This window comes from Petromyzon marinus, chromosome 37, assembly GCF_048934315.1.
Source record: "Petromyzon marinus isolate PM22_M1 ecotype Great Lakes invasive population chromosome 37, UKy_Petmar_22M1.pri1.0, whole genome shotgun sequence".
NCBI lineage: Eukaryota > Metazoa > Chordata > Hyperoartia > Petromyzontiformes > Petromyzontidae > Petromyzon > Petromyzon marinus.
The window spans coordinates 1,150,036-1,222,124 of record NC_133703.1 but is presented as its reverse complement, the minus strand read 5'-3'; the positions used below and the strand labels follow the sequence as shown (position 1 = coordinate 1,222,124).

Sequence of the window (72,089 nt, the reverse complement as noted above, 5' to 3'; positions counted from 1 at the left end):
AGTGTAGCACTTACACGAATGTTACACTCACACGAGTGTAGCACTCACACGAGTGTTACTCACACGAGTGTTACACTCACACTAGTGTAACACTCACACTAGTTTTACACTCACACGAGTATTACACTCACACGAGTGTAGCACTCGCACGAGTGTAACACTCACTAGTGAAACACTCACACTAGTGTTACACTCACCCTAGTGTTACACTCATACTAGTGTTACACTCATACGTGTGTAGCACTCACACGAGTGAAACACTCACACGAGTGTAACACTCACACGAGTGAAACACTCACACGAGTGTTACACTCACACGAGTGTAACACTCACACTAGTGTAACACTCACACGAGTGTTACACTCACACGAGTGTTACACTCACACGAGTGTAGCACTCACACGAGTGTTACACTCACACGAGTGTAGCACTCACACGAATGAAACACTCACACTAGTGTTACACTCACACGAGTGTAGCGCTCACACGAGTGTTACACTCACACGAGTGTTACACTCACACGAGTGTAGCAATCACACGAGCATTACACTCACACGAGTATTACACTCACACGAGTGTTACACTCACATGAGTGAAACACTCGCACGAGTGTAACACTCACTAGTGAAACACTCACGATAGTGAAACACTCACACAAGTGTAACACTCACTCGACTGAAACACTCACACGAGTGAAACACTCACTCGACTGAAACACTCACACGAGTGTAACACTCACACGAGTGAAACACTCACACGAGTCGCTCTAACACTCACATGAGTGAAACACTCACACAAGTGAAACACTCACACAAGTGAAACACTCACACGAGTGTAACACTCACACGAGTCGCTCTAACACTCACACGAGTGAAACACTCACACTAGTGTTACACTCACACGAGTGTTACACTCATACGAGTGAAACACTCACACTAGTGTAACACTCACACGAGTGTAACACTCGCACGAGTGTAACACTCACACTAGTGAACGTGACACAAACACGAGTGAAACACTCACACGAGTGTTACACTCACACGAGTGTAGCACTCACACGAGTGTTACACTCACACGAGTGTTACACTCACACGAGTGTAGCAATCACACGAGCATTACACTCACACGAGTGAAACACTCACACGAGTGTTACACTCACACGAGTGTAGCAATCACACGAGTATTACACTCACACGAGTGAAACACTCACACGAGTGTTACACTCACACGAGTGAAACACTCACACGAGTGTTACACTCACACGAGTGTAACACTCACACTAGTGTAACACTCACACTAGTTTTACAATCACACGAGTGTTACACTCACACGAGTGTAGCACTCGCACGAGTGTAACACTCACTAGTGAAACACTCACGATAGTGAAACACTCACACAAGTGTAACACTCACTCGACTGAAACACTCACACGAGTGAAACACTCACTCGACTGAAACACTCACACGAGTGTAACACTCACACGAGTGAAACACTCACACGAGTCGCTCTAACACTCACATGAGTGAAACACTCACACAAGTGAAACACTCACACAAGTGAAACACTCACACGAGTGTAACACTCACACGAGTCGCTCTAACACTCACACGAGTGAAACACTCACACTAGTGTTACACTCACACGAGTGTTACACTCATACGAGTGAAACACTCACACGAGTGTTACACTCACACGAGTGTAACACTCACACGAGTGTTACACTCACACGATTGAAACACTCGCGCAAGTTAAACACTTACACGAGTGTTACACTCACACGAGTGTAGCACTCACAAGAGTGTTACACTCACACGAGTGAAACACTCACACGAGTGAAACACTCACACTAGTGTTACACTCACCCTAGTGTTACACTCACACTAGTGTTACACTCACACGAGTGTTACACTCACACGAGTGTAGCACTCGCACGAGTGTAACACTCACTAGTGAAACACTCACACAAGTGTAACACTCACTCGACTGAAACACTCACACGAGTGAAACACTCACTCGACTGAAACACTCACACGAGTGTAACACTCACACGAGTGAAACACTCACACGAGTCGCTCTAACACTCACATGAGTGAAACACTCACACTAGTGAAACACACACAAGTGAAACACTCACACGAGTGTAACACTCACACGAGTCGCTCTAACACTCACACGAGTGAAACACTCACACTAGTGTTACACTCACCCTAGTGTTACACTCACACTAGTGTTGCACTCACACGAGTGTAGCACTCACACGAGTGAAACACTCACACTAGTGTTACACTCACACGAGTGTAGCACTCACACGAGAGTTACTCACACGAGTGTTACACTCACACGAGTGTTACACTCACACGAGTGTAGCACTCACACGAGTGTTACACTCACACGAGTGTAGCACTCACACGAGTGTAGCACTCACACGAATGAAACACTCACACTAGTGTTACACTCACACGAGTGTAGCACTCACACGAGTGTTACACTCACACGAGTGTTACACTCACACGAGTGCAGCACTCACACGAGTGAAACACTCACACGAGTGTTACACTCATATGAGTGTTACACTCACACGAGTGAAACACTCACACGAGTGTTACACTCACACGAGTGTAACACTCACACTAGTGTAACACTCACACTAGTGTTACACTCACACGAGTGTTACACTCACACGAGTGTAGCACTCACACGAGTGTTACACTCACATGAGTGTTACACTCACATGAGTGTAACACTCACGAGTGAAACACTCACACGAGTGTTACACTCACACGAGTGTAACACTCACACTAGTGTAACACTCACACTAGTTTTACACTCACACGAGTGTTACACTCACACGAGTGTAGCAATCACACGAGTGTAACACTCACTAGTGAAACACTCACACTAGTGTTACACTCACCCTAGTGTTACACTCATACTAGTGTTACACTCACACGAGTGTAGCACTCACACGAGTGAAACACTCACACGAGTGTAACACTCACACTAGTGAAACACTCACACGAGTGTTACTCACACGAGTGTTACACTCACACGAGTGTTACACTCACACGAGTGTTACACTCACACGAGTGTAGCACTCACACGAGTGTAGCACTCACACGAATGAAACACTCACACTAGTGTTACACTCACACGAGTGTAGCACTCACACGAGTGTAGCACTCACACGAGTGTAGCACTCACACGAATGAAACACTCACACTAGTGTTTCACTCACACGAGTGTAGCACTCACACGAGTGTTACACTCACACGAGTGTTACACTCACACGAGTGTAGCACTCACACGAGTGTTACACTCACACGAGTGTTACACTCACACGAGTGTTACACTCACACGAGTGAAACACTCACACGAGTGTTACACTCACACGAGTGTAACACTCACACTAGTGTAACACTCACACTAGTGTTACACTCACACGAGTGTAGCACTCACACGAGTGTTACACTCACACGAGTGTAGCACTCACACGAGTGTTACCCTCACACGAGTGTAGCACTCACACGAGTGTTACACTCACACGAGTGTAACACTCACACTTTTGTAACACTCACACTAGTGTTACACTCACACGAGTGTTACACTCACACGAGTGTAGCACTCACACGAGTGTTACACTCACACGAGTGTAACACTCACTAGTGAAACACTCATACCAGTGTAACACTCACACCAGTGTAACACTTACACCAGTGTAACACTCACACCAGTGTAACACTCACACTAGTGTAACACTCACACTAGTGCTACACTCACACTAGTGTTACACTCACACGAGTGTAGCACTAACACGAGTGTTACACTCACACGAGTGTAGCACTCACACGAGTCTAGCACTCACACGAGTGAAACACTCACACTAGTGTTACACTCACACGAGTGTAGCACTCACACGAGTGTTACTCACACGAGTGTTACACTCACACGAGTGTAGCACTCACACGAGTGTTACACTCACACGAGTGTAGCACTCACACGAATGAAACACTCACACTAGTGTTACACTCACACGAGTGTAGCACTCACACGAGTGTTACACTCACACGAGTGTTACACTCACACGAGTGTAGCAATCACACGAGCATTACACTCACACGAGTATTACACTCACACGAGTGTTACACTCACACGAGTGTTACACTCACACGAGTGAAACACTCACACGAGTGTTACACTCACACGAGTGTAACACTCGCACGAGTGTAACACTCACTAGTGAAACACTCACGATAGTGAAACACTCACTCGACTGAAACACTCACACGAGTGTAACACTCACACGAGTGAAACACTCACACGAGTGAAACACTCACACGAGTCGCTCTAACACTCACATGAGTGAAACACTCACACAAGTGAAACACACACAAGTGAAACACTCACACGAGTGTAACACTCACACGAGTCGCTCTAACACTCACACGAGTGAAACACTCACACTAGTGTTACACTCACCCTAGTGTTACACTCACACTAGTGTTGCACTCACACGAGTGTAGCACTCACACGAGTGAAACACTCACACTAGTGTTACACTCACACGAGTGTAGCACTCACACGAGAGTTACTCACACGAGTGTTACACTCACACGAGTGTTACACTCACACGAGTGTAGCACTCACACGAGTGTTACACTCACACGAGTGTAGCACTCACACGAGTGTAGCACTCACACGAATGAAACACTCACACTAGTGTTACACTCACACGAGTGTAGCACTCACACGAATGAAACACTCACACTAGTGTTACACTCACACGAGTGTAGCACTCACACGAGTGTTACACTCACACGAGTGTTACACTCACACGAGTGCAGCACTCACACGAGTGAAACACTCACACGAGTGTTACACTCATATGAGTGTTACACTCACACGAGTGAAACACTCACACGAGTGTTACACTCACACGAGTGTAACACTCACACTAGTGTAACACTCACACTAGTGTTAAACTCACACGAGTGTTACACTCACAGGAGTGTAGCACTCACACGAGTGTTACACTCACATGAGTGTAACACTCACGAGTGAAACACTCACACGAGTGTTACACTCACACGAGTGTAACACTCACACTAGTGTAACACTCACACTAGTTTTACACTCACACGAGTGTTACACTCACACGAGTGTAGCAATCACACGAGTGTAACACTCACTAGTGAAACACTCACACTAGTGTTACACTCACCCTAGTGTTACACTCATACTAGTGTTACACTCACACGAGTGTAGCACTCACACGAGTGAAACACTCACACGAGTGTAACACTCACACTAGTGAAACACTCACACGAGTGTTACTCACACGAGTGTTACACTCACACGAGTGTTACACTCACACGAGTGTAGCACTCACACGAGTGTAGCACTCACACGAATGAAACACTCACACTAGTGTTACACTCACACGAGTGTAGCACTCACACGAATGTAGCACTCACACGAGTGTAGCACTCACACGAATGAAACACTCACACTAGTGTTTCACTCACACGAGTGTAGCACTCACACGAGTGTTACACTCACACGAGTGTTACACTCACACGAGTGTAGCACTCACACGAGTGTTACACTCACACGAGTGTTACACTCACACGAGTGTTACACTCACACGAGTGAAACACTCACACGAGTGTTACACTCACAAGAGTGTAACACTCACACTAGTGTAACACTCACACTAGTGTTACACTCACACGAGTGTAGCACTCACACGAGTGTTACACTCACACGAGTGTAGCACTCACACGAGTGTTACCCTCACACGAGTGTAGCACTCACACGAGTGTTACACTCACACGAGTGTAACACTCACACTAGTGTAACACTCACACTAGTGTTACACTCACACGAGTGTTACACTCACACGAGTGTAGCACTCACACGAGTGTTACACTCACACGAGTGTAACACTCACTAGTGAAACACTCATACCAGTGTAACACTCACACCAGTGTAACACTTACACCAGTGTAACACTCACACCAGTGTAACACTCACACTAGTGTAACACTCACACTAGTGCTACACTCACACTAGTGTTACACTCACACGAGTGTAGCACTAACACGAGTGTTACACTCACACGAGTGTAGCACTCACACGAGTCTAGCACTCACACGAGTGAAACACTCACACTAGTGTTACACTCACACGAGTGTAGCACTCACACGAGTGTTACTCACACGAGTGTTACACTCACACGAGTGTAGCACTCACATGAGTGTTACACTCACACGAGTGTAGCACTCACACGAATGAAACACTCACACTAGTGTTACACTCACACGAGTGTAGCACTCACACGAGTGTTACACTCACACGAGTGTTACACTCACACGAGTGTAGCAATCACACGAGTGTTACACTCACACGAGTGTTACACTCACACGAGTGAAACACTCGCACGAGTGTAACACTCGCACGAGTGTAACACTCACTAGTGAAACACTCACGATAGTGAAACACTCACTCGACTGAAACACTCACACGAGTGTAACACTCACACGAGTGAAACACTCACACGAGTCGCTCTAACACTCACATGAGTGAAACACTCACACAAGTGAAACACTCACACAAGTGAAACACTCACACGAGTCGCTCTAACACTCACACGAGTGAAACACTCACACTAGTGTTACACTCACACGAGTGTTACACTCATACGAGTGAAACACTCACACTAGTGTAACACTCACACGAGTGTAACACTCGCACGAGTGTAACACTCACACTAGTGAACGTGACACAAACACGAGTGAAACACTCACACGAGTGTTACACTCACACGAGTGTAGCACTCACACGAGTGTTACACTCACACGAGTGTTACACTCACACGAGTGTAGCAATCACACGAGCATTACACTCACACGAGTATTACACTCACACGAGTGAAACACTCACACGAGTGTTACACTCACACGAGTGAAACACTCACACGAGTGTTACACTCACACGAGTGTAACACTCACACTAGTGTAACACTCACACTAGTTTTACACTCACACGAGTGTTACACTCACACGAGTGTAGCACTCGCACGAGTGTAACACTCACTAGTGAAACACTCACGATAGTGAAACACTCACACAAGTGTAACACTCACTCGACTGAAACACTCACACGAGTGAAACACTCACTCGACTGAAACACTCACACGAGTGTAGCACTCTCACGAGTGAAACACTCACACGAGTCGCTCTAACACTCACATGAGTGAAACACTCACACAAGTGAAACACTCACACAAGTGAAACACTCACACGAGTGTAACACTCACACGAGTCGCTCTAACACTCACACGAGTGAAACACTCACACTAGTGTTACACTCACACGAGTGTTACACTCATACGAGTGAAACACTCACACTAGTGTAACACTCACACGAGTGTAACACTCGCACGAGTGTAACACTCACACTAGTGAACGTGACACAAACACGAGTGAAACACTCACACGAGTGTTACACTCACGCGAGTGTAGCCCTCACACGAGTGTTACACTCACACGAGTGTTACACTCACACGAGTGTAGCAATCACACGAGCATTACACTCACACGAGTATTACACTCACACGAGTGAAACACTCACACGAGTGTTACACTCACACGAGTGAAACACTCACACGAGTGTTACACTCACACGAGTGAAACACTCACACGAGTGTTACACTCACACGAGTGTAACACTCACACTAGTGTAACACTCACACTAGTTTTACACTCACACGAGTGTTACACTCACACGAGTGTAGCACTCGCACGAGTGTAACACTCACTAGTGAAACACTCACGATAGTGAAACACTCACACAAGTGTAACACTCACTCGACTGAAACACTCACACGAGTGAAACACTCACTCGACTGAAACACTCACACGAGTGTAGCACTCACACGAGTGAAACACTCACACGAGTCGCTCTAACACTCACATGAGTGAAACACTCACACAAGTGAAACACTCACACAAGTGAAACACTCACACGAGTGTAACACTCACACGAGTCGCTCTAACACTCACACGAGTGAAACACTCACACTAGTGTTACACTCACACGAGTGTTACACTCATACGAGTGAAACACTCACACGAGTGTTACACTCACACGAGTGTTACACTCACACGAGTGAAACACCCACACGAGTGTTACACTCACACGAGTGAAACACTCACACGAGTGTTACACTCACACGAGTGTTACACTCACACAAGTGTAGCACTCGCACGAGTGTAACACTCACTAGTGAAACACTCACGATAGTGAAACACTCACACAAGTGTAACACTCACTCGACTGAAACACTCACACGAGTGAAACACTCACTCGACTGAAACACTCACACGAGTGTAACACTCACACGAGTGAAACACTCACACGAGTCGCTCTAACACTCACATGAGTGAAACACTCACACAAGTGAAACACTCACACGAGTGTTACACTCATACGAGTGAAACACTCACACGAGTGTTACACTCACACGAGTGAAACACTCACACGAGTGAAACACTCACACGAGTGAAACACTCACCCTAGTGTTACACTCACACTAGTGTTACACTCACACGAGTGTAGCACTCACACGAGTGAAACACTCACACTAGTGTTACACTCACACGAGTGTAGCACTCACACGAGAGTTACTCACACGAGTGTTACACTCACACGAGTGTTACACTCACACGAGTGTAGCACTCACACGAGTGTAGCACTCACACGAGTGTTACACTCACACGAGTGTAGCACTCACACGAGTGTAGCACTCACACGAATGAAACACTCACACTAGTGTTACACTCACACGAGTGTAGCACTCACACGAATGAAACACTCACACTAGTGTTACACTCACACGAGTGTAGCACTCACACGAGTGTTACACTCACACGAGTGTTACACTCACACGAGTGCAGCACTCACACGAGTGAAACACTCACACGAGTGTTACACTCATATGAGTGTTACACTCACACGAGTGAAACACTCACACGAGTGTTACACTCACACGAGTGTAACACTCACACTAGTGTAACACTCACACTAGTGTTACACTCACACGAGTGTTACACTCACACGAGTGTAGCACTCACACGAGTGTTACACTCACATGAGTGTAACACTCACTAGTGAAACACTCACACCAGTGTAACACTCACACTCGTGTAACACTCACACTGGTGTAACACTCACACTAGTGTTACACTCACACTAGTGTTACACTCACACGAGTGTTACACTCACACGAGTGTAGCACTCACACGAGTGTAGCACTCACACGAGTCTAGCACTCACACGAGTGAAACACTCACACTAGTGTTACACTCACACGAGTGTAGCACTCACACGAGTGTTACTCACACGAGTGTTACACTCACACGAGTGTTACACTCACACGAGTGTAGCACTCACACGAGTGTTACACTCACACGAGTGTAGCACTCACACGAATGAAACACTCACACTAGTGTTATACTCACACGAGTGTAGCACTCACACGAGTGTTACACTCACACGAGTGTTACACTCACACGAGTGTAGCAATCACACGAGCATTACACTCACACGAGTGTTACACTCACATGAGTGTTACACTCACACGAGTGTTACACTCACACGAGTGAAACACTCACACGAGTGTTACACTCACACGAGTGAAACACCCACACGAGTGTTACACTCACACGAGTGAAACACTCACACGAGTGTTACACTCACACGAGTGTAACACTCACACTAGTGTAACACTCACACTAGTTTTACACTCACACGAGTGTTACACTCACACAAGTGTAGCACTCGCACGAGTGTAACACTCACTAGTGAAACACTCACGATAGTGAAACACTCACACAAGTGTAACACTCACTCGACTGAAACACTCACACGAGTGAAACACTCACTCGACTGAAACACTCACACGAGTGTAACACTCACACGAGTGAAACACTCACACGAGTCGCTCTAACACTCACATGAGTGAAACACTCACACAAGTGAAACACTCACACAAGTGAAACACTCACACGAGTGTAACACTCACACGAGTCGCTCTAACACTCACACGAGTGAAACACTCGCGCAAGTGAAACACTTACACGAGTGTTACACTCACACGAGTGTAGCACTCACACGAGTGTTACACTCACACGAGTGAAACACTCACACGAGTGAAACACTCACACTAGTGTCACACTCACCCTAGTGTTACACTCACACTAGTGTTACACTCACACGAGTGTAGCACTCACTAGTGTAACACTCACACCAGTGTAACACTCACACCAGTGTAACACTCACACCAGTGTAACACTCACACTAGTGCTACACTCACACTAGTGTTACACTCACACGAGTGTAGCACTAACACGAGTGTTACACTCACACGACTGTAGCACTCACACGAGTCTAGCACTCACACGAGTGAAACACTCACACTAGTGTTACACTCACACGAGTGTAGCACTCGCACGAGTGTTACTCACACGAGTGTTACACTCACACGAGTGTAGCACTCACACGAGTGTTACACTCACACGAGTGTAGCACTCACACGAATGAAACACTCACACTAGTGTTACACTCACACGAGTGTAGCACTCACACGAGTGTTACACTCACACGAGTGTTACACTCACACGAGTGTAGCAATCACACGAGCATTACACTCACACGAGTATTACACTCACACGAGTGTTACACTCACACGAGTGTTACACTCACACGAGTGTTACACTCACACGAGTGAAACACTCACACGAGTGTTACACTCACACGAGTGTAACACTCGCACGAGTGTAACACTCACTAGTGAAACACTCACGATAGTGAAACACTCACACAAGTGTAACACTCACTCGACTGAAACACTCACACGAGTGAAACACTCACTCGACTGAAACACTCACACGAGTGTAACACTCACACGAGTGAAACACTCACACGAGTCGCTCTAACACTCACATGAGTGAAACACTCACACAAGTGAAACACTCACACAAGTGAAACACTCACACGAGTGTAACACTCACACGAGTCGCTCTAACACTCACACGAGTGAAACACTCACACTAGTGTTACACTCACACGAGTGTTACACTCATACGAGTGAAACACTCACACTAGTGTAACACTCACACTAGTGTAACACTCGCACGAGTGTAACACTCGCACGAGTGTAACACTCACACTAGTGAACGTGACACAAACACGAGTGAAACACTCACACGAGTGTTACACTCACGCGAGTGTAGCCCTCACACGAGTGTTACACTCACACGAGTGTTACACTCACACGAGTGTAACACTCACACTAGTGTAACACTCACACTAGTTTTACACTCACACGAGTGTTACACTCACACGAGTGTAGCACTCGCACGAGTGTAACACTCACTAGTGAAACACTCACGATAGTGAAACACTCACACAAGTGTAACACTCACTCGACTGAAACACACACGAGTGAAACACTCACTCGACTGAAACACTCACACGAGTGTAGCACTCACACGAGTGAAACACTCACACGAGTCGCACTAACACTCACATGAGTGAAACACTCACACAAGTGAAACACTCACACAAGTGAAACACTCACACGAGTGTTACACTCACACGAGTGAAACACCCACACGAGTGTAACACTCACACGAGTGTAACACTCACACGAGTCGCTCTAACACTCACACGAGTGAAACACTCGCGCAAGTGAAACACTTACACGAGTGTTACACTCACACGAGTGTAGCACTCACACGAGTGAAACACTCACACGAGTGAAACACTCACACTAGTGTTACACTCACCCTAGTGTTACACTCACACTAGTGTTACACTCACACGAGTGTAGCACTCACACTAGTGTTACACTCACACGAGTGTAGCACTCACTAGTGAAACACTCACACCAGTGTAACACTCACACCAGTGTAACACTCACACCAGTGTAACACTCACACCAGTGTAACACTCACACTAGTGCTACACTCACACTAGTGTTACACTCACACGAGTGTAGCACTCACACGAGTGAAACACTCACACTAGTGTTACACTCACACGAGTGTAGCACTCGCACGAGTGTTACTCACACGAGTGTTACACTCACACGAGTGTAGCACTCACACGAGTGTTACACTCACACGAGTGTAGCACTCACACGAATGAAACACTCACACTAGTGTTACACTCACACGAGTGTAGCACTCACACGAGTGTTACACTCACACGAGTGTTACACTCACACGAGTGTAGCAATCACACGAGCATTACACTCACACGAGTATTACACTCACACGAGTGTTACACTCACACGAGTGTTACACTCACACGAGTGAAACACTCACACGAGTGTTACACTCACACGAGTGTAACACTCGCACGAGTGTAACACTCACTAGTGAAACACTCACGATAGTGAAACACTCACACAAGTGTAACACTCACTCGACTGAAACACTCACACGAGTGAAACACTCACTCGACTGAAACACTCACACGAGTGTAACACTCACACGAGTGAAACACTCACACGAGTCGCTCTAACACTCACATGAGTGAAACACTCACACAAGTGAAACACTCACACAAGTGAAACACTCACACGAGTGTAACACTCACACGAGTCGCTCTAACACTCACACGAGAGAAACACTCACACTAGTGTTACACTCACACGAGTGTTACACTCATACGAGTGAAACACTCACACTAGTGAAACACTCACACGAGTGTTACACTCACACGAGTGTAACACTCGCACGAGTGTAACACTCACTAGTGAAACACTCACGATAGTGAAACACTCACACAAGTGTAACACTCACTCGACTGAAACACTCACACGAGTGAAACACTCACTCGACTGAAACACTCACACGAGTGTAACACTCACACGAGTGAAACACTCACACGAGTCGCTCTAACACTCACATGAGTGAAACACTCACACAAGTGAAACACTCACACAAGTGAAACACTCACACGAGTGTAACACTCACACGAGTCGCTCTAACACTCACACGAGTGAAACACTCACATTAGTGTTACACTCACACGAGTGTTACACTCATACGAGTGAAACACTCACACTAGTGTAACACTCACACGAGTGTAACACTCGCACGAGTGTAACACTCACACTAGTGAACGTGACACAAACACGAGTGAAACACTCACACGAGTGTTACACTCACGCGAGTGTAGCCCTCACACGAGTGTTACACTCACACGAGTGTTACACTCACACGAGTGTAGCAATCACACGAGCATTACACTCACACGAGTATTACACTCACACGAGTGAAACACTCACACGAGTGTTACACTCACACGAGTGTAACACTCACACTAGTGTAACACTCACACTAGTTTTACACTCACACGAGTGTTACACTCACACGAGTGTAGCACTCGCACGAGTGTAACACTCACTAGTGAAACACTCACGATAGTGAAACACTCACACAAGTGTAACACTCACTCGACTGAAACACACACGAGTGAAACACTCACTCGACTGAAACACTCACACGAGTGTAGCACTCACACGAGTGAAACACTCACACGAGTCGCTCTAACACTCACATGAGTGAAACACTCACACAAGTGAAACACTCACACAAGTGAAACACTCACACAAGTGAAACACTCACACGAGTGTTACACTCACACGAGTGAAACACTCACATGAGTGTTACACTCACACGAGTGAAACACCCACACGAGTGTTACACTCACACGAGTGAAACACTCACACGAGTGTTACACTCACACGAGTGTAACACTCACACTAGTGTAACACTCACACTAGTTTTACACTCACACGAGTGTTACACTCACACAAGTGTAGCACTCGCACGAGTGTAACACTCACTAGTGAAACACTCACGATAGTGAAACACTCACACACGTGTAACACTCACTCGACTGAAACACTCACACGAGTGAAACACTCACTCGACTGAAACACTCACACGAGTGTAACACTCACACGAGTGAAACACTCACACGAGTCGCTCTAACACTCACATGAGTGAAACACTCACACAAGTGAAACACTCACACAAGTGAAACACTCACACGAGTGTAACACTCACACGAGTCGCTCTAACACTCACACGAGTGAAACACTCGCGCAAGTGAAACACTTACACGAGTGTTACACTCAAACGAGTGTAGCACTCACACGAGTGTTACACTCACACGAGTGAAACACTCACACGAGTGAAACACTCACTAGTGTTACACTCACCCTAGTGTTACACTCACACTAGTGTTACACTCACACGAGTGTAGCACTCACACTAGTGTTACACTCACACGAGTGTAGCACTCACTAGTGAAACACTCACACCAGTGTAACACTCACACCAGTGTAACACTCACACCAGTGTAACACTCACACCAGTGTAACACTCACACTAGTGTTACACTCACACGAGTGTAGCACTCGCACGAGTGTTACTCACACGAGTGTTACACTCACACGAGTGTAGCACTCACACGAGTGTTACACTCACACGAGTGTAGCACTCACACGAATGAAACACTCACACTAGTGTTACACTCACACGAGTGTAGCACTCACACGAGTGTTACACTCACACGAGTGTTACACTCACACGAGTGTAGCAATCACACGAGCATTACACTCACACGAGTATTACACTAACACGAGTGTTACACTCACACGAGTGTTACACTCACACGAGTGAAACACTCACACGAGTGTTACACTCATACGAGTGTAACACTCGCACGAGTGTAACACTCACTAGTGAAACACTCACGATAGTGAAACACTCACACAAGTGTAACACTCACTCGACTGAAACACTCACACGAGTGAAACACTCACTCGACTGAAACACTCACACGAGTGTAACACTCACACGAGTGAAACACTCACACGAGTCGCTCTAACACTCACATGAGTGAAACACTCACACAAGTGAAACACTCACACAAGTGAAACACTCACACGAGTGTAACACTCACACGAGTCGCTCTAACACTCACACGAGTGAAACACTCACACTAGTGTTACACTCACACGAGTGTTACACTCATACGAGTGAAACACTCACACTAGTGTAACACTCACACGAGTGTAACACTCGCACGAGTGTAACACTCACACTAGTGAACGTGACACAAACACGAGTGAAACACTCACACGAGTGTTACACTCACGCGAGTGTAGCCCTCACACGAGTGTTACACTCACACGAGTGTTACACTCACACGAGTGTAGCAATCACACGAGCATTACACTCACACGAGTATTACACTCACACGAGTAAAACACTCACACGAGTGTTACACTCACACGAGTGAAACACTCACACGAGTGTTACACTCACACGAGTGTAGCACTCACACTAGTGTAACACTCACACTAGTTTTACACTCACACGAGTGTTACACTCACACGAGTGTAGCACTCGCACGAGTGTAACACTCACGATAGTGAAACACTCACGATAGTGAAACACTCACACAAGTGTAACACTCACTCGACTGAAACACACACGAGTGAAACACTCACTCGACTGAAACACTCACACGAGTGTAGCACTCACACGAGTGAAACACTCACACGAGTCGCTCTAACACTCACATGAGTGAAACACTCACACAAGTGAAACACTCACACAAGTGAAACACTCACACGAGTGTTACACTCATACGAGTGAAACACTCACACGAGTGAAACACTCACACGAGTGAAACACTCACACTAGTGTTACACTCACCCTAGTGTTACACTCACACTAGTGTTACACTCACACGAGTGTAGCACTCACACGAGTGAAACACTCACACTAGTGTTACACTCACACGAGTGTAGCACTCACACGAGAGTTACTCACACGAGTGTTACACTCACACGAGTGTTACACTCACACGAGTGAAACACTCACACTAGTGTTACACTCACCCTAGTGTTACACTCACACTAGTGTTACACTCACACGAGTGTAGCACTCACACGAGTGAAACACTCACACTAGTGTTACACTCACACGAGTGTAGCACTCACACGAGAGTTACTCACACGAGTGTTACACTCACACGAGTGTTACACTCACACGAGTGAAACACTCACACTAGTGTTACACTCACCCTAGTGTTACACTCACACTAGTGTTACACTCACACGAGTGTAGCACTCACACGAGTGAAACACTCACACTAGTGTTACACTCACACGAGTGTAGCACTCACACGAGAGTTACTCACACGAGTGTTACACTCACACGAGTGTTACACTCACACGAGTGTAGCACTCACACGAGTGTAGCACTCACACGAGTGTTACACTCACACGAGTGTAGCACTCACACGAATGAAACACTCACACTAGTGTTACACTCACACGAGTGTAGCACTCACACGAATGAAACACTCACACTAGTGTTACACTCACACGAGTGTAGCACTCACACGAGTGTTACACTCACACGAGTGTTACACTCACACGAGTGTTACACTCACACGAGTGTTACACTCACATGAGTGCAGCACTCACACGAGTGAAACACTCACACGAGTGTTACACTCATATGAGTGTTACACTCACACGAGTGAAACACTCACACGAGTGTTACACTCACACGAGTGTAACACTCACACTAGTGTAACACTCACACTAGTGTTACACTCACACGAGTGTTACACTCACACGAGTGTAGCACTCACACGAGTGTTACACTCACATGAGTGTAACACTCACTAGTGAAACACTCACACCAGTGTAACACTCACACTCGTGTAACACTCACACTAGTGTAACACTCACACTAGTGTTACACTCACACTAGTGTTACACTCACACGAGTGTTACACTCACACGAGTGTAGCACTAACACGAGTGTTACACTCACACGAGTGTAGCACTCACACGAGTGTAGCACTCTCACGAGTCTAGCACTCACACGAGTGAAACACTCACACTAGTGTTACACTCACACGAGTGTAGCACTCACACGAGTGTTACTCACACGAGTGTTACACTCACACGAGTGTTACACTCACACGAGTGTAGCACTCACACGAGTGTTACACTCACACGAGTGTAGCACTCACACGAATGAAACACTCACACTAGTGTTACACTCACACGAGTGTAGCACTCACACGAGTGTTACACTCACACGAGTGTTACACTCACACGAGTGTTACACTCACACGAGTGTAGCAATCACACGAGCATTACACTCACACGAGTGTTACACTCACACGAGTGTTACACTCACACGAGTGAAACACTCACACGAGTGTTACACTCACACGAGTGTAACACTCGCACGAGTGTAACACTCACTAGTGAAACACTCACTAGTGAAACACTCACGATAGTGTAACACTCACACGAGTGAAACACTCACACAAGTGAAACACTCACACGAGTGTAACACTCACACGAGTGTAACACTCACACGAGTGTTACACTCACACGAGTGAAACACTCACACGAGTGAAACACTCACACGAGTGTAACACTCACACGAGTGTTACACTCACACTAGGGTAACACTCGCACGAGTGTAACACTCGCACGAGTGTAACACTCGCACGAGTGTAACACTCATACTAGTGAACGTGACACAAACACGAGTGAAACACTCACACGAGTGTTACACTCACACGAGTGTAACACTCACACGAGTGTTACACTCACACGAGTGAAACACTCGCGCAAGTGAAACACTTACACGAGTGTTACACTCACTCGACTGAAACACTCACACGAGTGTAGCACTCACACGAGTGAAACACTCACACGAGTCGCTCTAACACTCACATGAGTGAAACACTCACACAAGTGAAACACTCACACAAGTGAAACACTCACACGAGTGTTACACTCATACGAGTGAAACACTCACACGAGTGAAACACTCACACGAGTGAAACACTCACACTAGTGTTACACTCACCCTAGTGTTACACTCACACTAGTGTTACACTCACACGAGTGTAGCACTCACACGAGTGAAACACTCACACTAGTGTTACACTCACACGAGTGTAGCACTCACACGAGAGTTACTCACACGAGTGTTACACTCACACGAGTGTTACACTCACACGAGTGAAACACTCACACTAGTGTTACACTCACCCTAGTGTTACACTCACACTAGTGTTACACTCACACGAGTGTAGCACTCACACGAGTGAAACACTCACACTAGTGTTACACTCACACGAGTGTAGCACTCGCACGAGTGTAACACTCACTAGTGAAACACTCACTAGTGAAACACTCACGATAGTGTAACACTCACACGAGTGAAACACTCACACAAGTGAAACACTCACACGAGTGTAACACTCACACGAGTGTAACACTCACACGAGTGTTACACTCACACGAGTGTTACACTCACACGAGTGAAACACTCACACGAGTGTAACACTCACACGAGTGTTACACTCACACTAGGGTAACACTCGCACGAGTGTAACACTCGCACGAGTGTAACACTCGCACGAGTGTAACACTCATACTAGTGAACGTGACACAAACACGAGTGAAACACTCACACGAGTGTTACACTCACACGAGTGTAACACTCACACGAGTGTTACACTCACACGAGTGAAACACTCGCGCAAGTGAAACACTTACACGAGTGTTACACTCACACGAGTGTAGCACTCACACGAGTGTTACACTCACACGAGTGAAACACTCACACGAGTGAAACACTCACACTAGTGTTACACTCACCCTAGTGTTACACTCACACTAGTGTTACACTCACACGAGTGTAGCACTCACACGATTGAAACACTCACACGAGTGAAACACTCACACTAGTGTTACACTCACACGAGTGTAGCACTCACACGAGTGTTATACTCACACAAGTGTTACACTCACACGAGTGCAGCACTCACACGAGTGAAACACTCACACGAGTGTTACACTCACACGAGTGTAACACTCACACTAGTGTAACACTCACACTAGTGTTACACTCAAACGAGTGTTACACTCACACGAGTGTAACACTCGCACGAGTGTAACTCACACTAGTGAACGTGACACAAACACGAGTGAAACACTCACACGAGTGTTACACTCACACGAGTGTAGCACTCACACGAGTGTTACACTCACACGAGTGTAGCAATCACACGAGCATTACACTCACACGAGTATTACACTCACACGAGTGAAACACTCACACGAGTGTTACACTCACACGAGTGAAACACTCACACGAGTGTTACACTCACACGAGTGTAACACTCACACTAGTGTAACACTCACACTAGTTTTACACTCACACGAGTGTTACACTCACACGAGTGTAGCACTCGCACGAGTGTAACACTCACTAGTGAAACACTCACGATAGTGAAACACTCACACGAGTGTAACACTCACACGAGTGAAACACTCACACGAGTCGCTCTAACACTCACATGAGTGAAACACTCACACAAGTGAAACACTCACACAAGTGAAACACTCACACGAGTGTAACACTCACACGAGTCGCTCTAACACTCACACGAGTGAAACACTCACACTAGTGTTACACTCACACGAGTGAAACACTCACACGAGTGAAACACTCACACTAGTGTTACACTCACCCTAGTGTTACACTCACACTAGTGTTACACTCACACGAGTGTAGCACTCACACGAGTGAAACACTCACACTAGTGTTACACTCACACGAGAGTTACTCTCACACGAGTGTTACACTCACACGAGTGTTACACTCACACGAGTGTTACACTCACACGAGTGTAGCACTCACACGAGTGTAGCACTCACACGAGTGTTACACTCACACGAGTGTAGCACTCACACGAGTGTAGCACTCACACGAATGAAACACTCACACTAGTGTTACACTCACACGAGTGTAGCACTCACACGAATGAAACACTCACACTAGTGTTACACTCACACGAGTGTAGCACTCACACGAGTGTTACACTCACACGAGTGTTACACTCACACGAGTGCAGCACTCACACGAATGAAACACTCACACGAGTGTTACACTCATATGAGTGTTACACTCACACGAGTGAAACACTCACACGAGTGTTACACTCACACGAGTGAAACACTCACACGAGTGTTACACTCACACGAGTGTAACACTCACACTAGTGTAACACTCACACTAGTGTTACACTCACACGAGTGTTACACTCACACGAGTGTAGCACTCACACGAGTGTTACACACATGAGTGTAACACTCACTAGTGAAACACTCACACCAGTGTAACACTCACACCAGTGTAACACTCACATTAGTGAAACACTCACACTAGTGAAACACTCACACTAGTGAAACACTCACACTAGTGAAACACTCACACTAGTGAAACACTCACACTAGTGAAACACTCACACTAGTGAAACACTCACACTAGTGAAACACTCACACTAGTGAAACACTCACACTAGTGAAACACTCACACTAGTGAAACACTCACACTAGTGAAACACTCACACCAGTGTAACACTCACACCAGTGTTACACTCACACGAGTGTTACACTCACACGAGTGTAGCACTCACACGAGTGTTACACTCACACGAGTGTAGCACTCACACGAATGAAACACTCACACTAGTGTTACACTCACACGAGTGTAGCACTCACACGAGTGTTACACTCACACGAGTGTTACACTCACACGAGTGTAGCACTCACACGAGTGTTACACTCACACGAGTGTTACACTCACACGAGTGAAACACTCACACGAGTGAAACACTCACACGAGTGTACAGCCTTAGCGCCGGCATTCCTAGTATCGGCTGGCCATAGCAAATGTTGTGGTAAAGCAGTGTCTAGTTGTGCGGTCGTGGTGGAAGTGTACAGCGTGTTAATAGTCGTGTGGTAGTGTTGTGGTACAGTGCAGTCGTGAGGCGGAGCGCAGTTGAGCCAACTTGAAATTGATGTCGCCTTAAGTTTGACCCGCACCGCACTTTCACCCGCCCCTCGATGTCCGTCGACTCCACTCGAGGCTCAAACCGCGTGCGTGCGCCGAGACGCCCAAAGACTTGGCGCTCTCCGCCGCGACGTAATAAGAGGGCGTGGTAGACGTCCCCCTTCCTTCACGCCCATAAACGCAAAGGGCGCTGTACGAAACGTTGCAGCGCAACAACCACACGAGCAGACGTGACACAAACACGACTGTAACGTACGGAGCCCGGCGGTCGCTTGACCGTTGGTCCAGCCTTAGCGACAGCATCCCTAGCAACGGCCGGGTATAGCAAACGGCGTGATTAAGCGGTATAGAATGTAGTGTATTCGTACAACGTAATAAGTCGCAGTGGTAGCGCAATTGTAGCTACTTGTAATTAATGATGTATCCTTCAACGTGACCTGATTCACACGTACTCACCCGTATCTGCTCCGCCACTTGGATGTCTGTCGTTTCGAATGTCGACAGAGCTTAAAACCGCGTCCGTGCGGCGAGACGACTTCGTGCTGCCGCAGCTGCCGCAACTTCCGCCGTTGTGCATTCTGTTGCTAGGCGACGTAGTAGGGAAGGGGGCGTGAACAAGGCCACGCCCATCGACTCGAGGAATGGTCACGTGCCCGCTCATGAACATCGCCAGTAAACGATGCACGCACTACCGCCATTCACCACTAGGTGTCGGCGCCGATAACAACGGCGAAGTGCACAACATACCCAGGTGCCGTGGGCTGAGATGACTGACTGGAAGACACACCATGGTCCCAACTGCTAACCTGGGTTTTAACCGTATAGCGCTCTGCTCGTTGTCACTGGAGGGCGACTGCCTCCAACTCCCCAGCGGCGTCCTTCACGAACCTCCTCCACAGTGGCCGATCTTGACACCGCTGGTACCAGTAATCGGCAGTCCAATCAGCTCCGCATCCTTCTGCACCACTGTATTCCATCTCCCTAGTATGTGCCACACCCATTTATCCCTATCTATCCGGCCAAACAGAAGCTGGCATGCAGTGGCTAGGTATGCAGGCTACATGTCACCGATGGAAGTGTCCAGATCTTTCAAGGTTCTGTGGGTTCCTCGCACAATCCAGTCTGGTTAAATCCAGAATGGATCGTATGGCTAGCCTGAAGGTTTAAAAGTTACGCAGATGTTCCATTAAGAGGGCTACACGTTTCACAAGCATAGAGGGCATAACAAGCCAGGTAGCTTCTACATAGCGTTACACAGCTGATGAAAAGATGTCGCTCGACTGATTCAGAGACCTCGGCTGCCAAACCAGAGCTGGTCATAAGCGCACTGCCCAAGTACAGAGACTTCTCTACTCTCCCCACAACTCTCCCATCACTTATGAGGAGTTAATGGAGGGGAGCATGTGATGACATAAAATACCCAGGCAGGTACTTTGTTTTTGTGGGGCCAATGGCAAGGCGCTATTTCTGAAGTAGCATGCTCCAGGTTCAGCAGTAGGATCTGCAACTCTTTCTCAGTGGGAAGCAATCGCCAGATAATCCGCATACGTAGTATGGTTGACACAGACATGTAGACATGCAAAGATTCCCCCAACTCATGTACTGTACCACTAGGACTGCACTAAACAGCATCTTGGATGAAATACAATTTTATACAAAACTGTGTTGCCTTTAAGGACTAGCCTTATTCAAAATCAGTCAAATTCACTACGGGGTTGCACAAAACTTTCAACATGCAAACCATAGGATATCACATAATCCACATTCATAATTCTCAAAAAATTAATACTCAATTGAAAGTGTGCACTATTGACTTTTTAGGCTGAATTTGAAGAAATATTCTGACACAGCAGGTTGCTGGACGTATGTGGAACGTCTTTCGTACCATACATATCCAACCATGCTAATAAGTACTTAAATCAGTTCTAAATAATGTTAGTTAATGCTGGAGCACCTGGATGTAACATCTTTCAAAAACAGATATCTTGGGCCGTCATCATCCTCTTCCACACAAAAGAGAGAGAGAATAGTGCGTGAGCAACATCTTCCATTTTTAAACCATGAGACTTTCTTTAAAGTAGCAATCACAGTACAAACGTGTAGGGACTGTGTTGGATACCGTCTCCTTTACTAAAACAGATGCTCCCTGCTTCCCCATCTCAATCTCTCCACTGTCAAGTGGTTCAGATGGACAAGCCTCTGAAGGAACCGGAATGGCGCAAGGGTCACGTGCGGCTGCACCGAGCCCTGCTGCAGAGAACATGGGAGAGCCCTCGTCTGCAAAGACTGGCTGCTCAACACTTTTAAGATGCCCGGCGCTTGCTGTACACCTTTGTGATCACGCCATTAGTGCGGGTTCCATCCAAGGGTGAGGCGATGGGGGTGATCGCATCCCCCTTGAGACGCCAAAATAGCTTTTCTAGTGTTATTTCTTCTATCTACGTGGCTTTCCCAAAAGACCCAAATAATCTTTTATTGATATTTACCAGTAAGACGTGTTTTAAGCAGCTTAAAATGTCGGCGCTACCGTCTCTCCCGTTACGAAGTTTATAGACCCGCCTCTGCACTACTGTGCACTGCAACTCTAATCCAGTGTTGTTGCGCTGCTAGGTGTCATTCAGTGGGCAGGCAGGAACATCGAGACGTCGCTGCTGGGGTTCACTCGAAGTGTGCAGCGCGTGTGGTCCTCGGTGGAGAATGGGGGTCTGGGACAAGTCCGTCGTCCACATCTTCACAGAAGAGGAATACTGTTTGGAATCGGAGACGTCCACATACGAATCTGCCAGCATCACAAAACAAATATTGGCGATGAGTAAAATTCCATCTTTGGTCACAAATTTTCTTTTGAAATGTGAAAATAAGTACATTTAACTTCACATTGTTTTAGTGTAAGTGCTCATCTCAGAAATATCCACATGCAGCTGATTGCTCACACCATTGCCGGCAAAAGGAACTCAACTGGGGGAGCTCTGGAGAGCTCCTCGAGGATTATCAATTATCTTTAAAGATGGACAGGCGTCTTGGAAAGGAAGTACCCACATGCGTATTGCCGATAAACTCGTTGCAGTGCGCCTATTTTACTGCTGGGTGGACAGGCACTGTGAATTTAGGAAACATGCTTTCACCTTTAGGTCAACCCAGCCTTAAATTAGTCTGAACCTATACTAGGTCTCCCCTAGGTCAAATCAGCCTTAAGTTAATACAAACCTAAATTGGCCCTCCCTTATGGTTTACTTTGGATACATACAAGGCACAATTATTACAACTAATACTCATAACCATACTATCCACCCTACCCCTAAATCTATTCCGAACATTTGCTCCTGTCTGTAGCCGGAAGGTTACACTTCATATGAAAGTGTATGTGCTTGTATTTTAGATGTAAATTTGCAGCATGGGTCTTGCAACGTTGTCATGTACACTCAATGGGGAGAAAACTCGCCACGCAGGAAGTTGCCCATGGTGGAAATGGAACGATGAGATGGGCTGTGTGCAGGGGACGGGTCCTGGCATCACAGGACAATGCAGGGTGGTAAGTGGCCTTGATCAGTGACCATCATGGCTGCTGATTGAGAGCATACAGTAATGTTTCACGACGGATTACCACAACATTTTTTCTTAATAGTAGAGTTTTGTTATGGGTATAGTGCAACAAAACATTCCGTAAAAGTAATCTTCCTACAATATATACATTGCAAGCAGTATTTGAACATGACTTTCTCTAATTTTGTACAAACTTTTTGTGTTTAAAAAGGAAAACATTTCATTTCAATGTTTGTTTGCAATCTGTCCCTTTGAATATTATACGTATGGAAATTAACCAGAGAAAGCCCACAGAAACCACGGGATAACACTCAAGCTAAGTCATTCAGTACTACGTCGCATATCCGACTTGCTGGGGAGTGTGGTATAGGCATATCGGTGAAACGTTTGTATGTGACTGAACATCTATATACAATGACAGTCAATACATGCAAAGATGCTGCACTGGGTGTGGCCGGTGAATTGATCAGGACGAACATGCAACGTACTCTATGTCAAGCATTCTTGCTGTACCAAATCCTACAGGTACCATCCCATCACCCTGCAGGCGCGTGCCCCCAGCAAACACGATGGCTCCATCTCCACAAATCCCACCAAACCCCAACTACAAACCACTGGTTCACAGGCTCATGTCACAGTGGTTATCATGCTGATTTACCCAGCAAAGCGTCACTGAGCAGTGACTATTTTTCAGAAGAGTCTTGCCAGGTTCTCACAGGAGGGGGTTACGATTGCTATGTATATTCCCAATTGAATCATTCGGGCACAATTGTTCATGAGAATAACATGACTCATGATGCCGCCACACAATGGCCTAACCTTGCGAATGACGTCACAAGATCTTTAATGTCCACTCTGAAGCAGACTGAGTGTATGTTTACAGTTAATAAACCCGCAGTATCAAATCCGAGCAGCCGCTGGATTCTAACCGCGCACCTTCGTAATAAGCGGCAAACGCACGACTGCTAGGCGGTCACCGCCCATTTGATTTTCGACCTCCCATTATCTTTGCATGAAAACAAATCACTTTGTTGACGTTTGTTTTCGCCACTAATTTCACGAACCAAATGAACCGTGACCCGGTGAATGTCACCGGAGCGCAGTGGCGACAATGGAGCCTCCAGACGGCGCTCTGTCAGAAGCGCGGAGCGAGTCCCGTGAGCCAGGCCGGCTCCAGTGCCATCACTTTCCTCACGAAGAAGCGAGACGTCTGCACCATCTCGTTCAACACCACCCAAACGCGCGTGCACAAAAGCACGCAGAGAGTGACCTTCGTTTAGAATTAAATACTGGAGGGGGCTGCTGTGGTGCAATGCCTAGCACGCTGGCCTGGCAACAGAGAGGTTGCTCGTTAGACCCTCTGGCACAGCAGTTGAAACAAATGGTCAAGTAATCTTAAATTCCCCTGCCTATCTACCAAGCGGTAAAACATATGACCAGTGTGGAAGAGTAGACCAAATATTTTGTAAAGGGGCTCTCACACGAGCATCCTCGTGGAAATTCTTTCTGCCAGCAGAGGCATGAGAAAAAGCAATATCATGACTGTGCCACAGCTCCACAATCCCAATTGTTTTGGCAAAGTGGTCAAAGAATGTTGCTAATTAAAAAGGTTGCTTATGTATTTAACACGTGGGTGTTTAGAGGCCAGAGCACTGAACTGGCACCACCGAGTACCTGAGTTTGAATCCAGGCAGCTGCCTGTGATTAAAGCGGGTTCTCAAATCGAGTGAGTTAATGGTCTCAGTCCGGTCGTCATTGACTGCACAAAATAATGCATCACATTACTGTCACTCTGCACTTTATTGGGATATATTTCCAGCTATGAGAAGTCACAACATTATTACGACTAACATTACTCCCATATGAGGAACGGGTGGGAAAGTCCTGCCCTTTACTATGTGGACGAAAGGTCAATTTAAAGGGTACAAAGTAGCTCTGTGATATCAGATTTAGTGGGCTATGATCTAACACAAGGCTTGTATTGCTCTGTAAGACACGAATGACTACTTGGGGACCCATGACATGATGGCGAGAGCACAGTCGCGGTAAATTGGGAAAATATGGAAAAAAATGCAGGTTTACGAATAAAAAACATTGCGGGTTTATTACCAATACAGTGGCTTCTTGGAATTGAGCACGGAGGTGGGTGTGGATGTGGAGCTGAAAGTCATCTCATACCTTCCTGTTCCAATAAAAAGTGTAAAATCAGAGTACTAGTCAACAGACATCTACTGCCATTAATATCAACAAAAAATATATAACACACACATTTGCATGAAATTGTCCACGTCTACAACATGGCCGTGATGAACCCAGTGAGACAGTCAAAGCTGGGGACAGCATGAAGAATCTCAGTACTGTTAGATCAGTTTCTCTGGCAAAGACACTGACACAGAAGCATGTACACATACAAAGACACCCCATATAGCCTTTACCAAACTTTTGGAACAAGTGGTGTTTTTGCAAGAACCCATGAAGTCCGGCTGGCATACTTGGAGCTGGGTGGCCAGCACCACGCCCGGCCGCCTTCGTCTCCCAAGTGGGTATGTTTACACACCGCACCAGGTACTGATTTCAGGTTGAGTCGACATAGAGGAGGCCGAAGACCGGTTCGGATAATCGTCACTGGTGTTGGCCATGAGCGGGACTGAACTCGGGTCACCAGGTTCGTAGTGCAGCTCGCTAAGCGCTACAATACCACTCCCCACCACGGCACACATACGTACACTCACACACAAAACAAAAACACAAAGAGTCACATCGTTTATACAGGCTGCCAGGCAAGTGCTGCTGGTATGTGCCTATTAAGACTGGCAATGTGCACAAGGGGGTGGTGGGGCCAGTTCCAAGCCTAGCTCCCTTTGCTGATGTTAATACACGCTGAAACATGCACTTATTTGGAGCTGAGTCTACATACAGGAGACTCGAATTGGTTAAGATATCACTCACCACTGATGTGAGCCATGGCACGGAATCAAACTTAGGTCGCTGGATTTGTAGCCACTAGCCTCCTGCAACACATACGCCAATTTCTACACACGTACACTCAGACCCCTGAAAAAACAAACAGAAATTACCAGGGATCCAACCTCAGGTGTCAACAGTGCCAGCGTAGTGTATCTGACCCTGGCCATTGTGAACTCTTTCAGAGCAGCAGGTAGATACCCCTCTTAATCCAGGAGCTCAGCAGTGCTCACTTCATGTAGGACATAGCCATTCTGATTGCCCTGAACCACACAACCAACTTTTCTTATTCCAAGCCAAACGTTCCATTATTGCATGTAGTCAGCTGCTTCTATTTCCTTTCTCCGTGAGCTTCCATTCCGTGCCTCTTTTCTCGTCATATCCACCGTCCTCGTGTCTCGTGCCACCGCAGCCTCCCATCTCCCCCTCGGTCGCGCTCTACTCCTTTGGTGCTGCATCGGTAGCATCTCCATAGCAACTTTCCCTTACACCTCCTTTGTCTCTTCTCAACACATACCATCAAAGTCTAACCTCTCTAACCTTCGCGATAATCTCAAAAACCCCTAAGGCACATGACCACTTCGTCACATTAAAACATGAGGCAGGATGGAGAAACTGCACCTGTAAGATTCACTGTGGTGCAGTTTGGCAGCATTGGTGAAGAAACCGGACACAATGCACGGGGTTGGCATCTCCTACTCATGCAGATGGAGCGGAAAACAAGACACACAACACACACATTGGGAATAGTGACTCAAATCCAATTCTTTGGTTCTTTCAGTAAAGTCACGAAGACAGAAAAATAAAACAAAAAATAATATATCACGACGTTAGGATCGCAACACAAGCGCTGCTTCAGCAGTTCCGCTGCTGGATTATTTTTTCTGCCTGAGGACGACCGCTTGTGTTGCGATCGAAACGTGATATATATTTTTTAATTTTCTACCTACGTGACTTCACTGAAATAACCAAAGAGTATGGATTCCTGCAGTCACGAAAGACTCAAATCAAAATTAAAATCCAATTATCTGTGATTCAATTTTCGCCTTATCTGTATTTGTCCACGGGTAAGAGCAGATAATGAGAAAGTTGGCAATGTGGGAAATATCCTGGGTCAGCTGGGGATTTGATGAAAATAACGCTGCAAATAAAAATGGAAAGGAGAAGGGGAAGAGGGAGGAACTGATCAGTTGGTGGAAAAATGTGAACAGTTAGACGGGACTCTCCATGAGAAGAGCCTGAAGATCACGAAAGATGAAGAGCATCGTTCTTGGGCATCAACCCTCGGTTATAACGACGACAAGAGATGGACAAGAGCAATGAGATAAGAGTTGTCATGCAACATGTAACATTACATTTGGTTTTGCACTTCAGCCAGGCAGAGGTGGCGCAAGCCTGTGATCCAGTACTGTGGAGGCAAGAGTTGGCGTCACACAAATGTTTGTTAGAATGCAGCACAGCACAAATCTTGACGCCACCTGTTCCATCTGTATGGGAAGGAATGTTGCACTCCTCCGCACTCAGAGACTGATCTAGGCAACCATACTAAAGGAAAGTGTGCTACTTGAAGGTGAATTGCGAATAAAATTACGATGAACGCTTACAAACCACTGCATTGACATAGTTGGGAACCCAGGTAACCGCAACTACCGGTCAACCCGATATGTTTACCTGTGACACTTGGATCGGACTCGCACGAGTTCAGCCCGTGAGTCTGTCACTCCACATGGTCTCAAAGTGCCCCTAGCCTGGGCAGAAGCAGACATCGTCGGGAAGTCATCTGTACTTGTAGAACATCTCTGAGAGATGGTTGCATCCCTCCACGGTTAGGACGGTGCTCGTGTACTTGTGGTTGAAGAGCTTTGGAATTTCTGGATTACAAGTAGAAAGTCATGGTGCAGTTCTACAATTATTTGCTTGTGTCACTGCTGGCAGAAGGGCCTCCACTCGAGAGACCGTGCAGTGGCTGGTGCACCAAGCAGTGGCGAGGCCTTTGTGTTCCTGAGGTTGGTGATCATCAGTGTTGATTTCGTCAGCATTTCACTCGTTTAGTATTCGTCTACAATAACCTGCAACATTTTAGTCAACCCATCATGTTTTATTTAGACATTAAAATAAACATGCCAACTAAATGAAATCCACAGAATAAGACGTTACGTAAATTCCACAGGTATTTGGTAACTAACAAAATTAACGCTCCTGTTGATACATCAGAAGCCACCGACTACTTTTACTCAGAGTTGACCTACAATAATGGGAACAAAGCAGCATGGGTCAGTATAACCGTAGCACTGAGAACCAACACGGCCTGCTCATCACATGCAATAGCACGGCATCGATACTTGCATTTTAAAGCCACGCTAGCATCAACCACACAATCAACTCAAACCTCTATATCAAAAGTAGCAGATGTAATAATCCTCAGCTCTTCTCTCTTCTTCTTGATTTGCCAATAAAAAGAATACCATGTGTAAGTATGTATGTTGAAACTTCTTTTGCACCATTCAAAGTCAACTGTGCTAATCGGAGGTGTGGAAATTTAAGGTGAATTGTGAATAAAAGTATGAAATAAAGACAATTAGGGCAGGAGATAGTGCTTTTGGAATATCGATTTGATCATCAAAAGCAGCACGACAAAGTGCCTGAATAATAAAGGTTGTTTCCAATCGGTACACATTACCCACTGTGAAAATGATCAGAAAACAATGACACTAAGCTGAAACTTATGCAAAGAACAGAGTTGCATTCTTGGGATTGCAGTGAAAGACAGATAGGGGAACATGTGATTCAGGGAACAAACAGAATCAGAGAAATCTTATTGTAGATGTAGAGGTGCTAACTACTCACTGTTCGGTAACCTGCATTGCCACTAGGTATCAAAGGGGCAGTGCAGCGCTACCTCTGTGTGAATAACGGTTGGGGTCAGACGAGGTGAACTGGATCGTAGCCACAGTTTGGTAACAACCAATCAGACAGTTCCACGTGGGAATGTGGGATTGGTTACACCTGGCCACAAACGGGTATAAGAAGGGTGAGCGCGCGAAGCGCGGGGAGTTCTCTCCCTACACGAAGACCGAAGCCCGGGCTGAAGATAGCCAGGACCCTGGACCCAGCCTTCCAGCCCTTCTGAGGGCTAAGGCTCAGCGTATCCAATGGTCAAGACCCACCGGGCCAGCAGTGGGTCAGATAGCCTCCCCTAGGTCCCAGCCGGAGGACTCTAGGATAGCGGTAGACTCGAGAGTAAGTCCCGCCAAGACAGGAAGCTGTACTTCCTTAGGTTAGCAAGAGACCTGTGTAGGTCCCGCTAAGTCTAGCGGCTGTACCTCCTTAGGTTAGCAAGAGACCTGTGTGTAGGTCCCGCTAAGTCTGGAGGCTGTGCCTCCTTAGGTTAGGAAGAGACCTGTGGGTAGGTCCCGCTAAGTCTGGAGGCTGTGCCTCCTTAGGTTAGCAAGAGACCTGTGTGTAGGTCCCGCTAAGTCTGGAGGCTGTGCCTCCTTAGGTTAGCAAGAGACCTGTGTGTAGGTCCCGCTAAGTCTGGAGGCTGTGCCTCCTTAGGTTAGGAAGAGACCTGTGGGTAGGTCCCGCTAAGTCTAGAGGCTGTACCTTCTTAGGTGAGGGGACCGTATACCCCTTTGTGTGTTAAGGACTGTGTAAGAGAAGACAATAAAGAGTGTGCCTCATAAGAAGTGTATTTATCATTATAAACACTACATATGTATGTACAACTTCTTTCGTACAGTATAAAGCCAACCACGCCAATCAAACTGTTAAGAAAAGCAAGGAGGGGCTTAGGCTGGACACCACTCGATGGGATGATAGCCGATGGACAAAACCGGTGCCGGAATTGCAGCCAAAGAAGAAAACAAGGGCAAGACAGAGCGATGAGATTAGTTCAAGAGCGCGATGGATTGTGGCACCGCGCAGGGCAATGAGGGATGCCGATGGCATGGGGATCTGTTCATTCAGCAGTGCAGATACCAGGGCTGATGTTGACAATGTACATTTACATATACAGTACATTGACGATTAATTCTGTACAGAAAGTACAGCTGTTCCATTACGATTACTGTCAATCTTAGCTCATTACACCGAGGTTAAAACGTTCCCATATAAATAAGGTAAATTGTTCTAACTTTCTCAGCAGCCCAAGCGTAATGAATATTGGTGTACAGTGTCCACTCATGTGCTTCATCAAATATAATGGCATAGCGGGCACAAAAAACAAAACTCAATTAACCCTCGCACAGCACTCACTAAACACTACACCAGGAAGCAGAGTGCATTAGACACATTGTTTAAGGGAGGATGAGATACAATCCTGAACTGTATGACTGAAACCACTGCTGGCTGCAGGGCCTCAACTAGAGGGAACCCTAGAGAGGTGAGTGTGACAGTGAGACAGACCAAGGTGAGTGAGCAAGCGCGTGAGTCGCGAGCAAGGCAGCGTCCCTCTCACCGTTGCGTGGGGGGTCGGGCACGAGGCTGTGGCTGCCACTGCAGGTCGTGCACCCCCACGCGTAGCTCCATCGTGTGGCTGGCAAAGATAGTTGTCACCGATGGTGGCCGTGAGCAGGAATCCACCTACACCCTACACATACATAGACAGAGTTGTCATTAAAATGGATCCTCGAGTTGTATTGATTTCATGGTTTCAGCACAGCCACCAATGATTTACATCAAGACCCAGTGTGTCGCACAAGACACCCATAAGCGCACATAGAGACACAGACTCCCAATGAGTTGTGATTAAACCTGATCCTCCATTTCAGTGAGTTGATGGTCTCAGCTCAATCACCGATGACTTACGTAAAGAACAATAGACTATTCTGGAGATACGACTCCTCTACTTAGCCTGGCACCATCAGTAAACCTCATGGCACCTGGGCTTCCCCCGTGACCTTCTGCACCTAGCCTGGCACCATCAGTAAACCTCATGGCACCTGGGTTTCCCCCGTGACCTCCTGCACCTAGCCTGGCACAATCATTAAACCCCTTGGCACCTGGGTCTGTCATATGACCTGCTGCACATTGCCTGGTAACATCAGTTAACCCATAACACCTAGGTCTGTCACGAAACCTCCTGCACCTAGCCTGGCACCATCACTCAAACCCGTGGCACCTGGGCCTGCAGAATGACCTTCTGCACCTTGCCTGGCATCATCAGTAAACCCCTTGGCACATGTGTCTGTCCAATGACCTCCTACACCAACCATGTCACAATCAGACAACCCAAAGTACCTGGGTCTATCCTGTGATCTTCTGCAGCACATAGCCTGGCATTTTCAACAACCCCTTGGCACCTGGGGTTGTCCTGTGACATCCGGTACTTAGCCTGGCACCACCAGTTAACACCTTGACACCTGGGTCTGTAGCGTGACCTCCTGCACATAGCCTCGCACAATCTATAAACCCCATGGCACAAGGATCTACCAGTTACATCCTGCACCTGGTCTGGCACCATAAGTCAACCCCTTGACACCTGGGTGTGTCCTGTGATATCCTGCACATAGCCTGGCACCACCAGTCAACCCCATGGCACAAAAGTCTGACATGTGACCTTCAGCACCACTCTTCCTGCCTGTACCCTCTCATCTCACTCTACCTCCCTCCACACACTCACCTGTCTCTCATCTCACTTTACTCCCCTCCACAAAGTGACTTGTCTCCCATTCTAGATTTGAAGTTTTCGTGACTGCAAAGATCCATACTCTTTAGTTCTTTCGGTAAAGTCACGTAGGTAAAAAATAAAATAAAACAAAAAGTGAAAACTAAATCAAATCACGGCGTTTCGGAGGCAGCACAAGCTTCCGTCATCAGGTGGCAACAGTCACAGCAAAATTACTGTGGTGAGTCGAGAGAGCTGTTTGTGACAAGAGATTATATCGGGTAAGAAGGGGGGAGGAGCCAGGGAGGACGGATGCAGGGTGGGGGGGTGTTGGGGGACGGAGATTAGAGAAGCTCCTGGGCATGGTACTCATGTACCACGGATGGGGGGGGGGGGAGAGTGGGATGAGGGACAAATTTGCACGACTGAAACATTGCACGTCAAATTTCATAGTGATGGTAGTGTGTAAGGCTGGGAGTAAAAGACCGGAGATATGAATATAAACTATAAGGCAGTTAAAGTTTAACTTGGTTAATAACATCCTTCCAATGATTGCTCAATTGCTCAACACTCTCGTCCACTCACCTACCTCTCCCCTCTCATATCACTCTAGTCCACACGCTCACCTGTTTCTCCCCTGTCCTCAATCTACTTCCCTCCACAAACTCATCCGTCTCTCCCCACTCACCCTACTCGACTCCCCTTCACACTAACCTGTCTCTCCCCTTTCATCTCTCTACGCCCCTCCACACACTCACTGTCACTCCCCTCTAATCCGACTTTACTCCCTCCACATACTCTGCTGCCTGTCCCCTCTCATCTCACTCTACTCAACTCCACATACACAACTATCGTCCACTCTCATCCCATTGTACTCCCCTCCCCACACACACAATCACTTCCCCCTCATCTCACTCTAGGCCACAATCACCTGTCTCTCTCCTTTCATCTCATTCTACTCGTCTCCCCACTCACTGTCACTCCCCTCTCATACCACTGTAGTCCCCTCCACACACTCACCTGTCTCACACCTCTCATCCCACTCTGCTCACCTCAATACACTCATCCATCTCTCCCCGCTCATCGCACTCGAAACCCTCCACACACTATCCTGCCTCTCTCCCCTCTCTTCTAACTCTACTCCCCTCCACAAACTCACCTGTCTCTCCCTTATCGTCTAACTATACTACACTCCACACTCACCAGTCTCTCCCCTCATTTCCATGTACTCCCCTCCACACACTCACTGTCGCTCCTCTTGAATCCCCCTCTACGCCGCTCCACAAACTCCACTTCCTCTGTACTCTCTCATCCACTGTGCTCCCCTCCCCACACTCACTAGGCTCTCACCTTTCATCTCACTCTACTCCCCTCACACACTAATCCATCTCTCTCCCCTCATCTCACTCTAGGCCACATTCAGCTGTCTCTCTCCCCTCTCATCTTACTCTAGGCCACACTCAGCTGTCTCTCTCTCCTCTCACTCGAGGCCACACTCAGCTGTCTCTCTCTCCTCTCATCTCATTCTACTCCTCTCCCCACACTCACTGTCACTCCCCTCGCATACCACTGCAGTCCCCTCCACACACTCCCCTGCCTCTACCCTTTCACCTCACTCGACTCCACTCCACACACTCACCTGTCTCGCCTCTTTCATCTAACTCTACTCCCTACCATACACTAACCTGTCTCCCCCTCTCATCCCACTCTACTCCCCTCCACGAACTCACTTGTCTCTCCCGTCTCATTTCACTCTAGTCCACACTCATCTGTATCTCCCATCTCATCTCACTACTCCTCTCCATACACTCACTGTCACTCCCCTCTCATCCCACTCTACTCCCCTGCCTCTCCCCTTTCATCTAGCACAACTACCCTCGACACTCACCTGTCTCCTCTCATACCACTCGACTCCGCTCCACACTCACCTAACCCCTCTCATCCCACTCTACTCCCTCAACAAACTCACCTGACCCTCTCATCTCACTCTACTCACCTTCACACACTCACCCGTCTCTCCCCTCTCATCTCACTCTACTCCCCTCCACACTCACCAGTCTCTCCCCTCATCCTAATGTTCTCCCCTCCACACACTCAGTCACTCCTCTCTCATCCCACTGTACTCTCCTCCACACACTCACCTGCCTCTCCACTTCCAACTTACTCTACTCCTCTCCACACACTCACCTGTCTCGCCCCTTTTATCTAACTCTACTCCCTACCATACACTAACCTGTTTCTCCCCTCTCATCTCACTCTAGGCCACAATCACCTGTCTCTCTCCTTTCATCTCATTCTACTCCTCTCCCCACTCACTGTCATTCCCCTCTCATACCACTGTAGTCCCCTCCACACACTCACCTGTCTCACCCCTCTCATCCCACTCTGCTCACCTCAATACACTCATCCATCTCTCCCTGCTCATTGCACTCAAAACCCTCCACACACTATCCTGCCTCTCTCCCCTCTCTTCTAACTCTACTCCCCTCCACAAACTCACCTGTCTCTCCCTTATCGTCTAACTATACTACACTCCATACTCACCAGTCTCTCCCCTCATTTCCATGTACTCCCCTCCACACACTCATTGTCGCTCCTCTTGAATCCCCCTCTACGCCGCTCCACAAACTCCGCTTCCTCTGTACTCTCTCATCCACTGTGTTCCCCACCCCACACTCACTAGGCTCTCCCCTTTCATCTCACTACTCGCCTCCACACACTAATCCATCTCTCTCCCGTCATCTCACTTTAGGCCACACTCAGCTGTCTCTCTCCTCTCTCATCTCACTCGAGGCCGCACTCAGCTGTCTCTCTCCTCTCTCATCTCACTCTAGGCCACACTCAGCTGTCTCTCCCCTCATCTCACTCTAGGCCACACTCAGCTGTCTCTCTCCCCTCATCTCACTCTAGGCCACACTCAGCTGTCTCTCTCCTTCATCTCATTCTACACCTCTCCCCACATTCACTGTCACTCCCCTCTCATACCACTGTAGTCCCCTCCACACACTCCCCTGCCTCTACCCTTTCACCTCACTCGACTCCACTCCACACACTCACCTGTCTCGCCCCTTTCATCTAACTCTAATCCCTACCATACACTAACTTGTCTCCCCCTCTCATCCCACTCTACTCCCCTCCACGAACTCACTTGTCTCTCCCCTCTCATCTCACTCTAGTCCACACTCATCTGTATCTCCCATCTCATCTCACTACTCCTCTCCATACACTCACTGTCACTCCCCTCTCATCCCACTGTACTCCCCTCCACAAACTCACCCATCTCTCCCCTCTCATCTCACTCAAATCTGCTCCACACTCACCTGTCTCTCCCCTCATCTCAATGTACTCCTCTCCACACACTCACAGTCACTAACCTCTCATCCCACTGTACTCCCCCCCCCCCCCAACACACTCCCCTGCCTCTCCCCTTTGACCTCACTCTACTCCACTCCACATACTCACCTGTCTCCCCCTCGCATCCCAATCTACTCCCCTCCACAAAGTCACCCGTCTCTCCCCGCTCATCTCTCTCTACTCCTCTCCACACACTATCCTGCCTCTCTCCCCTCTCCTCTAACTCTACTCCCCTCCACAAACTCACCTGTCTCTACCCTCTCTTCTCACTCCACTCTGCTCCACACTCACCAGTCTCTCCCCTCAATTCAATGTACTCACCTCCACACACTCACTGTCGCTCCTCTCGAATCCCACTCTACGCCCCTCCACACACTCTGCTTCCTATGTCCCCTATCATCCACTGTACTCCTCTCCACACACTCACCTATCTCTCCCCTCTCATCTCACTACTCCTCACAACACACTGCCCTGTCTCCCCCTCTCATCCCATTCTACTCCCCTTAATAAACTCATCCCTCTCTCCCCGCTCATCCCCCTCTACGCCCCTCCACACACTCTGCTTCCTCTGTCCCCTCTCATCCACTGTACTCCACCTCCACACACTTCCCTGCCTCTTCCCTTTCACCTCACTCTTCTCCACTCCAGACTCACCTGTCTCCCCCTCTCAACCCACTCGACTCCGCTCCACACACTCACCTTTCTCACCCACCTCATTCCAGTCCATGCCCCTCCACACACTCCTCTGCCTCCTACCTCTCATCTCACTCTACTGCTCTCCATAAATTCACTTGTCTCTCCCCAATCAACCCATTCACTCTACTCCCCATCACATGCAAGAACCTGTCTCTACCCTCTCATCTCACTCTAGGCCACACTCGCCTGTTTTTACCCTCATCCCACTGTACTCCCCTCCCCACACTCACCGTCACTCCCCTCTTATCCAACTGTACTACTCTCCACACACTCCCCTGCCTCTCTTTGAACTCTACTCCCCTCCACAAACTCACCTGTGTCTCCCTTATCATCTAACTATACTACACTCCACACTCACCAGTCTCTCCCCTCATTTCCATGTACTCCCCTCCACACACTCACTGTCGCTCCTCTTGAATCCCCCTCAACGCCGCTCCACAAAATCCGCTTCCTCTGTACTCTCTCATCCACTGTGCTCCCCTCCCCACACTCACTAGGCTCTCACCTTTCATCTCACTCTACTCCCCTCACACACTAATCCATCTCTCTCCCCTCATCTCACTCTAGGCCACATTCAGCTGTCTCTCTCCCCTCTCATCTTACTCTAGGCCACACTCAGCTGTCTATCTCTCCTCTCATCTCACTCGAGGCCACACTCAGCTGTCTCTCTCTCCTCTCATCTCATTCTACTCCTCTCCCCACACTCACTGTCACTCCCCTCTCATACCACTGCAGTCCCCTCCACACACTCCCCTGCCTCTACCCTTTCACCTCACTCGACTCCACTCCACACACTCACCTGTCTCGCCTCTTTCATCTAACTCTACTCCCTACCATACACTAACCTGTCTCCCCCTCTCATCCCACTCTACTCCCTTCCACGAACTCACTTGTCTCTCCCGTCTCATCTCACTCTAGTCCACACTCATCTGTATCTCCCATCTCATCTCACTACTCCTCTCCATACACTCACTGTCACTCCCCTCTCATCCCACTCTACTCCCCTGCCTCTCCCCTTTCATCTAGCGCTACTACCCTCGACACTCACGTGTCTCCTCCTCTCATACCACTCGACTCCGCTCCACACTCACCTAACCCCTCTCATCCCACTCTACTCCCTCAACAAACTCACCTGACCCTCTCATCTCACTCTACTCACCTTCACACACTCACCCGTCTCTCCCCTCTCATCTCACTCTACTCCCCTCCACACTCACCAGTCTCTCCCCTCATCCTAATGTTCTCCCCTCCACACACTCAGTCACTCCTCTCTCATCCCACTGTACTCTCCTCCACACACTCACCTGCCTCTCCACTTCCAACTTACTCTACTCCTCTCCACACACTCACCTGTCTCGCCCCTTTTATCTAACTCTACTCCCTACCATACACTAACCTGTTTCTCCCCTCTCATCTCACTCTAGGCCACAATCACCTGTCTCTCCCCTGTCCTCAATCTACTTCCCTCCACAAACTCATCCGTCTCTCCCCACTCACCCTACTCGACTCCCCTTCACACTAACCTGTCTCTCCCCTTTCATCTCTCTACGCCCCTCCACACACTCACTGTCACTCCCCTCTAATCCGACTTTACTCCCTCCACATACTCTGCTGCCTGTCCCCTCTCATCTCACTCTACTCAACTCCACATACACAACTATCGTCCACTCTCATCCCATTGTACTCCCCTCCCCACACACACAATCACTTCCCCCTCATCTCACTCTAGGCCACAATCACCTGTCTCTCTCCTTTCATCTCATTCTACTCCTCTCCCCATTCACTGTCATTCCCCTCTCATACCACTGTAGTCCCCTCCACACACTCACCTGTCTCACCCCTCTCATCCCACTCTGCTCACCTCAATACACTCATCCATCTCTCCCTGCTCATTGCACTCGAAACCCTCCACACACTATCCTGCCTCTCTCCCCTCTCTTCTAACTCTACTCCCCTCCACAAACTCACCTGTCTCTCCCTTATCGTCTAACTATACTACACTCCATACTCACCAGTCTCTCCCCTCATTTCCATGTACTCCCCTCCACACACTCATTGTCGCTCCTCTTGAATCCCCCTCTACGCCGCTCCACAAACTCCGCTTCCTCTGTACTCTCTCATCCACTGTGCTCCCCACCCCACACTCACTAGGCTCTCCCCTTTCATCTCACTACTCGCCTCCACACACTAATCCATCTCTCTCCCGTCATCTCACTTTAGGCCACACTCAGCTGTCTCTCTCCTCTCTCATCTCACTCGAGGCCGCACTCAGCTGTCTCTCTCCTCTCTCATCTCACTCTAGGCCACACTCAGCTGTCTCTCTCCTTCATCTCATTCTACACCTCTCCCCACATTCACTGTCACTCCCCTCTCATACCACTGCAGTCCCCTCCACACACTCCCCTGCCTCTACCCTTTCACCTCACTCGACTCCACTCCACACACTCACCTGTCTCGCCCCTTTCATCTAACTCTAATCCCTACCATACACTAACTTGTCTCCCCCTCTCATCCCACTCTACTCCCCTCCACGAACTCACTTGTCTCTCCCCTCTCATCTCACTCTAGTCCACACTCATCTGTATCTCCCATCTCATCTCACTACTCCTCTCCATACACTCACTGTCACTCCCCTCTCATCCCACTGTACTCCCCTCCACAAACTCACCCATCTCTCCCCTCTCATCTCACTCAAATCTGCTCCACACTCACCTGTCTCTCCCCTCATCTCAATGTACTCCTCTCCACACACTCACAGTCACTAACCTCTCATCCCACTGTACTCCCCCCCCCCCCCCCCAACACACTCCCCTGCCTCTCCCCTTTGACCTCACTCTACTCCACTCCACATACTCACCTGTCTCCCCCTCGCATCCCAATCTACTCCCCTCCACAAAGTCACCCGTCTCTCCCCGCTCATCTCTCTCTACTCCTCTCCACACACTATCCTGCCTCTCTCCCCTCTCCTCTAACTCTACTCCCCTCCACAAACTCACCTGTCTCTAACCTCTCTTCTCACTCCACTCTGCTCCACACTCACCAGTCTCTCCCCTCAATTCAATGTACTCACCTCCACACACTCACTGTCGCTCCTCTCGAATCCCACTCTACGCCCCTCCACACACTCTGCTTCCTCTGTCCCCTCTCATCCACTGTACTCCACCTCCACACACTTCCCTGCCTCTTCCCTTTCACCTCACTCTTCTCCACTCCAGACTCACCTGTCTCCCCCTCTCAACCCACTCGACTCCGCTCCACACACTCACCTTTCTCACCCACCTCATTCCAGTCCATGCCCCTCCACACACTCCTCTGCCTCCTACCTCTCATCTCACTCTACTGCTCTCCATAAATTCACTTGTCTCTCCCCAATCAACCCATTCACTCTACTCCCCATCACATGCAAGAACCTGTCTCTACCCTCTCATCTCACTCTAGGCCACACTCGCCTGTTTTTACCCTCATCCCACTGTACTCCCCTCCCCACACTCACCGTCACTCCCCTCTTATCCAACTGTACTACTCTCCACACACTCCCCTGCCTCTCTTTGAACTCTACTCCCCTCCACAAACTCACCTGTGTCTCCCTTATCATCTAACTATACTACACTCCACACTCACCAGTCTCTCCCCTCATTTCCATGTACTCCCCTCCACACACTCACTGTCGCTCCTCTTGAATCCCCCTCAACGCCGCTCCACAAACTCCGCTTCCTCTGTACTCTCTCATCCACTGTGCTCCCCTCCCCACACTCACTAGTCTCTCCCCTTTCATCTCACTCTACTCCCCTCACACACTAATCCATCTCTCTCCCCTCATCTCACTCTAGGCCACACTCAGCTGTCTCTCTCCCCTCTCATCTTACTCTAGGCCACACTCAGCTGTCTCTCTCTCCTCTCATCTCACTCGAGGCCACACTCAGCTGTCTCTCTCTCCTCTCATCTCATTCTACTCCTCTCCCCACACTCACTGTCACTCCCCTCTCATACCACTGCAGTCCCCTCCACACACTCCCCTGCCTCTACCCTTTCACCTCACTCGACTCCACTCCACACACTCACCTGTCTCGCCTCTTTCATCTAACTCTACTCCCTACCATACACTAACCTGTCTCCCCCTCTCATCCCACTCTACTCCCTTCCACGAACTCACTTGTCTCTCCCGTCTCATCTCACTCTAGTCCACACTCATCTGTATCTCCCATCTCATCTCACTACTCCTCTCCATACACTCACTGTCACTCCCCTCTCATCCCACTCTACTCCCCTGCCTCTCCCCTTTCATCTAGCGCTACTACCCTCGACACTCACGTGTCTCCTCCTCTCATACCACTCGACTCTGCTCCACACTCACCTAACCCCTCTCATCCCACTCTACTCCCTCAACAAACTCACCTGACCCTCTCATCTCACTCTACTCACCTTCACACACTCACCCGTCTCTCCCCTCTCATCTCACTCTACTCCCCTCCACACTCACCAGTCTCTCCCCTCATCCTAATGTTCTCCCCTCCACACACTCAGTCACTCCTCTCTCATCCCACTGTACTCTCCTTCACACACTCACCTGCCTCTCCACTTCCAACTTACTCTACTCCTCTCCACACACTCACCTGTCTCGCCCCTTTTATCTAACTCTACTCCCTACCATACACTAACCTGTCTCCCCCTCTCATCTCACTCTAGGCCACAATCACCTGTCTCTCTCCTTTCATCTCATTCTACTCCTCTCCCCATTCACTGTCACTCCCCTCTCATACCACTGTAGTCCCCTCCACACACTCACCTGTCTCACCCCTCTCATCTCACTCTACTCCCCTCACACACCAATCCATCTCTCTCCCCTCATCTCACTTTAGGCCACACTCAGCTGTCTCTCTCCTCTCATCTCACTCTAGGCCACACTCAGCTGTCTCTCTCCTCTCTCATCTCACTCGAGGCCACACTCAGCTGTCTCTCTCTCCTCTCATCTCACTCGAGGCCGCACTCAGCTGTCTCTCTCCCCTCTCATCTTACTCTAGGCCGCACTCAGCTGTCTCTCTCCCCTCTCATCTCACTCTAGGTCACACTCAGCTGTCTCTCTCCTTCATCTCATTCTACTCCTCTCCCCACACTCACTGTCACTCCCCTCTCATACCACTGCAGTCCCCTCCACACTCCCCTGCCTCTACCCTTTCACCTCACTCGACTCCACTCCACACACTCGCATGTCTCGCCCCTTTCATCTAACTCTACTCCCTACCATACACTAACCTGTCTCCCCCTCTCATCCCACTCTACTCCCCTCCACGAACTCACTTGTCTCTCCCGTCTCATCTCACTCTAGTTCACACTCATCTGTATCTCCCATCTCATCTCACTACTCCTCTCCATACACTCACTGTCACTCCCCTCTCATCCCACTCTACTCCCCTCCACAAACTCACCCATCTCTCCCCTCTCATCTCACTCAAATCCGCTCCACACTCACCTGTCTCTCCCCTCATCTCAATGTACTCCTCTCCACACACTCACAGTCACTAACCTGTCATCCCACTGTACTCCCCTCACACACTCCCCTGCCTCTCCCCTTTGACCTCACTCTACTCCACTCCACATACTCATCTGTCTCCCCCTCTCATCCCAATCTACTCCCCTCCACAAAGTCACCCGTCTCTCCCCGCGCATCTCTCTCTACTCCTCTCCACACACTATCCTGCCTCTCTCCCCTCTCTTCTAACTCTCCTCTGCTCCACACTCACCAGTCTCTCCCCTCATTTCAATGTACTCACCTCCACACACTCACTGTCGCTCCTCTCGAATCCCACTCTACGCCCCTCCACACACTCTGCTTCCTATGTCCCCTATCATCCACTGTACTCCTCTCCACACACTCACCTATCTCTCCCCTCTCATCTCACTACTCCTCACAACACACTGCCCTGTCTCCCCCTCTCATCCCACTCTATTCCCCTCAATAAACTCATCCCTCTCTCCCCGCTCATCCCTCTCTACGCCCCTCCACACACTCTCCTTCCTCTGTCCCCTCTCATCCACTGTACTCCACCTCCACACACTTCCCTGACTCTCCCCTTCTATCTTACGCTACTCCTCTCCAAACACTCACCTGTCACCCACTCTCGTCCCACTCGACACCTCTCCACACACTCCCCTGTCTCTCCCCTCTCATCCCACTCGATTCGCCCCCACAAACTCACCTGTCGCTCCCCTCTAATCCCACTAGACTCCCATCCACACAATTGTATCTTACCTCTCATCTCACTGTACCCCTCCACACACTCCCCTGCCTCTCCCTTTTCACCTCCCTCGAATCAGCTCCACACACTCACCTGTCTCACCCCTCTCATTCCCCTCTACTCCCCTCAGAAAAATCACCTGTCTCCTCTCATCTCACTCTACTCTCCTACACACACTCAACTGCCTCTCCTCTCTCATCCCACTCTACTCCCCTCCACAAACTCACCCGTCTCTCCCCGCTCATCTCACTCTACTCAGCTCTACACTCACCAGTCTCTCCCCTCATCTCAATGTACTCCCCTCCACACACTCACTGTCGCTCCTCTGGAATCCCACTCTACGCCCCTCCACACACTCTGCTTCCTCTGTCCCCGCCCATCCCACTCTACTCTCCTCCACACACTCCCCTTCCATCTTACTCTACTCCCCTCCACAAACTCACCTGTTTCTTCCCTGCGAGTTTGCGTTGCATTGTAGCCATGCCAGCTGCCCCGGGGAGCGCCAGGACCTGCGCGCAGTTCCAGGTAGGCGAGTGGCGCCGCTGGTGTTGAGTTCCCACCACACTCGCCGCGCCACAGCTGGGTGCAGACCCCAGCTGCGCTGTAGGGGCGGGGGGCAGACACAGAGAGAAGCAGATGCTCGCCGATTGATTCGCTGCTGGGTGGACGACGTGGCAGCGCATCGACGTGCAGAGGGGGAGCGCAGGAGGGAGGAACAGGATCAGGATCTGCCCGAGCAGACTCCCACCACAGGGAGTTCATGGAATATTCTTGATTCCTCACAGGATACGGTTGTTCTTGCTCTATTTCACCCTTGCAAATGCTTCCAAGCTCCTCTCTCGAGTCCTCACCTGGTGACATAAAATCAACTCTGGGACACTTAAGAATCGTGTCTGGTTCACAGGTGTGTTTCTGGGTCGTGCCGCGAGGCGTGGTTCAGCACGATGAGCGACGTCTTGCTCCACGTGTTGGGAGCTCGTGCAGGAACTGTGGGGAAGGCGGTGTTGGTGGGCGGGGACAATCGGGGTGGGACGGCTTCACGAGTAGCGAGACAACATATAATGAGGACGCCTGTCTCCACGGCTGCATCGCATCGTAACAGCAATGCCGGCGATTGAACTAAGACACCGTGAGGCGGGTGCCGCCACATTTGGATGTTTGACGACAAATTCCATTACTCGTCACAGATTAGCATCATGTGGGAGGAAACCGGAGACCCCGGGAGAAAACCTGCCATGTGTAAGTGGAGACAAGAGGCTGATATTTAGGAATCCACTGCACATGTATCACGTGTCGCTGTGCACCACCTGCCCTTCCCGCACGCGTTCTGGGAGTAGTCAGTGAGCCGGTGGCTCCACGCGCCGGCGACGATCGTGCAGATCGACTCTCCGCCACCGGGGGGTCCTGGTCCTGAAACAACAACAAACACGAAGATTCCCCCATAGCCTCAATGCTACGTTGGGGCAAGTGCCGAGTTGAAACCACGTGCTGAGTTTGTATGGTGTCTCCCTTTTTTGCAGAGTGTAGAGTGTGAGCGAGTATATATGTGTTTGGGAGCGTGTCTGAGTGTGTGATAATGTACAAGTGTTTGCGAGTGGGGAGCAGTAGCGTAGTGGCGTGAACCCAGCGAACCGAGTTCTATTCCTGCTCACGACCATTATCAGTGACAAATATACAAACCTGTTCCGAGCCTCCCCTAAATCAGCCTTAAATGAGTACAGGCAGTTCCTGGGTTACGGAAGACCCGACTTTATGAAAATGAAATTTGATTTAAAGCTTTCGTGACTGCAGGGATTCATATTCTTGGTTCTTTTAGTGAGAATTTTATTGTTTTATGAAAATGCTCTGATAAATGCATTAAAAAATTAAGATGCAGAAATGTTTGCATAAGTTAAGCGCAAATAGTGCAGCGCGGTGAGGTTGCGGATGAATACCGCGGAGGGACGCATAAGGCACGCCGCCTTACGCCTCACTCCACCAAAACGCCTCCTTCACCAAGCCCCACCACGATTATGGGCAATGTAATTTTTGTATACCATTACATTATTGTTTGTTCTCTATGCTTCGAATTATCTTTTCCCCCATGTTTCTATTGTTAGGTTTTTACTGTATTTAATGTGCGTGCATGTGTGTGCGTGTGTATGTAAAGTCTAGGCCTAGCCTAATGCACGGTAAACAAACATTCGGAAGTGACTGCTTTCTGTTAACGATTTTTATTAAAATGTTTCCTGGTATTCATAAACAATTGGATCCAGAATATGTCCCATTAGTTTAATTATGGGTAGTGTTATTCGATTAAATGAAAAACGAATATGAAGTGCAGAGTATGTAGAGCAATAGAATATAGGTAGCAATAGAAAACAGCACAATACAGTCCTGAGGGAAAACGAACTAGTATTCAGGTAGGGGAGGCACAACTATTTCTGGCTATTGGATTTTAGCTTTAATTCAGGGACAAATTGTTCAATTACTGACATATGGAAAATTCGGGTTACGGATCGTTCTCAGGAACCTAACCCTTTCGTAACCCGGGGACGACATGTACCTGGTGCTGTGTGTAAAACATCAGCACTGGGGAGACTAAGCCAGGTGTGGTGTTGGCCACCCACCCTCTCGTGTGATGTGTCGACCTTCACAGGTGCTCTCGAACAGCACTTTTCCCAGGTAGCGTGTGTCTGCAGATTGCCCGATATGATATAATCACAACTTTCTGGACCACAGAGGACACGTGCTGCAGGATTGGAAGGATACCTTAGTGGTCCCCCTCTATAAGGGGGACCGTACTACCGGAGCATCTTCCTACTCAGCGTGCCGGGAAAGGTCCTAGCAAAAAAATGTTCAACATCGCCCTCTCGCCAAACACACCGAGGAAAGGCTTGCAGTGCCCGAGTGTGGCTTCAGACGGGGCGGCCTGCACGGATGTAGTATTCTCTGTCCGTCTGCTATAGCAGCAGCAGATGCAGCCAAAGCAGCTCCACTTCTCAGGAAGAAATGTGAACTTGGCTTCCGATGAGGTGGACTCGCCATGTTCATGATGCAGGTGGTGTCCACCTCCATGAAAACAACCCCTCAGTGTAATAGGGTTTTTCCCCTTTTTTCTGGCACCGAAACTGAAACCTATTTACAAGGATTCATGTCTGGTCGAGCACCAATTGGGTCGAGGCTCGAAAGAAAGCCGTCCCTTGGTGTGGACCAATCAGTTTCAAGGACAATGCATATATTATCATAGTATGTTTTCCTGTTTGCATTTTGACTGCAAGTATTGTGGTTAATGCAGACATGGATCCTTGTAAAAAGGTTTCAGTTTCGTTGCCAAAAAAAAGGGGAAAAACCCTATTATTATATTTTGGTACTGGCAAAGGAGGTCTAATGATGAAGATGCTAACCCCTCAGTGTTTAGTGGCAGCAGTAGTAGAGGAAGGCACGCCATAAAGGAGCGCGCGTGACAGAGGGGAGCACAGAAATTGTTATAACAGTTTATTATAGTCATGAATAATGTTACCACCTTCGAAATATTATCGTTGTTTATCAAGTAGAATGCAATGTTGTTAATTTTATCATAGTTTATTGTTCTAAACAATGTTAAGAATGTTATAAAGGTTGTCAATGTTGATATAGAAGAATGCAATGTTGTTAATGTCGATTTAGTTCATAATACAGTTGACTCAATTATCCGCTTGCGATTTATCCCATTTGAGGATTAACCACGCACCTGATATTGACACAAATTAATAACTCATGGATGTTTCCCTTAATCCCAAATTAATAATCTAAAAACAGTGATACACTTATTCATGGAAATGTTTATTACAAGTCACGTGCTCCGGTTAATCTGAAATCCATGTGATCGCCCCTACGGTACTTTAGTTGCATATCTTTACAACAGTGGGCGGAGTTTGATGTTGATTGGCGTGGCTCTGCTTCTGTCCACTTAGTGGGCCGAGTCTTCTGCGCGGGAGCAGGAAAGTTATCCCTGAGCATGTGCATCGTTCGGTCGATCGTTAGCATTCGTTCTAAATCAAATACTTTTGTAACAAAAAACAAGATCAATACATTCTTTACTAAAAAAATGTTGTTCATTAACAAACTCAATTTCCTTAACTTAAACATAATGTATATCTATATTAGTGGTTTTTGGCAAAGAGATCCACGTAAAATGGATATTTTTGGATGGTCCGCAATTTTTTATTAGCCATGGCTGTCCTCGGCATTAGCACGGATAGTCAAGAGGCTACTGTATTGTAATATATGTTACCATTTATCAATGTTGATATAGTAAAATGCAATGTTAATGGGGGAGAACATACAAACTCCACGCTCTCTTATACTCACTCTTATATTCACTCACTCAACCTCTTGCATACTCACACTGCGGAATAGCGGGGGAACATACAGAATCCACATGCTCTGATACTCACTCGCACACACACACACGCTCTTACCAAATAAATACATTAATTTTAAAAATGTAAAGGTGCAACCCTGGAATTGCTTGCTCACGTCACTGTTGGTGGAAGGGGCCTCCAGTAGAAGGAGCTCTAGTAGGAAAGCCGTGATCCAGCAGTACATTGAACATCGCTGTAAATAGAAATGTGGCACCCATGAAATCATAGAAGTCATGTTACCGGCTTCCTGGACTACCTGGGACAGCTTTCCCTGACACTCCCCACCGGCTCGCGGTTGACGACGCACTGACAAACCAGAGTGACTATGCCAATATAGTAAACCTTCTCTATTCACGAGGGTTACAGCCTTGTGTTGCAGTCGAAACGTCGCGAGAATTTTATTGTTTTATATATATTTTATTGTTTCCCTTCAACGTGACTTTACCGAAAGAACCAAGAATATGTAGAAATCTTGTTCACAGTAAAAATGTGATAGTTATTGATAAGAGAACACAGCACTGGGGGGCGATAGCCGCAACACTTTCCCTGATTGCATTCGCCTCATTCTTGATGGATCTCACAGTCCACGCCAAAATGTCGGCCTATCACAGACGTGCTCTCGAGTGCTAAAATGATAACTGTGCGTTGTTGTTATCAAACACCTGCATCTCCCGATGAGTCGTCCACCTGAATTCCTCACCATCTCCATTGTCATCAAATCATCATGAAAGGTAATAAAAACGAATTGTCATTCATATTTTATTATTTATTGTAGTCAGTGGTATTAAACATTTACTATTCCCCCCTATGTTCACTCGTGCCAGGAACGCAACCCCATTTTTCCTGGTCAACAAGGTTTCTACATTCGCGCGCGTTTTCAAGAACATAACCCTTGTGGTTTGAGAGGGTTTACTGTCCATATTTTATCCTGGAAGAAGCCAGTGTTATTGACGAATGCGTCCATGTATTTGTTGTTGTGCTTGTGTACCACTGCCAAAGTAGAAACACCAAGTCATTCGCTGTGCGGTGTGTACATGAGAGCAAACAGTCGGTGCGGTAGACCAAAATTGTTAACATGGGTGAGGGAATGAATCTGACTGCTCACCCTTCATCTAGATGAATCATCGATTGTGCATTTCATATATTGTACCGTCAAAATACACGACTGCATTCTTCTTCAGGGTCATTGTCAATGACGCGACACAACTGGGTGGGATCGTTTTGCATTAGTTCACCGATTTCAGGCTCACAGCCTTGCAGGTCAATGCCGCGCAAAGAACACATTGGCAGTTCAAACGTCTTTTGTGCATTCCATGTCGCCTTGGGTCTCATAAAGCCATCCTCACTGTCGATGTGATGGTAATGTCTGTCACTAATGGCTTCTCTAGGCCAGTGGTTCGCAACCGGGGGGGGGGGGGGAGTACGTGAGGTGATTTATAAATGTGTGAAATTATAGCAAACATGAGTCACTGGTGAATAATCACGTATGAATCTGCCAATAGAAAATTACGACGCTAACATCGAAGTCCATATCGTGACCTAGATCGGTATAAAAGACCTTTCTAAATAAATTATCAACAATGTTGTTTCCAAAAGTAACCAGCGAGCGCGAACAAATTACGCCGTTGGTTTGTTTATTCGCTTACAAGTTACTGGCTAGTTAGGGATACCTCACAAAATGGACAACTGGTTAACATTGACGTCCATTAGTCATACATTTATTTCTCAGAGCCGTGATGGGTCAGGCAAGCGAGGGTAATCGGTTGAAACACAATTCTAAAAGAGGGCTAATAGTAGCCAGAGAAGGTTGCATTCTTTTTAAACGAATCTAGACAGAATATATTCAAACCTACGAACATAAATGTACAAAAGACACTTAAATTGACGACTTGGTTAAGTTTGACTATTAAACGCTTATCTTAACACTTGTTTTCGATAGAAAGTAAAATAAACATTGAGTGAACCTCTAGGTGGGGGGAGGGGGTAACGCGCAAAACGATTCTGTGATATTTCCATTTGTCCCGCCAAAATACTGTACACGTGAGTTTTACTCAAACTTGCCGCTACCAAAAACTGCAGCCCTTAAGCGTCGGGCACAAAGAGAAGACTACATACCTGATATATAAAATCTATATGTAACACAACAATAATATATGCATAGTCAAGAGCTTACTTACCGACCGCTGTTGTTTGCGAGGGCTGGCAATTTGCGATGGCGGCCCCGCCCGCCGATCCTCGGGTGTGGGTGGGGTGGCTCACACCACGCCCGGCCGCCTTTGTCTCCCCGGTGGCGATGTTTACACACCGTACTCATTTGATGCCGAGTCGACCTCGGAGTGTCCCAGGACCACCTCGTACAATCGTCACCCGTGTTGGCCGTGAGCGGGAGTCGCGAGTAGCTCCCCACGCGCCGCCATGACAGTTTCGCCACCAACACCACGTGGCCCCCACCTGGGTCACGTGCTCAGGCGGCGCGTGCTCCGGCGGCACGCGCAGCACAGGAGATTGAGAATCTGATGGCTGGGCGTAGGGAACGTGGTAATACGATCCCATTGTTGTAGCGTAGCGGCCCTTACCAACACGGGACGCGTTTGGTTGATCGGCCTCCGCTTGTTTCGGGAACATGTTCTCGTGTTGCGAACAAATTGAGAGTTATAGCAGACTCTCGTGAAGGAGAACGCTCGTTAAGCGAGACGCGCCTGTGGTTGGGAAACGAAACGACGTGAATGCAAATGTTGCAATGAAACCACAAATATACAAATGAGCGGTCAAATCACAGCATCCGTGAGAGATGGTGTGTGCAAGATGAGTTTGTTGAAGTTGAACTGCCGGCTCCACTCAATTTCCAAAGTGTCTTTCCACTTGGGCGAAGACTCACCACCTCAGCTGCCTGGACGCACACTTCGCAACCAATTTCCCTGATTTCGACGTGAAAAGGTGTCACTAGGCACGAAACCCATTTCAATGCCCAGCCTAAAACAATGGATGTGACCGCGGCTGAAACGAAACAACTCGTTGAAATGTCACGTGATGAGTTTTTTTTTTCTCACGGAAAAGAGAGAATCCGCAAACCCCGACATCTTAACGCGTGCCTCGAAACCGATGGTGCCCTTTGCAAGCATGTAGTGTACACGTGAGTGAGCGCACTGACTTTGGATGTGACCGCTGAAGGTGGGATGTGCAATGTCAGCCACACCGCAAGATTTTGAGAAGCTGTGTCGCATGCCTCAAGCAACACGCGTCTCGACACTCGACCTGGTGAGTCCAAATTATTGCTTCATTTATTTATCAAAAAAATTCATATTTGTTGTTCTATAATACCGACACAAAATGAACGTACAGAAATATCCTGTCACTTGAAATGTTTTTAAATTATGGTTATTGTCAGTTTAATAGGAATTTTGTCTTCAAATAGGGTCATATTGCAAAATTGTTTTGAAAGTGCTGCTATACAGTGCGGTTAAATTGCAATCTTCAGAATCGAATATTAGTGTAATTGATTAATTGCAAATATTGGAGGTTATTCCACACAATCAAAATATTCAAGTTGATCTGTGCAGAGTCCCAAAGACGCCAAGCGTCCAGCAACAAACAGCACCATCAAATGTCAAAGGAATGAGACCCACGTGAGTATTGAACACATCGAACACAGAGCCTAGGACGAGGGTGGGCGGAGCAGAAGTGGTGGTTACATCGAGTTTCCCCCTCCCAAAGGAAAGTGGAATATTGACCACCTTGCTGAGAGCTGCATACAGAATGGCATTGCAGCCCATGCTCGTTTGGAGCAGCAAGACTCAGATTTTTCAGTTTATGCCAAAATACACTTTCATTTACAAAAGCAAACCTGACAGCTCATTTGCGAGTCCACTGCTGTACAAGGGCCTCCACACACCGTGTCGGTCATTTTTGTTGTTCGACCATACTTTACCATGCTGCTCGGTATGGGTTGGGGGGGGGTACAGGATCTGTTCAGATGTCACCGATGTCAGCCATGGCCAGGAATCAAACTCAGATGACGCAGTGCATGAACCACTGCATCATCACTCCATCCATTATCTTGGATCCAGCTAAAGGTAAAAACAATTGCTGTAACATTTTTTTGTTGCAGCAGGAAACCATGAATAGCGAATACAGTACTATAAAGACAAAATCGGTAGCACACGGATACCTTGAGTTTGCTATATCGCAGGTGAGTTCGTTGTCACATTGTGTTTGATATGCCGTTATGTGACACGCACTTGCGAGATCATATGGATTTGTTTTACTGAAATCATGTGTTTTTATGGTGAATTCCTGATTTAGACCCCACCCCGCCCTCAAGCTGGCTAATGTAGACGCAGAGCAACAACTGCAATCTCACATTCAGGTGGTCAAGCCAGACAACCGCGCCAAGAGCAGTGGAGTGTATCATCACTGTGATGTCTCTTTCGTATTTGTGGATCGGGCGTTGCGTCGTTATATGCTGTACGGTCTGTTCTGGATGACCACAGTCACACACTACTGGGGAGTTTTTAATTTTCCACTTGTGCATCAGGTATCCGCATCTACTGCCGTGGTTTGTGCAGTGGATACAGTTTAGGGTGGACCATGAGCTTCGTGGAAGATCAAACCTAGGGATCTTCTTGCGTTGGCTCTTTCACAACAAGGCGGTGTTTGTGGGCGATGGGTGAGGGGCATGTCTAGTATGCGAGACTGAGACTGCGAGCGCAAGACATGGAAACGTCTCCTCGTGGTACATGCAGGCAGTGGTTTGCAAGGCTGGCACGGCCCGGTTTTATTCATTCGGGCTTTAATCGTTTTTTTATATAAAACCGGAGCACCTGGATCCTGCCCAAATCCGGTTTTATTCGGTTTTATTAAAGTGAAGTCGGGATTTCAGTCGCACGCACCTATTAGCAGCGTTCGGGCCGGGGCCCGGGCTCAGCCGCCGTGCGCGTGAGTCACGCGCACGGCGGCATGGCCACGTCGACCGCCGCTGCTGCTGCGTCTGAGCGAAACTGCTCGACGATGGGATTTATCCACTCCAAGTTGAGGAACAGCCTGGCGCCCAGCACAGTCGAGAAGCTCGTCTTCATTAAGTCGAACCTCAACGCGTTCTACGACTGCCCCACGCCCGGCGATGGCCACGACAACACCGAGTCCAGCGGCGAGAGCGACGACGAAGACGACGCGGCGGCGGACGACGACGACGAGCAGGATTGAAGTGTGCACGAGACGCCGATAATACAACCAGGTTTTAATCGGCAAAATCGGGTTTAATTCCATTAAAACCAATAACCCGATTTGTCGGGCAAAAAAAAATCGGGGTTTTCCCACCCTTGAGTGGTGGTGCTGGCCTATTTGGTGACCCCGAGCAGAAATTGTTTTGCCCCTACCCCTTTCCTATCCATAAACTCATTGTGAGGCGACACGGAAGATGTAGCAGTTTTATATTGAATCACTTTTTAAAATATTCCTTAGAAATTGAAATCGAGCTTAAATTTAGTCGACCTCTAGTGTCCTGAGTTCGAGACCCTGCATGATTATACAGTTCTATTTTCCTATAACGCGGTAGTTGCGTTCCTGAAGAACACCGCGTTATGGAAAATCGCGTTACAATAAATAATGTACGGGGTGCTTAAATTGTTTTAATACTTGTGAGAATGTGCAACAATACCACAGGAAATGTGCCTCCGGGCTCTGGAGACCACCTAGAGAAGATTCCAGGCATGTGTTGACAATGATGGCGAGCAAGTGGAGACTCTTTGACTTTTTGCAGCTATTAACATACATTTCTTTATCATGTTACAGTGTATTATCCGTTCTTTTTCCATTAAAAACGATAGTCCCATATAAGTGTTAAAAACATGTTGAAGCACCCTGCATAATATAGGGTAAAGCAATGTCTGCGATAACACGTGATGTGCGTACGCAGCCTGAACAAAGACTGAGGCGTGTGGGTAGCATCAAGAGCATCCAGCAGCATCCCACCTTGTGTGATGCTACACCGAGGTCGCCTTACAACTGCTTGTTCCTACTCGCGCAACGTAGTTCTGTTCACTCGATTGCTTTATAACCAATTCGTATGCGCGTTATAAAAATGTGTTCCCTAATACATTCATAGAATTATATCCAATTCGCCTTATGAAAACACGCAGCATTACAGAACAGGGGTTGCGCAATCAGAGGGGAGGCTGAGCGCGTCGCTGCCTCACCTCTCGTCTCTTCCTGTATTTGCAGCGGAGCTCCGCAAATTTGGCGACTTTGACTATAAAAATGTTTGGAATCGTACAGAAATGACATTTATAACACAGATCAGTGGGAAAATTTAAATTTTTATTTGATTATTCTTTTTTTTCGTAACAGCTATTCTCATTGGAGTATGACAGGTGAGGCTGTGCCTCCCCTGACCGCACGTCCCTGCGCTACACGTACATACAAGTGTATTTGATTTTACATTGAGATATGCCGTGCTGTATATAAGTTGTTGATCCTTGTTATGGAGGTGGTTTTATTGGAGACTAAAGAGAAGCCATTGAGTTTCAACAGCTCTCTGTGCCACCCCGCCCTCTATAACCCTATCTATTGTACGAATTTACAAGAGCTTGCCATCACATGCCAAGCTATTGTAAATGATAGAGCAGCTAAGCAGTCCGAGGGCCCCAAAACGCCAAATTAGAAGATTGATCAGGTAAAAAGTATTTGTATTGTTTTAATATAATATAAACTACTTTAGTTTTAAAATGACTCCTTGTTAATTGAATTTCGTGGAGATTATAGAAACAAACGTACAGCCAAGCATACAGATTAGCCACTTATAGAGTAGATGCCCTCCAGTTGGCCAGTGGACCTCCACTAACCGATACATTTCAAATAAACCACCTCAGAAACAATTACGGCGTGTTTCAAGGTACCTACTGAATTTCCCTCTGACTATACAGCACGATAGCATGATGCATGAAAGAGCCATTGTTATCACGTCTCACATGCCGACTGTAAATACTTTTTTCGTAACATTTTTCACCTCGTGCACATCACTGTTTATTTGAATAAACACAAAAAGTAAAAAAACACGGTTAATCTTCTTTGGTTCCTTCGGTAAAGTCACGTAGAATGAGAATAAAATAATAAATTGATAAAATTAAATAACACAATAATATTCTCACTTTAGTTTTGAGAATATTATTGTGTTTTGAGAATAAGTGAGAATATTATTCTGTTATTTTATTTTATCAATTTATTATTTTATTCTCATTCTACGTGACTTTACCGAAAGAACCAAAGAAAATGAATCATTGCAGTCACGAAAGCTTTAAATCGAAATACGGTTAAAATCAAAACAATTACAAGAGCAAATTTTGATTTAAAGCTTTCGTGACTGCAGTAATTCATATTCTTAGCTCTTTCGGTAAAGTCACGTTGAAGGGAAACAATAAAATATATATAAAACAATAAAAATTCTCACGACGTTTCGACCATAACACAAACGGTCATCATCAGGTGTGTCGGTTTGCATTAATGTATTTATTTTTAAACGGTGTATTTATTTATTTATTTAAAAAACCCGTTTGCGCCCTTCGCAGCGATTTGGCAGTTTCATTGTTTCCCTTCAACGTGACTTTACCGAAAGAGCTAAGAATATGAATTACAAGAGCACTTTAAAAAGGAGGAAAAAACCTCCCGCCTGCCCCGATAAGTCCGGTATGCCCGATACCTTAGATGCCCCTTGGAACTGCTGCCCGGAGTGTCAAAATATTGCAATGTATGATGCGAGGGAGGATGTGGAATAAAATATTTTTCATGAATAAAAATTTGGGCCAAAAAAGAAATGGTCAAATATCCTCAAGCAGTGCTGTTCACGAGGGATGTTTGACCATACTTCACTCAGCTTGTCAGTGCTGTTTAACAAAGGGGGCATCCAGGACCAGTTCAGATACCACTCCACACTGCTTTTTAGCGGTGGCCGGGGATCGAACTTGCTTCGCTGGGTTCACAGTGCAATGCACGAAAACCACCGCGCCGTTCATCCACCCCCATCTTCGATAAACAAGGGGTCATCGTTGGCTTTAGAAACGCATTGTAAATATTGTGCTTCGGTTAAACGCAAATCAACTCTAGGCAAGTGCTATTTTTTAAAAGCTGAAGAAAACAAGGCACTTTCACAGCTCGATTTAAAAACACGACCCAACGCAAAGGCGCCGAGGAGGCTCGCGCGTTACTCGCGTTGGAACCTCGCTCGCGGCACGCTCAGTGGCGCCGATTCTCGTCCTCCTCCAAGAGGTCCTGCTCGATGAGGACGTCCTCGTGCTCCACGAGGCTGCCCTGGCTGATGCACGTGGCCACCGTGGAGGCGCTGCTGACGTGCGGCTCGCTCGCGTGCAGCACGTGACGCGCCTCGTCACGTACAGGGTGCGCGCGTGCACACAGCACGTGACGAGCCTCGTCACGTGCAGGGTGCGCGCGTGCACACAGTGCGTCCCGGGGACCCGGGGGCCCTGCCACGCGTGCTCACGGTGCACAAAGCACACCGACCTGAGACTCTCACCACACTACCACCAGCGTATCGCAGTCGTCTACGGTTGGCCACGTACGGTGCTAAAGAAGTTCAACGTACGTACGTCTCTACTACTATCCTCACCACTGCCATCGTTACAAAGATACTCACCACCATCGTCGTCAGCCAATTCCTATCCGTCCTCACCACCCCCATGATGAGGCAGCCAATCTCCGTCTCTCGCGATCGTCATCCAACGTCAACCATCTGCCGAGACTTGTCATCGTAATCATTGTTACCCAATGAATATGTATGTTGAACTTCTTTCACGCCGTACGTAGAGAACGTGCTAATCGGGGGTGCGGGGGTAGGAAAACAAACTAAATAGGATTGGTTCAAGTGTCGCTCACGTTAGCCTTGGCTGAGAATCAAACTTAGGGGCACGGGGTTTTCATCAGTGGTACGTGTTTAATGCTACTGTACTGCTCCACCCAAACAATTACAGCAACAAAACTTATTGGGTTGGTTATTTATGCATGTCATGATGTCTTAAAGTGAGGTTTGTGTTTATATAATGCTGATAAAACGATAGCGGTATAGAGAACGGATCAGAGAATTGTCGATTCACTCACGCGCTTTACTGCAGTGTTAATTTCTTCATCGGGATGCTGTCGGTAACTACCCCCGGAACAATATGCTGCCTTGCCCAAATCTTTTTTTCTATCACAGTTGCTTAGCACAGGCCCAAAATGCCCATCGGCCATCAACAAACAGCACTCCTGAAGTTGAAAAAAACAAAATATATTTCTTGCATTGAGCGAGGTTACAAGATCTTGGGAAAGAGACGATGGGAGGGAATGTCGGCGTCACGGTCCAAATTGTGCAAATTGTCTGCAAAAGCCACTCATTTGGAGAAATGCACAGCAACATCACCCCCCCTCCCACTCCCCCCCGCAAAACTCCTGCGGGTCTGCGAGACAGAGAGAATTGGATCGTCGCTTATTAATGCTCGTGGCTGGCGATCGCGAGAGTCGGCGGAGTGGCGCTGTGGCCCTCCAGCTGCGCTCACCCTGGGGGTTGTAGCAGTCCTCGGCCATGCAGCTGAGCTGCTGCCCGGAAGGGCGCGCAGCGCTGTGCGTGTCGGGGCGCTGCACGCGCGTGGGCCACACGCCGCCTGGCACCGGTAGCACGGCGATGTGGGCACGCCCATCTGTCCCCAGCCGCTGCTCACAAACAAGCAGAATATTGATTTATACTGGAGGAATCCCATGAGCTATGAAGCTCTTTTTCACAGATGTCCAGTTAGGGGCGGATCAGAACGTTACAACCACAAATAATACAAAAACACGACAGCAGGACAAATTAGGGGTAGTTTCAAACAATATATAGTTGGTAAGGCCTTCTGAACCATGAGCGCCCAGGGCATCAGAAGACGTGCCATGCTTGGGGAAGGTCTTGACGACCCCATCGATTTGTTCCATGCTTGTGATCACTTCAGAAGGTTTATTTGATACGTCTTCATTATTAATCTGTTGTTTATTTTGATAATACTCTATATTTACTACTTTCGTAATCGTATACAAAATACATTGCGCTAATTATTTTCAATGATTTTCGTTCTCATCATCAGCAGCAATGTTCAATCCACTGCCGGATGAAAGCCTCCCCCAAACAATTTAATAATCCGCCGAACACGAGCACCTGTGCGCGAGCCGATGTCGTCGCTCCATCTCCGCAGTGGACACTCTCTGAGATGCGTTTCATTCCTTGCCTGCTGCCACTATCTGTCCTCAACACGGCTTTTGTGGTTCCAGAGGATTTGCTCTCAGTTTGCTTTCACACCCCCCACTTTATACTCTACATCACTATGCAAATGTATTTGAGTGGCGACATCCTTTTAAATGGTTTGCTCCTCTCGTATTACGATATACATTTTTATTTATAAAACACCGTATCTCATGCGCACTCGCGCACAACTCGCGTAAACTTTGCGAATCAATGCATCAATACACACATACAAGCTGTCCCTTTTATCGCCGTCAACCTGAAGGTGTTATCGCAGGTTGTGCAGTTGAAGAGCGCTCCACTCCCCCACTCCCTGTCCCGTGGCACTGGCTGGTACTTCCTGTTGCAGCTCCTGCACTGGGACACCTGCACAGCAAAGACAACGAATGATCCACACCCCGATCAGCAACGGTGGAAGCAACAGAAGTTGTTGTTGGCGGTGGCATTGCCGCTCGTTGGCAAGGTTCACGATTCATCCCCGTGGCCACCCTGGTTAATGCTGTGGGTGTATTACCAGAAAATATATGCCGTATGCTCCACAGTGGATGTGACAAATCCCGTGACGCGATTAGGAAAAAGAGTAGGCCACGTGCACTAGGGTCATGGTTCAAATAAATACAAATATTTGCAGATTACCCAATTGATAAAACCCATTGAAACATTTCGGGCAACTGGCAAACTGCTACCTACTTGCAGCCTGGGGCTGTGTTCACCTTGTGCCATATGGGGACAGCTGCCATCAGGGGCTCCCCTGGGCTAAAAATAAAGTTAAGTATTGGAATGATTGAGATGAGATGGAAGATGCGAGCTTCTGAGGCAAGCACCTTATAAATGGAACTGCAAATCCTACTCGAGCTAATTTATATGAGGCAAGGTTCCAACTCACTCCACACTCACTATTTGCGTTCACCTAAGGCAGGGGTGGGCTACCTTTTATCTGCCAAGGGCCATTTGTATATTTATAACATCATTCGCAGGCCATACAAAATTATCAACTTAAAATTAGCCTGTTATATTTGGTCAAACATTTAATTAACTCGCCCCCTAATGTGATGGCTGGAACTGCTTCTCTTTGGTGAGGCGTATCCTTCTCTACATCAAAGGTCTGCCCGGCTAACCCACGATACCCCACCGCCACTGGTGTGCCCGTCTCGGTGCCTTCACAGACATCCGCTTCCCTCTCTACCCATCAACAGGGGCCGCCGTTGGGTCGTTGCCATTGGCCACGGCGTGCAAACATACTTTTCCTGCCAATCGGATGCTTCCCCTGGTGCTCGTGTGGACCTAACCGCGGTAACTGAGTAGCCTCGTCGTGACCATGCAATTGCACGTCAATTCATGGCTCCGCGGTGTAATTCAACCTGGGGGAAGTCGTCCAATTCCCTGGCCCCAGGAAACCGTGGGGGATGTCCCTACAAAGAGGGCCCCTGGGTGAAAACCTGGAGGCCAGGTGACTTCCCCACGAGGTCCTACGTGGGGGTGTGGGTGTTGTGTGTGCTCATTTGGGGGGTGGTGAGGGAGAAGCAGTGTCGGCCCGGACGCTCTCCCGTGGTGGCGTTGCAGGAACGGCTCCGACGGAGAGGCTTCGCTGTTGTGGCACCACATAGTCTCTCCAAAGGGCCACTGATACTCATTCTTATCCAAGTGCTCCTTACTTGTCTTACCCCAGAATGGACGATGGGTTGAGTCAACTTCCGACTAGCATATGATCTATCTGCCTGTTGTGGGATGGGTGCTCTGCTACCTGGCGAGATGACTTATCATATAAGATGAACTGATGCGATGTTATTTACAAAACACAGCCAATTCTGGCTGTCACCTGATAAGGATGGTTGTAATTACTGTCGAAACGTCGTACTCGACTTTTTAATGGTGTGGGTTTACTCTCCAACACACAACCGGTGTGCTGAACGAGTAAGGGAAAAAAAGTGAGGGAAAAAAGTATTTGATCCCCTGCTGATTTTGTACGTTTGCCCGCTGACAAATAAATTATCAGTCTATAATTTTAATGGTAGGTTTAATTGAACAGTGAGAGACAGAATAACAACAACAAAATCCAGAAAAACGCATGTCAAAAATGTTATAAATTGATTTGCATTTTAATGAGGGAAATAAGTATTTGACCCCTTCTCAATCAGAAAGATGTCAGGGACAAGATTGTAGACCTACACAAGGCTGGAATGGGCTACAAGACCATTGCCAAGCAGCTTGGTGAGAAGGTGACAACAGTTGGTGCGATTATTCGCAAATGGAAGAAACACAAAAGAACTGTCAATCTCCCTCGGCCTGGGGCTCCATGCAAGATCTCACCTCGTGGAGTTGCAATGATCATGAGAACGGTGAGGAGTCAGCCCAGAACTACACGGGAGTATCTTGTCAATGATCTCAAGGCAGCTGGGACCATAGTCACCAAGAAAACAATTGGTAACACACTACGCCGTGAAGGACTGAACTCCTGCAGCGCCCGCAAGGTCCCCATGCTCAAGAAAGCACATATACATGCCCGTCTGAAGTTTGCCAGTGAACATCTGAATGATTCAGAGGACAACTGGGTGAAAGTGTTGTGGTCAGATGAGACCAAAATGGAGCTCTTTGGCATCAAGTCAACTCGCCGTGTTTGGAGGAGGAGGAATGCTGCCTATGACCCCAAGAACACCATTCCCACCGTCAAACATGGAGGTGGAAACATTATACTTTGGGGGTGTTTTTCTGCTAAGGGGACAGGACAACTTCACCGCATCAATGGGGCCGTGGACGGGGCCATGTACCGTCAAATCTTGGGTGAAAACCTCCTTCTCTCAGCCAGGGCATTGAAAATGGGTCGTGGATGGGTATTCCAGCATGACAATGACCCAAAACACACGGCCAAGGCAACAAAAGAGTGGCTCAAGAAGCACATTAAGGTCCTGGAGTGGCCTAGCCAGTCTCCAGACCTTAATCCCATAGAAAATCTGTGGAGGGAGTTGAAGGTTCGAGTTGCCAAACGTCAGCCTCGAAACCTTAATGACTTGGAGAAGATCTGCAAAGAGGAGTGGGACAAAATCCCTCCTGAGATCTGTGCAAACCTGGTGGCCATCTACAAGAAACGTCTGACCTCTGTGATTGCCAACAAGGGTTTTGTCACCAATTACTCATGTTTTAAGTCATCTTTTGCAGAGGAGTCAAATACTTATTTCCCTCATTAAAATGCAAATCAATTTATAACATTTTTGACATGCGTTTTTCTGGATTGAAAATGGCCTTGCTGTCGCTGCCGTTTATTTAATTGGAAACTTTGGCATTAGTTCCAGCTTGGTATTTTTCTCCAGTTTGCACTGTGATTGTGTATTGCTTCACCCTAAGTGCTGTAATCTCCATATATATAAAAGGGAAATTTGTGATTGTGTGTTTGTTCAAAATGTTTAGTGTACTTCCCAACATGCAACAAACTTTAAATTTGCCATGTGGGTACTTTCCAGACTGTACACCATGCAAAAAGTATAAAACAGACTTTTGTATTTTGGGGGGGGGGGGGGGGGGGGCTCAATAATGCATATATTTTTTGCACGGCAAGTGAGCTGTGATGTCACATCTGTCATGTGACCCGTCTGCGGAAGCGAAACGGAGTGTGCCTGCTGATCGCGGCTGAAGTGAAATCCAAATGTGTTGCAGGTCTAAGGCGTTCTTCGCGCAGCATTGCTTTATTATTTCAGTCGTTTACTGCCGAATGCACCCTGAAAGTTGTGTGTCTGCAGCAAGCGCGTCTATGTGTACCTATGGTTAGCGCGCTGCGCTACGAACCCGGCGACCTGAGTTCAATTCCCGTTCATGGCCACCACCGGTGACGATTATTTGAACCGATCCTAGGCCTCCCCTAGGTCGACTCAGCCTCAAACGAGTTACTGGTGTAGGGAGACAACGGCGGCCAGGCGTGGTGAATCCAAGTCCCGAGCGAAGCCGGGTAGTAAAGCTAGTGTATCATATAATAAAAGTGTATACTGTGTAGGAAGTGGTCAGGCATTGTGATGTATGCCCAAATCTGGTGGTATTATGTGAAATTTTATAGTTTACTGCACAGCTGTATAGGCGCAGCCTGACAGAAATGTTAGGAGTTTGTGGAAGCCCCCGTGCCATTTGGCTTCTGAGAGGTACTCCCACCTCTTCCAACATGTCTGCCCCAGCATGGAAGTGGAGACCAAAATCTCAGTGATAGACCAGAGGACGCAAAAAGGCGAACAGCACAAAGACAATGCCACTATGAGGACAGTGAGAGCTCGGGGTGAGCAGCTACATCATGGGACCTCCCTTGCCAGTATCAAAATATAAGAATAGGTTTGACCCTTTCTGGCAATAAAACAAATTCTTATATTTTGATTGTCTCTGTGCTGTTCGCCCTTTGGCTTCTTCTGGTCTAACACTGTTTGAGACTTGGCTTTAAAGAAAGCGATCTCTGGTGTGGATCAATCCGTTTCAAAGACAATGCATATACTATCAAAGCACGTGTTTGTTTGCATGCTCACCACAAGTATATGTGCTTGATGCAGACATGGATGCTTGCAAAATGTTTCAGTTTGGTGTTTTAACATCTTAACACCTTTTATTATATGAATTCCTGTAGTCACGAAAGCTTTAAATCAAAATCTTAACACCTGTTTTATTGCCAGAAAGGGTAAAACCTATTCTTATATTTTGATACTGGCAAGGGAGGTCCCATGATGTCTGGTGATTGTTGAGGGTGGGCAACATAGCAAGGGTGACACTAATGGTGGAATAACAACCAGTAAGTAGAGTGGAGAAAGGCCAGGGCTACCCTCTACTCCATGAAAAACAACCTAAATAGGCCATCATCCTTTACAAGAAAAACAAGTGATTTTCAACAGCCAAAGTAATGCAGTATTGTGTATCCTTTAAGTAATGGGTGAATACACAAGTCCGACATTTTTAAAATCTTTATTGTCGAGCACATGTCATCCACAAAGTTTAAGGCACTTCGGCAAAATTAAGACCATACTTTTACAAACAGACATTCCCCGATTTACGCCCAGGATGCATCCCTAAAAACCAGAAATTTTATCGAAGTAAAGAGATGGGATGGTGGATCAGTCAGGGACGCGAACGCTTCGGCGCCACCTGGCACGTAAATGTCGCTAAACAGCGTAAACAATGTTGGGTCAAAATGGTAAAGTTCGTAAATCTCGAGTATGTTATCGCAACGTGCCACAGTACGTAAAATGGGATAGGGTATAAATAAGTTGAGTACGTTCTCGTTAACGTACATAAAACGGGAGAGCGTACAGACTTAAAAACACTCGTAAAATAATAAAAATACATTTTTTGGATTTTTAAAAACCAGTAATATCATCTTCTTTCGTATGGCTGATGTAATGATCCCCGCTATGGGGTAAACACTTCGTTGAGAATAAGGGGTAAGGGCATCAAATGGCCCAGCTGGAAAGTGGCAGGAGTGGAAAAAGTAGGGTTGTTATCCTTTGAGCAAGTACAGGCAAGTTATAACATCCCCTGGTCGCATTTCTTAAGGAACCGACAGATTAGTGGGATGCCATCACCAAAACCCCAGACAAGAACTTTGATCACTCTGCACACCCCTATCCTTGACCGGCTAGAGGCACCGAAACTTAATTATAGACTAGAAGCATACCGTCTTGTGGACAGTGAGGGATTTTTGATTATACGCAGCATTAGGTGTGGCACCTAGTCTCTTGCCTGCTGTTCCAGGCTCACCTTTATCGGTGTTACTATTATATTTTCGGTAAGCCAAGTCACTCCTGTGTATTGTGGGTCAAGTCTAGTGAGAACAGTCGTGCCCATTCACCTGAGGCGATTCAATAGGGTTGGTCTGTCTTAAATTTTTAGACAAGCCACCCTGCCAGTTGTCACGCAGTAGCGTATCTCTGGGACAACACGGTGCGCTCACAATGTTACAGGATGACCCCTTTATCCCGACACTCACACCTAAGCCTACACGTTCCCAAACACTCACACACCCTTCTTTGGTTCTTTCGGTAAAGTCACGTAGAATGAGAATAAAATAATAAATTGATAAAATAAAATAACACAATAATATTCTCACGACGTTTCGGCCACAACACAAGCGGCCTTCATCAGGTGAAGGGACGAGACTGTCTGGTAGGACAGCGCTGGAGTGAAAGAGCCACGTTCAGATCACAGCCTTTAAGCTGTGTGAGAGGAACAAAGCGCCTTGACAAAGGAATTAGCATATAATTTAGCATTGAAATGGCTGAATGATTAGCTTGTGACTGGTCACAGAAATAGCTATGTTAAAAGTTAAAGAATACACATCCGCAGAGGCACCCCTTGATAAAGGAATTAGCATAGAATTTAGCATTGAAATAGCTAAGTTAAAGCATACACATCCGCAGAGGCACCCCTTGACAATGGAATTAGCATAGAATTTAGCATTGAAATAGCTGAGTGATTAGCTTGTAACTGCTCACAGAAATAGCTACGTTAAAGTCAGAGCATACACATTCACCGAGGCACTTAGTACAAATCAAACAGGAGAATTTAGCATTGAAATAACTAGGCGAATTTAGCATTGAAATAACTGAGTGATTAGCTAGTGACTGGTCACAGAAATGACTATGTTGAAGTCAAGGCCTACACATCTGAGCTATTCACAGTACTGTATAGTGAACCAATAAAAAAACTAAAATATAAATTACCTTAATGTTATCAATAAACTCTATATTCTCCAATCAGCTAAGCTACCAACAATAAGTCGTTATATATCACAATGCTATATGGCGAAAAAATGGGTTGATTTGGAATGGAAATAAAATAATAAAAATAAAACAATAAAATAAGATTCTCACGACGTTTCGGCCATGAAACAAGTAGCCTTCTTCAGGTGAATAAACAGGACTGTCCAGAAGACAGCGCTCGAGTGAACATTGCAAAGCCTGGATCGCGTCTTTTTAAGCTGTGTGGGCCGAATTAACATATGAATTAGCATGTTACCAGTACCAGCACCACCAGATCGGGGGAGGGTGGCGGCGGGTACACAGAAAAACGGAAAGAAAAAAGGAATAGGATAGGTGCGCTGCTCTGTCCTATATTGCGTTAATAACTATGCTATAAACTGGACTACTATACAATGTAATATTATACCTTCAATCTAAACTACATGGTATAATATCATATCCATAGACAAAAAATTCACCTTTGAATTATACAATGCGTTACTCTACACTGCCCTATACTTTAGACTATAAAATATTAGACTTGTAATTTTACACTGTCTTATTTTATCAACCCCACTATATGCCACACTGCTGTATATTCACTATACAATTACGATAACTATATATTGCCATATGAATTGTGTTATTCATATTTGGAAAGGAAAATGCAGATCATAAAGAGGAGGGGTAGAGGCGGGAAAGATGAAAAGTGAAGTGACCCATTCGTTGGGGTTGGTGCCGTGCACCTTCAGGACCATTTTAAACCAAGCAGACGAAGTGAAGGCGACTGTGCAGCAATGTTTTGCTATTGTACCCCCTTCTCTGAAGTCCGGAAACGCATCCCCTATGCCTCAGATGTTATACCTAACTCTGGTAACGACGTTTCTGATAACAAAGTGACGTCATGGAATGCATTTACTTCGTTAACCGAGGTATTACTATACACACACTATGTATTAACAGATTATAAGTTGCATGCACACAGGTAAGTTTTAGCTCTCCGATTTCTTTTATTTGCCAATCTTAAGACTCCCTAGGGAAGGAGTTCTTAAATCCTATTTTAATATGACCAAAACACATGCGATGAGTAGAAATTTTAACTATCGATAGTGTAGTCAATAGTTTGATGAGAACTGTAGAGTAGCTATAGTTTTCTTTAAGGAAGACTCCAAATTTGAATTATTGAAATCCAATAGCATGGTTTAACAAATACAGATTCGATTGCAGGGCCTTCGGCCCTCTATAAAATTAAGAATTAAATTTCGCCAGCAAGCGTACAACATGACAGGCATTGCTCCATCACCAACGAAGAGCTACTTTGCCCACTCTAATTTCAGCCTTCGCGGATTTGACCGTTGCCAAATTTATTGAGGTATAGCTTGCCCATCGTGCCCCTGCGGCTTGACCATCCACAGTTGACCATGAGATTCCTTTATGCATCATAAAGAAGTACTATACTCTAACTGCACTGCTCCCGATGATGAGACCATGAAAACCACATGAAATCATCTTTCATAGTATGTAAAAGTATTTTTAGTTCATGTTTTAAACTGCAAAAAAAAGTACATGTTATTAACCTCATCTTAATTTTCATATTTACTTTAGCGTGTACAGTACAGCACTAGAGATTACACTAAAAACACATTAATCATATTTTACATTTAAATAAATACTTCCCGCTCCATGGTTGGGTTAATGTAGGGTAACATAAAACAAAATGAGCAGTTGTCGTAGTACAAATCAAACCCTATTTGTCTTATGCCTCAGAGTTTGTGGATTTCGTATTTGCCGATTGTGCCAGGGACCCTTGTTGACCCCAGTATGAAGGAGCGTAGATGGCTCGATTTTTTTCCCCCCAAAAGTATTTAATCAACAAAACGATATCAGGTACAGAGGATGTGAAAGGGGGTTGACACCAGTACAAACACACGTTACGAATTACAGTTCAATGGAAACCTGTCTAAACTGCATGTTGAAATAAAATCGACAACCCCAGTCTTCCTAAGCTCTGATAACCCTGTAGGAAAAAAAGGGAGGGGGGGAAGTGCCTAAATGTCCTAATGAATACTCTTAAGAATCAATGCCTACTGGAGGAGAGGTCGTGAAAGGGTTCCATGGTTGGTGGTAAGCTTCTTAGTTTGGCACTTAGATGCTCTAGTGGCAAATTTTGAAAGTTTATTGGCCCATTCCTGCACTGTTGGGGGAGCATGCTCTTTCCAGTTGGCTGTAATGGTGCGTTTTGCCATAACATTGAACATTTGGAATACAGTAATGTATTTGCTCCCCTGGAAAGGCCTTGAGGTTTCAACCTCAATAGGGATGTGTCTGGTGAGGGTGAGACGCTCGTTTTGTGTATGTGGTTAGAGTAGCATGTGTTGATTTTAAAAAACTTGTTAATGTCTGGACATTCCCAAAAGGCATGCCTGTATGTTTGAGGGGTATCCGGGAGGCATCGTGGGCAGTTGGAGGAGGTTTGGATGACAAATGTTGACGAAATACATTTATGTGAAATAAAACGTTTATACCAAAGTGACACATTTTTTAAAGATCATCAACAAACTATCCATCACAATTATAAACTAACAATCAGTGTAGTTTTTTAAAACATTAAGTACCGTTTATATGCCAATATTTCTGCATCTATTCAGTTTTTTTCATAAATCCACTGCATATGATTAAAACTTCTCCCCAACAGTCTGCACATAACAATAGCCCCTATGTCATAAAGCAGGAGTTTTTGCTCACCTCTGGGATTTACATCAAGAATTATATTATCTTTCACCAGTGCAAGGTTTTGGAAGTGTTATTTGGAAAATATATTCCCCACTTTCATTCTTCTGAACGTTGCTCAACGTTATTGTTGCTTTGCCCTTAAGGATGTATCCAGACCATGCAGTATTCTTTCGAGCAGATCATAGGTGTTCAAGGTAACCAAGGACCTAAGCAAAGAACATTTTTTTTATTTACTCATTAATGGTCTTTGAAATGTGAATTGTGGTATAAAATATTAAGTGCACCGTTAAAGACACGCAAAATAATGCACGTGCTAAAACTAATCATAGTAATTATCAATGTTTTACTTTAAGAAAAACGTGAGCATCCAACAGCAATGTTGGTAATGCTCTTCATTGAAAATGGATAGATATATGGCTACAGAGCACCATTCCTGAGTAGATATTAAGGATCATGTTCAGGAAATTTACAAATTAAATTAGAAAACGAGATGACTCAGATGTTAGTGTTGAGTTAACACCACTCAGATCCTGGGTTTTAATGCCTTTAACTAAATCTAGGTTCTCAAGGTAGTGAGTTTATGGTCGCAACCTAGAGATCAATGATTGCACTAAAATATCTATATAAAGACCTTAATCTGCATGTCTCAAAAACCTCGAGGGTACTTCTCGACATGGTAAAAATCTGAAATTAGGCACAAAGGTAGCTTTGAGGACAAATGACAGGAAATATGAGAATCTGAGATTTTTCATTTGAAGGCCCCATAAAAGTACCCCCTAAAAATGTTTGTCATTCAGAAACCGTTCAAAATATAAGATTGCGTTTTTTTTCGTTTGATAGAGCATTAAACATCAAATAACATTTAATCGAGAACCATTGTTTCATCTTTTATTGTTTTTTACATATTTCGGACGCATTATGATGTTCAAATTTGAATACGAAAACAGTAAAAGATAGGAGCTTCCCCTCGTAGTATTAAGAAAGCACCCTTGCTGGTCATTAACCACAGAAATACATTCATTCAGAAACTGTGCATTGGCTTAATACATGTAAGTATGGATAAAAGGTGAACATCACAATTGGGAATTAAATATGACTCCCTCCACAGCAGGGTGGTTGCTTATGCAGAGAAATGGATGAGCCAAATGCGAAAACTTTACACACCACCCTGCTCATAAACACCACAGTTATGTCAGAAGAGACCCGTGGAGTGATATAAACTTACCTTAAAGAGTTGCAGCCATTCATTAAATTGGTCTAATTTAGATCGTTGCTCTGGCACGTAGCTGAAGACTGAATTTCATCACAATTCTCATCCATTTCATAAGCGCTCTTCCTGTAACGGTTCACATTGAAAGCCATGAGGTACTGTATGTATTAAATAAGGTACATTCGGGACAGTTTTTAATTACCGATGTGAAATGGCCATTGCTCAATGGAATTAATTGTGCGATGAAACACATTTATTTGCATGTTTACCAAAGTATGCAGTTTGAACATGAATGGGGCACGCACTATCATGTAATAAACATGGATACAACAAAATATGAATATAGATTTGTAACCCTTTCCAACATTTTCTGCTGGATGAGGACCTCCACACAAAGTGGGGGTCGTGTGAGTTAATTGGCCATACTTCACCAGGCTAGTCGGTGCAGGTTAGTGAAGGCTTCCAGTATATAGATGTGGGAGCGTGGAAATGGATGTTGCTGCACTGCCCTCTGCTGCAAATCACGCAGCACTCCAGCTTCTTCTAAATAACCTGCTGTGGTGGGTGCTCTTTCAAGCACTATCCACCAGGCTCAACACTACTTCGCTTCTGAGATCAGATGCATCCAAGGCAATTGGTTATAGACCAGAAACAGATTAACAGCCTTGATATCGACCCTGAAGGTCTACATTTGGATTTCATATTGAACCTTTTCTTTATGAAACACCAATTAAGAGCTCTCAAATAACTTTGGCTGGCTACACATCAGCACACACCTTAGCTATATAAAATAACAGGGAAAACAAAGTGCACGCTGACCAAGCATAACAAAGACTGCACTGATTGAGTGTGCTAGAATTAGAAAGTGTTTCCCGGTCAAAAATATTCCCCTGCAGCACCGGATAAGTGAGGCTAAGATGCTTGCCGTTATGGATAAGTATGATTTGTGGGTAGTTTTGAAGTGGTCAGCATCATGTGGCTGCTAGCCATATAAAATTAATTTGTGGTCAATATGTTGCCCACAGGCCGTAAGTTCCTCACCGCTGTCCTAAAAGCAAACTGATGCTACGTCTCAGCGATTACAAACGAGACGCAAGCTGCGCTGTTCCTGGAATTGATTGGCTTGGTTCTTCTCCCAAGATTGACTTGGATTAAACCCCTTCCCTGCCATCCCCTGCATGGCTGGAAGGCAACAATCCATAAAAAAATATATAAAGAACTTATGTTTGGTTTGTCAATGTTTTGAAAATGTTTACTATGAAGTCAGCACTGTTTCCATCCTAGCTAAAGCAGGTCGAGTGGCCCGATCACAGCTTTCTTGACCTCGTGCCCCACTGCCGTGGGAACCCCGACTTGACCCACTTTTCCAGTTCCCAAACATAGGTCAGTCCACTATTAAATAAATATGGGAATGCGGTGTGTTTTTTCCCTATATGAAGCTCTGTGAAGTGGCTAAATCTGCCTTTTTATGCGAGTTCCTTGCTATCACTTGTATTTACTGACACCATCTGGTCAAATAGTTACAAAAATGAAACATGGAGAAAAATATTCACCTTGTTTATAATGGCAATGGAAATATTGTAAACTACAAGGACAAGGAACAACAGCAGACCGAGGGGTAGAAGGAGTAGTCTGGATATCTGTGGAAACAAAAAAAGCAGCCACCTTGAGACATACAACAATGTAATCGGTTTAAACAGTTTTAAAATACAACACTACAATTGATACACAGTGATACCTCTGTCAACAAATCATCTGGGAAACTAATTCCGTTATAATGAAGTCAACCGTGCAGGGCCCCTTCTGCCCTCCTATTTTTGCAAAAAAAATGAAAAAAATATCTTCAGAAATAATACACAGTGATTTAAGAGTAAAAGGTTGAATGCTGTGCGTGCACATCACTTTTGGACATCTGTGAAGAGCTTTATAGATCATTGGATTCCTCCAGGATAAATTAATATTCTGATTCTGACTGTGTCAGCAGCCAGTGAAGAGCTGTGCAAGTCTGCCTCACTTGGACCAGTCATCAGCAAGTTTCACCAGTCTTCCCTCATCCCGCTAGCCAGTGCTAGAGCTTAAATTTCTATTTAAAGCTTTCGTGACTGCAGAGATTCATCTTCTGGGTTCTTTCGGTAAAGTCACGTGGAATGGAGATAAAATAATAAAAATAATAATAACAGAATCATATTCTCACGACGTTTTGGCCACAACACAAGTAGCCTTCCTTAGGTGAAGAAACTGGACTGTCCGGAAGACAGTGCTTGAGTGAACCCTGCCAAGCTTGGAAACGTCTTTTAAGCTGTGTGGGAGGAACAGAGCGCCTTGACAAAGGAGTTTTACATATACATTAGCATGTAACTGGGGGATTAGCATGATGTTGGTGTGAGGGATGAGCACCACGGAGAGCGACGAGCTCGGACCGGAGGAGGGGGGAGAGGAGTTTACATATACATTAGCATGTAACTGGGGGATTAGCATGATGTTGGTGTGAGGGATAAGTACCACGGAGAGCGACGAGCTTTGTTCAGACGGACGAGTCCATTTACACTATGTATTATTCTACTAACTGTTGTAAATGCCCCCCTATCCATCTTAATATTAACAAGTAATTTTTCAATACATATAGATACATTTTTCTATTGTTTCTTTTAATTTTAATAATGAATAAAAACACCAAACCAGGCCTCAGCATGGCATGTGGAGGTCATATTTACCTTGACCCACTAACACGATTTTGACGTTCAGAGCCCTCCCAGGGTCAGAGGGAGCAGATAGAGAGCAGAGCGCAGCGGATTGCAAGGGGCTGACGTAAACACAAAGCCAGGGTCACTGGGAGGTTGCGTTAGCCTAGATCTAGTTAAGTCAAAAAAGCTAATTGGTTCTGCATTACTATTAAAGTAAGTTAAAGTCGGAATTTAATGACAGGGTAGGCTAAAGTTATTGATCTTCACACCCACTTCAATTGAACCCTGCCACAAGCTACGTTAATGTAACCATCACCCGTCTATTAATTTAATATGAAACGTATTTACGTATTTTAATAATTTCTATACGACTTGACCCGAAGCCTAACAATCAGGTTTTCCTAAGTCAACATGAATGCTCTAATCCACCCATACGCAAATAATGAGCCGGGTTAAAGTAAGAGTAGAGAGGAAAAGAAATGCAAGCGCACAGCAAAACTGCAACGTAAGCAAAAGGCGATGTTAAACCCAGGGTCGGAGAGAAAGGGAGATCCCGGCCGTCTTTGTATCCCCGCAGCGCGGGGTAGGAGTGTGTATACGCTTGGGGAAACACGAGTCAAAGACCACAACGGGAAGCTGACCCAGACCTTGGATAAATACAGAATCATAACTGTGGAACTCTGATGAAATGAAATGTTAACTTAAAACTTTTTAACCATTTCTTTGTGTGTCGGTGAAA

At 46.7% G+C, this 72,089-nt stretch overlaps 1 protein-coding gene across 35 annotated transcripts; it reads right to left on the bottom strand.

Annotated features, from left to right (window-relative positions):
* Window positions 1-22,614: 22,614 nt before the first annotated feature.
* LOC142905337 (uncharacterized) lies at window positions 22,615-50,270 on the bottom strand. 35 transcript variants are annotated; one of them, XM_076072196.1, is made up of 11 exons: window positions 49,942-50,270; window positions 47,880-47,957; window positions 45,989-46,054; window positions 44,687-44,789; window positions 43,823-43,980; window positions 31,945-32,076; window positions 29,160-29,236; window positions 28,110-28,183; window positions 26,634-26,706; window positions 24,402-24,487; window positions 22,615-23,760 (listed from the first exon to the last, which is right to left on the bottom strand). In XM_076072196.1, exons 2-11 carry the CDS (start codon window positions 47,946-47,948, stop codon window positions 23,588-23,590), a joined length of 1,011 nt encoding a protein of 336 aa, XP_075928311.1. In that variant the 5' UTR covers window positions 47,949-47,957; window positions 49,942-50,270; the 3' UTR covers window positions 22,615-23,587. The 35 variants fall into 35 exon arrangements, 19 of the variants coding, with proteins under 19 accessions (XP_075928311.1, XP_075928313.1, XP_075928307.1 ...); XR_012946107.1 differs by lacking the exons at window positions 45,989-46,054; window positions 49,942-50,270 and adding exons at window positions 25,589-25,743; window positions 46,245-47,352 and having other exon boundaries at window positions 23,745-23,760; window positions 24,424-24,487; XR_012946113.1 differs by lacking the exons at window positions 22,615-23,760; window positions 45,989-46,054; window positions 49,942-50,270 and adding exons at window positions 25,589-25,743; window positions 27,474-27,578; window positions 46,245-47,352 and having other exon boundaries at window positions 24,456-24,543.
* Between the last annotated feature and the right edge of the window lie 21,819 nt (window positions 50,271-72,089).

Coding starts and splice junctions, on each gene's coding strand:
- LOC142905337 (XM_076072192.1), bottom strand. CDS start 46,436: ATGGAGGTGGACACCACCTGCATCATGAACATGGCGAGTCCACCTCAT. Junction 43,981..44,686: donor AACGCGTGCGGGAAGGGCAG/GTGGTGCACAGC, acceptor CCGCCCCTACAG/CGCAGCTGGGGTCTGCACCC. Junction 23,761..24,401: donor GAGTTTTCTCCCCATTGAGT/GTACATGACAAC, acceptor TGATGCTGGCAG/ATTCGTATGTGGACGTCTCC.